This window comes from Myodes glareolus, chromosome 22 (assembly GCF_982192425.1).
Source record: "Myodes glareolus chromosome 22, mMyoGla1.1, whole genome shotgun sequence".
Taxonomy (NCBI): Eukaryota; Metazoa; Chordata; class Mammalia; order Rodentia; family Cricetidae; genus Myodes; species Myodes glareolus.
Window position 1 is genome coordinate 5,944,398 of NC_142047.1, and position 53,768 is coordinate 5,998,165.

At 42.6% G+C, this 53,768-nt stretch overlaps 1 protein-coding gene across 2 annotated transcripts; it reads left to right on the plus strand.

The window, feature by feature from the left end:
- The first annotated feature begins 22,001 nt into the window (after window positions 1-22,001).
- Window positions 22,002-49,224, plus strand: Mmaa (metabolism of cobalamin associated A). Of its 2 annotated transcripts, XM_048450256.3 has the most exons (7): window positions 22,002-22,064; window positions 36,203-36,692; window positions 38,820-38,942; window positions 42,970-43,140; window positions 45,962-46,047; window positions 47,761-47,910; window positions 48,914-49,224. In XM_048450256.3, the coding sequence occupies exons 2-7, from the start codon at window positions 36,251-36,253 to the stop codon at window positions 49,199-49,201; spliced, it is 1,260 nt and encodes a 419-aa protein (XP_048306213.3). In that variant the 5' UTR covers window positions 22,002-22,064; window positions 36,203-36,250; the 3' UTR covers window positions 49,202-49,224. The 2 variants fall into 2 exon arrangements, with proteins under 2 accessions (XP_048306213.3, XP_085538245.2); XM_085682119.2 differs by lacking the exon at window positions 38,820-38,942.
- Window positions 49,225-53,768: the final 4,544 nt, after the last annotated feature.

The window sequence follows — 53,768 nt, forward strand, 5'->3', positions numbered from 1 at the left end:
AAATACAGTTCTTCATGTCTACAAGTGCATATCCTCCCCTAAAAAAAGTGTACTTAAGGCCTTTCTTCTGCTTGCTGCTCCAAATCACACTAGACAGGTGAAGAGCGGTCCAAGCTAATACTTGTAACTTTCTTGTTTTATACGTACACAGATTAATATGCCTGTGTGGTGACTACATACATCCCATAAGTATATTCTTGCTGTGTGAATCTATGTCAATTTTGTTAGGCAGCATTACTGCTGTGAAAGAGATTGTGGGGGTTTTAGCCTTGCTTAGGTGACTGTTGTTAGAATGAGGAATGTCCCTCCCTCATAGACTTGTACGACCACCACCTGGTCCCCGTCTGGTGGTGCTATTTCTGAATGTTGTGAAAACCTTAGGAGGTGGAGTTTGCTGGAAGAAGATGGTCACGTGGAGAGGGTTTTGAGGGTTAGCACCCCAGCTCTGCTTTCCATCCACTCTGATTCCACACTCAGCCACCATAGACATCTACCACCATGTCACCCCTCCATGAGGAACTGTGAGCAAAAACAAAACATTTTTCTCTTGAGTTGTAGTACTGTCATGTCAGGACTTGGTCACAACAACAAGATAATGAATTGAACAGCCTTAGAAACACCCTCACTCTTGCAGAGTCCCAGGGTGAACTTTTTGCTCATATAAATAAGAGTGTTCTTCGTCTACTCAACTAAAACGGGAAGCTGGGAGATAGTTCCAGCTGACCTTGTTGTGCGTTCCCTTTCTACTTCTAAATAAGTAAAAACAGAAGTCAGTCTAGGGGTCACATGTTATAGAAAGACTCCATTCTGCCCTAGATTGATTGATCTCTTTGTTATGTTTGTCAAGGCTCTCCAAAGGGAGGTACAGTGACAACAGCCCAGCTCCAAAAGTACCCGGACTGTGGCTTGCCCACCCAGGGAGCTGATCTTCCTGGACTGCTCATTAAGTGATACCTCCTTTCCCACGACTTGTGGTACCACCATCCTCATCAGTTTTTCTTGGCCTGTGAACCAGGCATACTTTATTGTGCTTTCTAACAGATTTTGTTGTTCTAAAGGAATATTATTGATGCTTATTAGTTTGCTTTGTGCTTGACCTCCTGAGTAAACATCCTACATAAGGTTTGTCAGGGGCCTAGACACATAGCAGTGGTAGGTGGTAGAGCACGTGCTTACCAGGTGTGAGGCCTGGGTTCAATCTCTGGTCACACACACATACACACACACACACACACACACACACACACACCCCGCAATCTGTTCAGACTTAAAATCTGCTACCTGTTCTTACTTAGGCCTTACTTAGGTACTGGAATCTGGTCACTGAGAGATGCATGCCGGAGAGCACCAGGAGACTATTCACACATTTGTGGTTGATAATAATGCAATCACCTCGCTGGAATCGCAGGATAAATGGTCTAGGGAGGGATGTACAAATCTTCGTCTGACTTAATTAAGAGCAGTCACAGTTGATTAACCCCATCTCCAAAGAGGGTTCTGGGGGTCTGAAAACTTCCCATACTCATTCCAATAGTTCCAAAAGAAAACTTCTTGTTAAACAATAATACCAACACGAAACAAAAGCAGAGGCAGCAAGATGGCACAGCAGGTGCAGGTCTTGCCATGCAAACCTGATAACCCGAGCTGAGTCCCTAGGACACACAGAAGATGCCTGACTCGACAGTTACCCTTTGACCTCCATGCATTGCTGTAGCCACACATGTGCACACCATACACACTAAAAACTTTTGTTAAAAAGACATAAGAAGTTTGAACCTCCAGTTTAACGTTTATGCCTTTAATATATTAAATGAATTTATAAATACAGAACATTAAACTATATGATTGAGAAAACCATCTGACTGCTTGATTATCTGAAAAGAAAGGCATCAGAAACAGGAGGTACAGACCAGTGTGCAATGTTTACCGGTAGGTTTGCGGCGCGGGGGGGGGGGGGGGTAAGATGGAAGGAAGATATTAACTACAGTTTTTTACTATTTTATAAAATATTTGCCCATTTACAGATAACAACTTACTACGATGTGCAGGATGGCCTCTGACTTCTGCATTCAGGCAATTCTCCTGTCTCAGCACCACAAGCACCTTGAGCTACAGGGGCATAGCACCATGTCCAGCTGTCACTCACTCTTGCTTACGTAAACTCTGTGAGCAAGAAACACAACACTATCCTAACATCATCAAAATTACTCCTCTTAAAGCTGAGTCAACATCAAAATCTCATTGCATCTCTAGAACAAACTGTAAGTTTTGTGTTGGCATTTAGTGTTACTTACTAGTGTGAATTTAAATTTACTATATTTTTTAAACTGAACTATTCATTCTTAGAAACCCTCAATTGGTCTTGAATTACTGTATTTTTATATGCATATATACATTTGTATATATGTGTATTTTTAAATACATATTGATGTATGCTGCAGCCAGTGCAGCCTGGATAGCCAAGACTGGCAGGGGGTGCCGGGATTGAGACACGGAGGCTTCTTCTCAGGTGGAAGAACAGCAACCTTTATTTTGCCCAGCCACCTTTTACACCTCTACTCCTTCTGTGGAGACCCACCTGCCAGAAAGAAGACAAACATCCTTGTCAATTACAGACCACAAGGAAGTTCCGCTGTTAGTCAGGGCTCGGAGTGAGGGCAGCTGGATCACAACAGATGTATTTGTATTTAATTAGGGTTTATGAATAAATTTATTATTTTCTGGGAGTGTTCATGTAAAACAGATTTTTTTCCCCCTTTCTTTAGTGGATTTAATGGTGAAAAATCTCATCCGGAATCAAATATGTTATTTTTTTGATGGGAATATTTATGGCTTTTAATCAGTTTTTTTAAGTGGTTATGGCTTAGTCAAAGTTTCTGTCCCATTAGTTGTGTGTCTTGTCTTGGCCTTCACCCATTTCAATTAAAAATCCCAACAAAAATAAAACTTGTCATAGTATCTTCTCTAATCTTCATATTCCAGTTTTTATTAATGTTTTTGCAGAGATTGAACCCAGTGGTGCTAGACAAGCCACATTCCTCGCATATTCTAACACTTCACGCTGATAACTTGGGCTGTATCTTTTTGTTTCCACTTCACGCTGATAACTTGGGCTGTATCTTTTTGTTTCTGTTACGACTCACCAGACACATGTGAACGGATCAGCTCTTTCAAAGTCCCAAGCTTTGGTTTGATCATTCCTCTTCACAACATCTCTGTGTAGCTTTGGCTAACCTGGAACTCACTCCGTAGACCAGACTGGCCTCGAACTCACAGAGATCCACCTGTCCCTGCCTCCTGAGTGCTGGAATTAAGAGTGTGTTTTTTTTTTACCTCTTACATTCTACTTTGTGTCCTCTGGTAGAACGGGTTGAGAAGCCATCATTCAGACTGGTAAACCATTATTTCCAGTCTGTGGGAAGTGCCAAGCCTGCCTCCTGGTTCAGCCATATATAATAAGCGTGCGGTGCTTCCCCGGGGCTGTAAGGCCCCTTTCCCAGAGCCCTGTCGACCTCAATTCCAATGTTCCTGGGTGTCTGTACGTTTATTTTATCTTCCTTCCCTTGCCCCTTAGATCAATCCCTGGAGCATCTGGACCATTTCTTTTGGGTGCTTTTCACTAAGTTTGGAAAATTCTCTCGGTCCATTATCTTTGTCTGAGACTTATCTCTTTCCTTTTGACTGGAACTCTGAGTAGATGTAAGATAGCCCTTCTTATAAGTTCCACATTACATAAATTCTTGTTTGTATTTACCTGTTCGTGTCTCTGTGTTCTAAATACTTTCTCCTTGTCTGTATTCGAGCGCTGTAATTTTCTTTTCAGATGTTTCCTGGATGTCAGTAAATCTGAGGCTTGGATTTTCATTGTTTTGCATCTCAAGAAGTTTTGTTTAGTTCTTACAGCCATGTTCGTTTGCCTTCCATGGCTTCCTGGTTCCCGCAGTTTCCTTCTTATTGTTACAGCACACAAACTTGTTATCAGTCATTGAAATAGTTTCATATCTCAAGGTTTCTGTTTTTAAGATTTGGTTTTGCTCTTTGCTATTCTGGTTCTTTTCCTCCATGACTTGTTCTGCTGTGGTTGACTTACTTTTATCTGTTGCTTTTGGGTTTCCCTTGGCAAGTTATTTCCGAAACTCCCTAAGGGCCAAAGCCGACATGGCTCTTCTGCCTGGTGCAAAAACACTCCATCAATTGAGAAAGCCCTCAAACTCAGGCTTAGGGTAAGGTTTAAGGTATCTCAGACCACCTTAGTGCTGCATGCATGTGAGCTCCTGAAACATTCCTAGGGAAACAATTTCTCCAAGTTGGTTTTTACCTCCCAGGGCTGCTTTCTCTGGAACTGAGGCAACTGTGCCATGGACGCAAGCCAGGGCCACTCCCAGCTTAACCTTGCCCTGAACAAGTCACCCTCATAAACTTGGCTCAGTGGGAGAAAAGTGGCCTTTTGGATCTTTACCTTGGCTTAGCCCTCGGCTATAATTTCTGTTGTTGATCCTTCCCAAGGACTAAAGCCAGGGTTTACCTGGTTTAGCAAACGTTCCCAGAACAACAGCAATTTACCTCTGGCATTCATTCTCCACATAGGCTTTGTTGGAACTCCTTACTGTCTCACTGGGTCCTTATTGCTTTAAAGAATTTGTTTGATGTTAGCTGCCCATCATTATAAGCTGTGTCCCCTCCACTCCTCGCCTTGAAAATGGGTGGTCTGAAAAACATAGCCAGTCTGCCATATTGTTAGAATGGCAATCTCCTTTATAATAATAATAATAATATTATTAATAATAATAATAATAATAATAATACCGTACAAGTTCTGTCCCCTTTCTCAGTCTTCAAATATCTAGAAGAATTTGAGGATATTTCAAATACCTTGGTGTTAGTATGAGGGTATGCATGCTTCTTACATGGTGCTTTAATGTTATCTTTTCTACAAAGGCAAAACCCTTAAGTCTACATCTTAACCAATGGCTTTTATTCCATGTTGCCTGTTTTCATTGTTGTTCTTCTGAGACAGCATGCTACTTATACCAGGCATGCCGTAAACCTCGCATGGAGACTAGGATGTACCGCCATATCTGGACTTAACAACTTCTATATTTACGTTTCTCATAACTTGGCAGAGGGAGATTATTTCTTTTCTGTAATTTTTTTTAAAGTAATTTTATTAAATTATAAAAGTTTCCATTTACGCCCCTCTTCCCAACACCCTCCCACTCCCCCCACTCCCTCTCCTCCTCCCTCTTCGTCCCTTAGGGCAGTCAGGTTTTCCTGCCCTGTGGGAAGTTCAAGTTCCTCCCCCCTCTCTCCAGGTCCAGGAAGGTGAGTATCCAAACAGACTGGATCCCCAAAATCCAGTATATGCAGAGGAAACAAGTCCCAGTGTCATAGTCAATGGCTTTTCAGAAAGACTTCGGGCCAGCCACATTCAGAGAATCTGGCCAAATTCCGAGAATCTGGTTAGATCACGTCCTCGTTCAGTCCCAGTCCAACTGGCCTTGGTAAACTCTCATTAGGTTCGTCCCCTTGTATCAGTGGGTGATCGCATCCCTCGCAGTCCTGATTTCCTTTTTCATGTTCTTCCTCCTTCTGCTCCTCATTTGGACCTTGGGGGGCTCAGTCCGGCGCTCCAATGTGGGTCTCCGTCTGTATCGCCATCCATCCTCGGATGAAGGTTCTCTCTGATCTTGCCTTCCTTGCTCACGTTCTCTTTCCTTCTGCTCCTCATTTGGACCTTGGGGGGCTCAGTCCGGTGCTCCAATGTGGGTCTCCGTCTGTATCACTGTCCTTCGCCCGATGAAGGATCTGGATGGGAGCTGGGATGGCAGGCGGGAGGGGGTAGCCAGCACTGCAGGGCTACCTGGGCGTCTATGGGGTCGGGGAACGCCCAAGCTCCTCCTCACCGGGACCCTGCCACGGCCCGAAGCAAACTCCTCTTTTCTGTAATTTTATAGGAGGAAGTTATTTTTCTAATTTTTGAGTTGAATATTTTATTCAATTACTTTTTCATACAATAGAAATACTTAAATGAATGATTTGAATTTTGGTTCATCTGTGCACATTCCTTCAGATTTATTAGTTCACATCTTTTACTCCCACAAGATCTACAATACACTTGTGATTTTTTTGTTGCTGTTGTTCTAAGACATGGAATAACTCATTTCCAAATGATTGGTTCACAATCACCACCCCATTTAATTATTTTGTATTAATTTTTATCTTGTTTTATTAGAAAATAGAAATGTGGTCTGTTGGGAACATTTTAAAATATTTGCTAAGTTTTTAAGTTTAGTATGTAGTGTGTGTGTGTGTTTGTGTGTGTGTGTGTGTGTCATAGCATGTAGTATGCTTTCTCATCAGGACTACCAGCCTACAAATAATGACATGGAGACTTCTTATTAATTATGGAAGCTTGTTCTTAGCTTAGACTTTTTTCTAACTAGTTCTTTTAACTTAATTCACTTGTGATTTTAATCTACATTCTGCAATGTGGCTCAGTTACCTATCCTCAGTAGGGCATGTCCAACCTGTTCCGAGTCTACTGGCCTCTCTAGTGATATTTTGTTTGTATTGTAACAAATAAAGCTTACATCAGAGTGCAGAGCTAAGCCACTAGAGGCTAGAGAGTGGTGGCACACACTTACAATCCCAGGATTCAGGAGACAGAGGCAGAGGGATCTCTGTTAGTTCAAGACCACCCTGGGCTACACGAGATTGAATCTGTCTAGAAGAGAAACATAGCTCACACAAAGTTGATCCCAGCACTTGGGATCACACACCTTTAATCCCAGCACTAGGGATGTGGAAACAGGAGCTCAATGCAGTTTAGGTTTCATGGAGACAGTTTTAGTCTTAGGTGCAGTGTGAGATGCAGTCTGAGCGTTGGTAGAGGGAAAAGGTCTCTAGTGGCTGGCTTCACTGCTCCTCTGATCCTTCAACTTTCACCCCCAATATCTGACTCTGGATTTTATTTATTAAGACCAGTTAGAATTCTTGCTACAGGTGTCTCCACCTTTCTTCTTCCCAGAGTCCTTTGTGTCCCGAAAGTTGTGCCTAAGCTCTTCCTGTCTAGCTATTGGCCATTTGTTTCTTTCCTAAACCAATCACAGTGGCACATCTTCACACAATGAAAAGAAATATTACACAATATTTCCCCCTTTTTGTTTAAATCAAAAAGAAAAGGTTTTAACTCTAATATCATAATACCATATACAAAAAGAACAATTATCAAGTAAGGATCACATTCACAATGTCCAGTTCATTGATATTTGGTAAATTTAGAGAAACTACTCTATTATCTATTCTATCTTGGCTAATACATTTTTTTTTATCTAATTCACTTCTATCCTAACTTTTATTACCAACCCAAAACTATTCTTTTAGACCCTCAAAAACACTTTTAGATAAACAATTTAAGCCTTTATATCTCTCAACTTTATACACTTTATATATCTTTTATGAGTTTCTTTTTTGAATTTGGTGACAAGGAAAACTGTAACTATATCTGTCTCATCTTCAACCCCATCAGAGACCCGAGAAAGATATAATATAACCTGAGTAAACAAGAAGTTCAGAGCAAACGACTTCCAAAACTGTAGAAATGACAGAAGCAACTGACTGTCTGGACAGTCATCCAAGGTTCCTCTGCAAAATTGGGGCATCCATCTTTGGCCTAGAGGCCGAGAACATCTGACAGACTTTTCTGTGAAACAGGAATCTTGAGGGACTGTTCTACCTTGTCTGACAAAGTTTGGCAGTCACCTTCTTTTGGGTCCCTCTTGTCCAGTTTGAACAGCACACTGCAGCAGTTGAGGCAAGGGCGGATTTTTCCCAATGGCTGGCTTTGCCACACAGAAGGCAAATTCCACATGGAGGTTCTTCGAGGCCCATTCTTTTTTTTTTTTTTTTAAGTAAATTGGTGCGGCCAGAAGCAGACATATCTCACTCTCATGAAAAGCCTTATGTTATTAAAACATTTTAAATGATGTATGCATCTCTAGGTCTTCAAAGTGTTTGAAACCCAAGTAGCTATTTAAAATATATCTCTGTTTGACGTTGGAAACATACCTAACATGACTATAAATTTGATTGTTACAAATGGCTAACTACTGACCTGACTTTCTTCATTACCCTAAATAGCTTTTAAGGACTAAAACTTTATGTTTTTAAATGGGCCGCATAGATACAATATCTTAAACTAGAGCAGAAACTTATATACAGTATAACAAAAATAACCTTAAATTCATATCAATATATAAAAATCCATACCAATGTAAACTATTTGACATTAATAGTTGTGTTTTAGTTTAATGTAGATTCAATAATCTACCCTATTATCCTATCCGTTCCATATTCTCTATTTTTTTTTCCTCAGAAAGAGATCCTTGAATCCAACCTCCCTTCCTCAGTTTCCTCCCTTAACATGACCAGTCACAATTTACAACCAACCCCCTAAACAGTGACAAACACTCATAACCCGCCAAATGAGCAGTCACCCCGGTTCTCGGGAATGTGGGCATTGTATTCTTAAAATTACTTCCTCGTGTCAACTTTTGGGGACCCTGAGAAAATTGGGATAATGATCAAGTCTTGGGAGAGAGAGCTGTATTATTTTTTGTTTAGGCTCTGTGTGATAGGAAAGTGTAGCACTTATCTGATGTCGTGGCTGGATAGTCTATGAGGCTAGACCATCTCAACTCACAGCTTTGAAGTTGTTCTGGATGTAGAATTTTGAGGAAACTACAACAGGCAGTCTGAGAGACTGGATACCTAGGCTACTTGTCTTTACTGGTATCTTTTTTTTTAATGAAAGCACATAAACTTTTAAAAGTAATATATATATCTGTAGTAACACAAATATGGTACATGTGGTATGCACAAATCAGTTAAAGATGATTTTTATTTTATGTTTAAACAGGTAAAAGGCATTTATCAACTTTATAAGTCCATGTGGACTGTATAACCAAGCTTCTACCCACGCCATATGAAAGGATGGCATGTGATAATAAGTCATGAGGATTCTGTAGCCAACAAAATTTATCAAGTCTCATCCAGTCTCAGAACTGTTCCCACAGTAGAGAGGCCAACATTTATGTGACTGTCCTGTAGTCTTTTTTGACTTCTTTATGTCTGCAGCCAAGATTTTCAGGAGATTTCCCCCAACCAAATCTGATCTTCATTAATTCTGAAAAGAACCATTAACTTTTTGTTTCTTGTGGAAACAAAGGCATAATCTCTCCACCAACCTGGTGTAGGAGGGTCTTCTTTCTATGTGTTGCTTTTATTGGTTAAATAAAGAAAACTGCCTTGGCCTTTTGATAGGGCAGCCCTTAGGTGGGCAGAGTAGACAGAACAGAATGCTGGGAAGAAGGGAAGTGTGGCACATGCCATGCTTCTCCTGCCCAAGACGGATGGTGATTAGACTCATGCCAGTAAGCCATGACCTCGTGGTGAACACAGATTAATAGAAATGGGTTAATCAAGATGTGAAAGTTAGCCAATAAGAGGCTAGAACTAATGGGCCAGGCAGTAATTTAATTAATAGTTTTCTGTGTAGTTATTTTGGGGCTAAGCTAGCCAGGCAGTGGGATGCAGCCCACTGCTCCTTCTCCTACACAACACAACGTATTTTCTGACTTCCATTTTGAAGTTAAGACATTCTGAAAATATATAGGTTCATTTAATTTAGCAGTTTACATAATCCAATGTTTGCCAGCAGCTATTGTTTTGTACATTAGCATTTAAAAAATTCAAAGTCAACAAAGCACCATACAGGACTTAGACACCCTGTTTATTTTCCAGCTTTACATAGCTTATTTTTATATTACTTTACTTCCTCTTTGAAGACTTTATTATTTTGTAAACATTACTTTTTTTCTGTAGCTATCTATACCCCTTTTCTTTCTTCAGCATCTAGGCACATTTTTAAACATACTGCACCTTTTTAGATCTTTTCTGTCTTTGGATCTGGCTTTACTGGCCTTACGAGGCACCTGCACCATTCTCTGGCAGCGTGAGACAAATCTTAAACTGCCATGTCAGCGGCTGCATGGTTCAGCTTAGCGGATGGCACTGGTACATGGCGCTGGCAGCTGGCTGCAGCCCACAGGCAAAAGCTCGGAGCTTTACTTCTGTACACTGCTGAGCACTGGCCCTCCTGAGAGACTGCAGGACTAGGAAGCCACATCTGGCTCCTTGTCCAGATTTTTTCTTAGCTTTCTCAGGCCCTGTGTTTGGATGTCTGAGACCCCATATTGGGTACCATATGTAGTATGTTTTCTTCTTGGGTCCTCTAGCCCACAAATAATGACAGGATGACTTCTTACTAATTATGAAAGCTTGTCCTTAACTTAGGCTTTTTTCTAATTAGTTTTTATAACTTAACTAAAACACGATTTTAATCTACATTCTGTAGTGTTACCTCTTCTCAGTAGGGCATGCCCAACCTGCTCTGAGTCTGTTGGCATCTGCACCTTTCTTCTTCCCAGAGTCCTCTGTGTCCCTAGAAGTCTCACCTAATCTCTTCCTGCCTAACTATTGGCCATTCAGCTCCTTATTAAATCAGTCACAGCGACACATCTTCACAGGGTGCAGAGGAAGATCCTGCATCAATGGCATGCATAGGGCTGTCAGAGGACAGCTTGTAGGAGTCAGCTGCTTTCTTCCATCTCCTGGGTCACAGGGATGGATCTTGGATCTCTAAGCTCAGAGGTAGACACTTTCCCCTGTTGAGCTGTTCACTGGCCCTTATTCTATGAGTATTTTAATGCCCTGATGTAGTATCAGTTCTACTTGATCAAAAAGGAATAGTCATAACATTCATGGTATAAGTATAGATAGACTGGCAGGAATGTAGGTGTTAAATTTCAAAACTCTAATTTGGCTGCACAGTGGTGGTTCACACCTTTGATTCCTGCACTCAGGAGGCACAGGCAGGTGGATCTCTGTGAGTTCAAGGCCAGCCTGGTCTAGAAAACAAGTTCCAGGACAGAGCTATTACACAGAGAACCATTGTCTTGAAAAACTAAAACAAAAAACAAAACTCTAATATGTTTGGTTTTGCCTCATTTATTAGCCAGGTAATCAATTCAAATAATTCAAATAATAAAACTGTAAAATAAGAACTCTTCTGAGAAGGGACAGTGGGGTGGTTTGACAGGTCAAGGCTCTTGCCACCAAACTTGACAACCCAAACTTGAGCCCCATTACCCACCTGGGGAAAGGAGAGAACCAACTCCCACAAGTTATCACCTGACTTTCACGTGAAAAGTGCGGACTTGTGTGTGTGTGTGTGTGTGTGTGTGGTGTATGTGTGTGTGTATATACACGTGCATGCACACACACAAATGTAACTTAAAAATAATCTGTCCTAGGAGTAATTTATTGAAGCATATCTAAATGTAAAGATGTCTCCCCTAATATCCCTTTAGCACACTTAACATTTCAGTGACTAATGTCCTTGGAAGAGTAGTGCCACAGCGAGACATCTCCCTCACTCTTGAAGTTTTACTCCCTTGATCCCTTTCAGTGCTGAACACAAACTGAGTGGTTCCCTGAGCTGTGCCCCTCCAGGAAGGATTGATGACTGTTTGTTTGCAATTCTTTGGGCTGTCACTTGTGTCATTATTTTTTCTAGCAACATTTCAAGGGATGTGTGTATGGGGGGGGTAATAATGTCATGTCTAAATGGGACTTTGGAGAGTTTGTTATTTTCCCTCATTTACAAAGAAATCATAAACTGAGTTGGAATAAAAGTAAAAACATTTTTTCTTTGGGCGTAGAACAGATTTAGAAACCAGGAGACAGGTGCAAACAAGCACTCCGTCCAGGGGAAGGAAGTGTGAGGTTTTCAGGGCAAAGGGGGACAATGGAGGGGAAGGAACTTGTTTTGAACAGTTTATACATTTTACGCCACTTTGGAACATTTTGCTTAGTGCTAGGAGGACGATCGTGTTGCGCGGCGAGCGGCTGGTTTTTAGGGACTGTGTGGCAAGCACAGGGCAGCAGGGAGTCTCTGGACTGGGCACTACTGCAGCTGTGCTCTGAAGACATTCTCTTCTCCAACAGTGGCTGAGGAACCTGTCTCTACGAGGCAGACTGAAGTCTGTCATGTGTTATCTCGCAGTCTTCTCTTTTGGTCAAACTGGGGCATTTAAATTTCTCTCTCTCTCTCTCTCCTCTCTCTCTCTCTCTCTCTCTCTCTCTCTCTCATTCCTACTCTAACTTCCTTTCTTTCTCCTTTTCTTAATTATTGTGTCAATAAGATTTTTTTTAATGTAAGAGCAAAATCAATTCTTATAGAAAACTGGAAACGATATCTAAAAGTTAAGCAAGAGGGACTACACATACAATCCTAAGGGCCCAAGAGTCACTGTAAATAATTTTGTTTGTTTTCCTCTAGCATTTTTCTATAAATGCTTCAAGTGAGCACAACCTTTTTTGTGTGCGCACACGTGCGCATGTGATGTGGGTACACATGTGATGTATGTCCATGTGTGAAGGTGCAGAGGTCGACATCACATGTCTTCTGCTGCACTCCACCTTGTTTTTTGGAACAGGGTCTCTTCACTGAACCGAGCTGGCCTATTTAGCTACACTGGCTGGCAAGAGAATTCCAGCAGTCTCTGTGCCCTTAGCACTGGAGCTACATACAGCACATGCATGCGGCTCTGCCTGGCTTTTTTTTTTTTAATTTTTATTGCTTTGTAAATAATATCATTCAAAATTTCCACTTCCTCCCTCCTCCCATTTCCCTCCCGCTCCCCCACTTACCTTCCTTCCTCCCTCTCCAGTCATAAGAGAGGGCAGGGTACCCTGCCTTGTGGGAAGTCCAAGGCCCTCCCCCCTCCATTCAGACTAGGATCCCAAAAAGCCAGTACACACAGTAGAAACAAATCCCAGTGCCATTATCATTGGCTTCTCAGTCAGCCCCCATTGTCAGCCACATTCAGAGTCCAGTTTGATCACATGCTCGTTCAGTCCCAGTCCAGCTGGCTTTGGTGAGCTCCCATTAGATCAGGCACACTGTCTCAGTGGGTGAACCAACCTCTCGTGGTCCTAACTTCCTTGCTCATCTTCTCCCTTCTTCTGCTCTTCATCTGGACCTTGGGAGCTGAGTCCAGTGCTCTGATGAGGGTCTCTGCTTCTATCTCCATCCATCGCCAGATGACGGTTCTATGGTGATATTCGAGATATTCATCCGTGTGGCTATGGGGCAATCTGCCTGGCTTCTTAAAAGTTATTATTATTCATTGTATTTTATGTATGTGTTCTCTCTCTCTCTCCTCTCTCTCTCTCTCTCTCTCTCTCTCTCTCTCTCTCTCTCTCTCTCTGTGTGTGTGTGTGTGTGTGTGTGTGTCTACCCAGTGCCCACAGAGGTCAGAAGAGAACATCAGCTCCTGTGAAGCTGGAGTTATATTTGCGAGCCACGGTGTGGGTGTTGGGAATCGAATCCAGGTCTTCTGCAAGTGCAACAAGTGCATCTCTTAACTACTGAGCGATCTCTGCAGCCCTGGGCCTGGCTTCTCTGTGGGTGCTGGGGCTCCAAACTCAGGTCTGCATGCTGGCACAGTGAGGGCTTTCCTAGCAGGTCATCCCCCAGCCTGAAGAATAATTGTGTGCAGTCTTGCCACTGTTAGGTCACAGCCATTTCCCATTTCCTGCTGTCAGAAAGGAGTCACAGGATCGCGTCTAAATGCCTGATGGCATCCTGTCACTCACTCGTTATTGCTCTAATGCTGGACCGTCATTTCCAATGATTTTATGTCACCAGAGCTTCCGTGAATGTTTTTTGTTTTGTTAATATCCAGTGGATCTTGAACTTTGGGGAGAACATATTCCATATGTGACCCTGCGTTTCTGATTCAGTAGTTGGGGGTCGAATCCAGGAATATGCGTGTCGGCAAGCTGAGGTGATGCTGATTCTGCTGATCCAAAATAGTAATTAAATTATATTGCTACATTGTAATAACGAAATGTGCAAAAATTTGTTTCAATGGTCTGTCCTGAAAATGCACCGTTGGTCTCTTCCACAAGAGGCTTTACTTTGAATTTTGCAGGAAAAGATATATAACGCTTTTCCTGGTAGGAAAGGGAAGCAGCAGCGGCTGCGGCAGGGCTCTCTCGAGTCCAGCCACCAGTGTGCCCTTTGCTCGCTCTGGAATCTTACTGCTCTGCACTTCATCACTACCCAGCTGGTCTCACTGTGTTTTTAAAGTCACCTGCTGTCATTGAATTCACTTCCTTCCTGCGGAAAGTCTGACCTCTGTCCCACGTACCTTCTGAATACAACGGTTCATCTCTTACCTCTTTATTTTTAACTTCTGTGAGTCACTAAACCTTTTACAGCTGCAATCTTTTCACTCCTTACATTTAAAAAACATACCTTAGCCTATCATCTTTTGTTGATCCTCTTTTTAAAATTATATTTTAAAACCTTTAATTACACGCTATTGGCCTAGTTAGGTCTGATCCTAGTATCGGTAACTGCATAGGGATGATTTCTCTGGCACCATCATTGGGAATTTTGAGCAACAGTGGAAGATTTGCTAATCGGGTGCCACGCTAGTCCATGACACCTCCTAGAAAGATTGTGTTGAAACTGCATTGATTAGGGGATCAAAAGAGCATTGTTATACTTTAGTAAACCCATCGCCAGATCCGAGGTCATAAACATCAAGTATGGGATAATGGAGTCGACCTGAGCCTGGTCTTGGTAATGATCACACACTCTGGGTTCAATGCTTGACCTCGATGGACGGCAGCTTCCTGATATAAAATGTGGACTCTAGTAGCATCTACTTTTCCAGGATACTGGGAGGAGCAGGATCTGCTGATCACAGGGCACAGCGAGCTTAGTGGCCATCCCGTAACTCAGTCCTCAGTTGGGAAGGTGTGGACAAGTCCATCACACTTAGTCTCCCCTTCAAGGCCAGACTCACAATGGGAAGAATTTCAGAAAAGAAAGCGTTCCCCAGAGACTGTAGAAAACTGCATCAAAATAGAATTGCCTTCAGAATGAGCACACGTTAGCGTAAACCAGTACAAACAGAAACGGAAGGAACAGCTCAAAATTGCTTTCCTAGGAGGGAAGGAAACATGGGGATATCTTCAGAACACTATTCCAAGTCAACGTTAGAGCTGGAGAGATGGTTAAAAGTGCTGGCTGCTCTTCCAGAGGTCCTGCTTCAGTTCCCAGCACCCATGTAGGAGCTCACGGCTGTCTGTAAATCTAGTTCCATAGGATCCGAGGCCCTCTTCTGACTTCCGAAGGTTCTAGGTGCATGTGTGTATGCACACACACAATTAGTATTTTTAAAATGAAATTCGAAAAGTAATCTTGCTAAATCAAGCAATAAGCAGAAAGGAATAACTTAGAACCTTTCAAGAGTCAAAAAGCACTATTAACTTTAAGAGTTATTTATAATTCCAAATCTTCCTTCAGATCTATTCAAACAAAACTTGTATCTTCATAAATCCTTGGAAGAGATTCAGTTAGCCCAAAGCTGGATGTTGCAATTTTTCCTTAAGAATGAATTTTAAGCATTTTGTTGGAATAACGGGGTGACAGAGATTTAGTCAGCAGAGGAAATCCTAGGGGCTTCCTCCTCAAAATCATCTCTCTCTGAACACCATGAGACACCCTGGCAACCAGAACCAGAGTTTGTAAACGGTAGTTGCATGAATTTCTGTTCTGCCATCAGGCACGTGAAGTCTACATTCTGCCAACACACTACATTCAGTGAAAGAAGCATTCTGTTTCATCAGCTGCAGCCATTAGTGGGGAGGAATGCAAGAAAGGACAATTTTGTGGCTTTAAATATGCTATAATTCTACTTCTGGGACAATATAAGAGGTTAAACAGTCAGCTCCAGTGTTCACAGACTGGTCCTGGCTCTGGGCAGACCCAGGTTGGTGAACCTGGCTAGAAACTGGCACTAAAAATCCCACACTCATTTCCCATATGTGTTGTCTGGCAGAGGAGGCCACGACCTCAGTGTCAGTCTGAACCTCCGAGGCCAACAATCTGCAGTGTGGCCATTACTTCGTTTATTTGAAAGTTTCATTTCACCAGCTTTGTAGTTTCAGAATACAGCCCCTGCCTTCGTTATATGCATTTAAAAGTATTTATGCTACTGTTTAAAATTTTCATGTCCCAATTGCTACTTGCTGACATGTAGAAACACACATTGTCTACCCTGTGACCTAGCATTAATTTCAGCAGAATTAAGAGACTCCCTGTACATACAGCCTACAGGGACAAGTAGCTCAGACTTGTCAGCATTGAGCTGTGAGTAGTTTAACTGCCTTCCTTTCTAATCTTTTGTCTTTGGAAGACATGGTAGAACCTAGAACAAAGCTCAACAGAAGTTGTATGGGCAGACAGCCTCATTTTATTGCCGGTCCTAGGACAATCTATTGGTGAATAAGCATTTGGTGGCTGCTGGTCAGTCACAGACATCGTTATGCAATAAAGTTCCTGATTTCTATTCCACAGCTGTTTTCATCAGGTGTTGGAAATACAGATTGGGCCGGGCGGTGGTGGCGCACACCTTCAATCCCAGCACTTGGGAGGCAGAAGCAGGCAGATCTCTGTGAGTTTGAGGCTAGCATGGTCTAAAAGATCTAGTTCCAGGACTGGCTCCAAAGCTGCAGAGAAACTTTGTCTTGAAAAACCAAAAACGAAATAAAGGAAGGAAGGAAGGAAGGAAGGAAGGAAGGAAATAAGTAAATAAATACTGGGTTCATTGTTGCTGGATTGTTAGTCTCTCTGACTCTCTCTCCCTGAGTACCTGACTGGACTTCAGCTGGCCTAGGCAAGTGTTTGATCTTGGGAGATTTCCATATCTCTAGCTTTACTCCATTGTTCAATAGTCTTAGCCTCTTCTCTGAACCAGGTACTCCATTGTAATTGTGGATCAGGCTCTTAAACACCTTTAACCAATCTATCCAGTCTTTAGGGAAAATTCTATTACAAACTGACCATGGGTTTAACATTTGCTTCACAAAATGTGAATGCATGGCACATGAGACCATGGCTTCCTTGGCTCTCCTTAAATCTAACATTGGCACAGGAGTCCATTTTGTTCTTATTCTCTCATTGGCAATTCCTGTAAGGTTACTGGATACACTAAGGTTGGTTGTTTGAAAACCTTAGTCTGTTCCTCTTTATTCTTACAGTGCAGTGCTGAAATTGGCTCTCTATTAAATTCCTCTGTCTGGATTTGAATATCTCTATGATGTTTTATTGAGTGTTTCCAAGGCCTGTATCTTAAATTAACCAGCTTTTTTTATAGTGATAAGACAAAGATGATAATGCTGATAATGTTTACAGCTGACATTACATAAACCTCACCTACATTAGCCATCCTCTCATTTATTCACCCCATCTTAAAACTGTTCAGCATATTAACACACAGAGACACAAGGCCCTCCAAATGTAATGGTGTTTCCCATTTTTAAATGTGGGGAAAACTCTCATTTAAAACAATCCCTCCCTTTAAAACTTCTAATTGTCTTACCAGATCTGCTGCTGATGCTGATGAAGGTGTGATGCTTATTGTTGCAGCAGAGGACAGGAAGAACTTGATTGGGTTTCAGGGTAGCTACCTTGTTTAGCAGCAGCTAGAGAAAGAGGTGCAGTGAGTGACCTCCAGGAGAGAAAAAGGAAAACCCAGTAAGTAAGGTGGTGACTCCGGCAGCGTGTAGCTCCAGCATATCCTGAGAACGGAAAAGCCACAGGCTTTTGGTGAATTCATATCCCAAAAGTTGGGTGCCAAATGTAACATGAATAACAACTTAGAGACAGATATTGGGGTTCAACCTGAAGATCAGAAAAGTAAAGCAGCCAGCCATTGTCTCTTGCCTCTACAAAAGCTTAGACAAACAAAGGAGCAATCCTGCAATGCTCTCCACCAACCTCAGACTCCCCACTCCACTAAGCTTCTGTTTCTTCCCCTTTATACTCCTCTCTCTGTTCAGCCATATTGTTCCTGTCTCTACCTCCCTAGTGCTGGGATTAAAGGTGTGTGATCCCAAGGGCTGGGATGGCCTTTATGTGAGCTGTTTCTCTTTTAGACAGATTCAATCTTGGGTATCCCAGGGTAGCCTTGATCTATCTGCCTCTGTCTCCTGAGTCTTGGGATTAAAGGTGTCAGCACTCCCCGGCCTGTATGGCTGACTAGTATGGCTACTTTGCTTTCTGATCTTCAGGCAAGCTTTATTTCTTAAAACACAAATAACATACCATTGTAGTTTTTTAAATGAATTTATTCATTATCTGGTTTTATTGATCTAAATTACTTTGTAATATTCTTCTCTTACAGTTGTAACTAGGACTTTTCAAGCATTGGAGGTCAGCAAAGTTGAGGGAGACAGCTGTGTGCATGGCAGAATGCTTAGCCGCTGCCCTGGCTTCACCCAGTCCCTTAATAACAGTGCCCTGACTGTGACGACCAAACATGGCCCCAGGCATTACCAGCATGCCCTGGCACTGAGTCACCTGAAGGGTCTTGTCTCATGTCTGTAGACAGTGTTCGATTCCTCCAGATATGACTAATTTGTCTCTTTATCCTTAATCTTCTGCTAGTTTCACTAGAATTTTGCGGTGTACAAAAACAGGTTGCAATTAACTTGTCCCATACCCCACAGTTATCTGGCCGTGTCTTGGATGTTTTAATTTTTTCTCAATGTTTTTCTATTAAAGGTTTTTAAAAAAACAATATATCTGTCTAGAAGAATACTTCAGCTAAACTGTATAAATTCTGAGATAAAGATGATGGATAACAGTTATGGAGAATGTGTTTATCCTTGGCCATAGAATGGGAACATTGGTGTTGTTCCAACAGGGTGGCTTGCATAGTATAACCCTTGTCAATCTCATATGAGCTTAGACAAGAAACATAATGATAATATTAGCCTCATTCATAAATACAGATGCAAAAATTCCACACAAAATGCCATAATAAAGTTGAAAGAAAAAGAATAAATTGGGAAAGAATGCTAACATAACTGCGCAATAAAATTCCGTTGTATAATTTAAATATATCTCCCCAAGCAGGTAGCGAGCAGATACAAATTCCCAGGTGGGCAGCATATGAATTCTTTTTGCTCTTCTTACTAAGAATGGTCAGCCTGCCACAGCCAAGGTGTTAACCAGGACAGGAAAACCAGGAAAAGTTCCCACACCTCTCTGGGTACTCGTCTGCTGCCACCTGCTGGGAGGCAGAAACAGCTCCTGGCCCCTGAAAAGGTCACAAGGATGACCTTGGGTATAAAGTTTTGTCTACTCCATAAACCTGAACATAATTAAAAAAAAAATGCCTTTGGGCCTGAAAGAAATGAATAATTTTAGGTTAAATTAATTACATATAAGACGAGACGTGAATATAAAATGAAGACTGCATTCTTTTCCATACATAGAAACTAGATGGCATATTTGCACTTCTCATAAGTGGTTATAATGCAATTCCTTAAAATGCTGAACTTCAAAAGTATTGATCAAGTGTTTACTTAAAGATAAGTACTGGTAACTAACCATTTGACTTGGGTAACGAAGAAATGAAGTGCTTAAGAACAGATAAGTATAACAAAACCAGTTAACCTAAAGATGTTGCAATGATTGTCATAAGCAGAATGAAAACCATTCTCTGTGGCATACAGAACCGACTCAGTTTCCCTGTTGTGTTCTTTAAACATGCTAAAGGTGGAAGTAGGCTACATACACACACAATGCCAGCCTATAAAATGGCATGAGCATGTTTGCGTTTTGCTATCCCGAGTTCCATTTTGTACCTTGTACACTATCTGAAACATAGCAGCTACTCAACTATAAATATGTTGGAATGAGTATTTCAAAAAGCCATACTGACCAATTATAAAAATTTACAAGTCTTGCTGGGCGGTGGCACCAAATCAAACAAAAAGAACAGGTCTTATTATACTTATTATAGCATGCCACACACAGCACTGACCATGACCATCAGACATGTACATTACTCTGGTTGACCTCCCATGCCTTTGTATATGGAGTTAAATATGATACCTGTAATAACGAGGTCGTTTCCAATCCCTTCCCACAGCTCTTAGACATGGTACAGCATTTCTTAAGGGCAGACAATAAAAAAACTACTATATTATAAATCTTGTTTCTTATATGTGAATGTTTAATTAAATAATTGTTAGGATGTTTTCCCAACTTTTAACTTTCAAAATATTTATTTTTATGTTGTCTGTAAGCATGTATGTGCTATACATATGTGGCTGATGTCCAGAGGTCAGAAGGGGGCACTGATTTTTTGGAACTGGAGTTACAAACAATTGTGAATCCATTTAGTTTCTCTGCAAAAGCAGCAAATATATTCTTAATCGCTGAGCCGCTGCTCCAGCCCCAACACTTTATTTTTAAACACTTCAAACTTATGGTGAAAGAGTGAACATGTACAGCTGCCACTTAAATGACCCGTTTTTAACACAATGCCCTACTTTTTCTGTCTTCACACACTCATTCTCGATTAACGTGAAATTTGTAGATCCCATGACCTCAGACCTACTTGATTGCACATGGATAAAAAGACAAAATGATTTTTTTAAAAGAGATAATTTCTGAGAAATCCAAGTCAATAATGTGTCTTCATGTTTAAAATTTTAAAATCCTTTCTGCTACCCAAGATTGCTCAGTTGCCTTAGATATAATCATTTTTTTTCAGTTGTTACTTTTTATGATACTGACGTGGTATGTGTGTGTGTGTGTGTGTGTGTGTGTGTGTGCTGGAATAAATCTTTTTTTAAAATTTATTTATGGTGTTTTTAAATTAATTTATTAAAAATTTCCACTTCCTCCCCCTCCCTTTTTTTAGGTCTGGAGAGGGAGGGGGAGGGCAATACTGACATTTTTGAAGTCCAAATAAAACCAGTTTTGAATTTTTCTGTCTAGCTTTTAACAATGCGATTCAGGCTAAACCATTTCAGAAGAGTGTTGCATCTAGGTGGAACTCTCACAGTCTCAAAGGCAGGCTCCAGTTTCCCTGTGCACTGGTCACACCAGCGCTTCTGCTTCCTGAAGCAGCTATTAATATTTTCCAAAGGAGTGATATTCCCGAACAGCTGGGGAATACTCGATCTTTAAAAAGCAACATGCACACAAGTATTTTAGAGTTTGCAAAATAAAAAAAAAACAGGTAAAGGCTAAGGATCAGTTTTTAAGTTAGCAAACTTCCTCACAAACTTGTCCTTCGTCAAACCAGAAAAAAAAATATTATGTAGATCACTTTGATTACAATATGAAAGAAACTTTCCTCTAAAAATCCTGGACTAGTATACAACCGCTTCACCATCTGTTACATAGAGTATTTTCTTTTTTAATTAGTTACAGCAGGGAGCCATAGGGCACACCTTTAATCCCAGCATTTGGGAGGCAGAGGCAAGTGGATCATGTGAGTTCGAGGCCAGCCTGGTCTACAAAGCAAGTTTAATGACAGCCAGAGGCCCTGTCTTTAAAACAAAATTATCATTCCGTCCCAAGCAAGGCAGAAATAGGTGAGGTCCTTTCCAGGGAGAGCCTGCCCGCCCCAGGGGACTTCTTCGGGCATTGTTGAGGCATTGAGTGCAGGCCCCTCTATGTGAGGCTTGTTAAGAAATATTACTACAAATGAATCAGTTTAAAAAGGAACTGTGGGCCCTTCAGCCACTTAAAGCCCGCCATTGTTCAGACTTGCACTTTGGCTGGGGGTGGAGCGGTTATTCCAACAGGTGGCAACACGCTCTGCAAACTGTCGGCACCGTCTTCGGTGGCCCGTCCTAAGCTTCCCGGTAAGGAAGGCGGGGGCTTGGACACCGCGGCCGGGAAGGGAAGAGCCGAGCTGGCGCGTCCCCGCCCGCACCCCGCCCAGGCGGACCACCCACCCCGTGCATGCCCCCACCGCCACGAGACAGAACGCCCACCCGCATGTCTGCGCCTGCGCAGGGGTCACGTTGCGCCTGCGTGCGGCGTGCGGCGGAAGGGGCGGACAGAAAGGGAACGGGGGCGGAAGGGGCGGTGCGGCACGGCGCGGTGCGGCCTCGGGAGGGTGAGTGTGCGACCCCGTGTGCGCTGAGGCCGGGAGTGGGGCCGCTGTGTCCTGCGCCCGGGGTCAGCCCCGCTGTCGGGGGCGCCCCCTGGAGGCTCGCAGGGGGCAACAGAGGAGGATGTGGCTGAATCGGGGCGGGGTGTGTGCGGAGGAAGGACTCGAGGGACGGCGCGCTTTTCCTTACAGAAGAGAAAGGCGTCGCAGCGCCGTGGGCCGCTTCTGCTGTGCGGGTTTCTGCACTCGACTCGGGGCGCACGGAGGGAGACGGGCCGGCGGCTGCTCCGTGTCCACCAGCCCAGCCTGTGAAAGGGAGGAGCAAACACTCGGGAGTGGCGTGAACACTCATTTTGTGGAGATTCACACCAGGTTATGAAATAGGGTTCAGAATAGGAGTCACGAAGCAGTGTGTGGACAGCGCCTGTAGCGCTCTTCCTCAGAGGACCCGCCAACTGCACATACGTGTTTCGTATTTGAAACGTGAAATACAGCCTAGGCCATAATAACGTGAATAGAATTTCTTACTGCCTATTGCCCTTAAGAGTTGGGGCCCATGCATTTATTTTAGAGAACAAAGAAACAATAAAGGTGCCTAGGCTGGTAGAAAATCAATTTCCAGGAGAAACGAAACATTTGGGGGTCATCTATAAAGTCCAGAATGTTCTTTGACAAAGTAAATATATTCTGGGAAATAATATGTTTAAAAGAATGGGTTTTTTTTTTAAGGGTTTCCTATTAGGAGAAAATATGAACAAGAAGTTACATAACCATGAGTACCGTAAATCGGTCCTTACACATTTTGAAAGTGTCACAAGAATCTATTTGGAATGGATAGAGCTAGGGAATTATTGAAAATTGCCCCAGGTGATTGGTGTCATGTAGTAAAAACAAACACTTGATTTTCCTGTATGTAAGAAAGGTGTAAATATTGCTTTAAAATCTTCCTTGGCATGGGTCATTTACAGAGATCTGGTTTTCTCAACACAGAACCAATAACTGTATTTTTATGTGATTTCCCCCTTGATTTTAATGTAATTGGCGTTCAACTGAGTTAACATGTCCCCTCTGTGTCAGGTACAACTTACTAGTGATCTGTGCAGGTTGTCACCTAAGTTAAGTTAGTGTGCAGAATGTTGGAATTAGAGAATGGAAAAAAAGTCCCCCAAAGCCGGGATCATCAGAAGAGGATTCAAGAAAACAGCAATTTAAGCAGAGGGGGAGAAATGTCATAGAAGAGGAAAGACACGACCAGTGGGTCGAATCTGGGAGTTGGGAAAGCAGGTGGCTGGTTTGGAAAACAGTCTCCTTGGAGGAGGTTTGAAAGGAGATTGTCAGGAAAGTGCAGCAGAATTGTGACGCCAGACACAGTTGTTGCCAGCAGCAGACGTCAGAACACAGTTTCTGATTCACAAAGCCTGGAGCTGGAGCCTGAGAATTTCCCTTCTCATCAGGTACTCCTGGCCTGGTTCGGATATCCTGGCTGTTCTAGGATAGATATAAAGAGAGTGAAGTTCGCGCATTGTCTTTCTGTGCAGTCCAGAGGGTGGGAGAAGGAGATGGGAGCAGAGACGTTTCTTAGGGCTGGTCAGCAAGCACCTGATGCTGGGTTCTAAGGCAGACCTGTGGATCCAGCCGCCCATACCTGCTGTTCCTCTTGCATGCTGGCCTATTTACATTCGCACTGGAGGAACCCAAAACTGTAAGAGTGCGCAGTGATTAGAGCTAGTCTCTGAGCTCCTCATACTGCAGATTTGAACTAGGGCTGCAGCAGAATGAATGAAGACATTTAAAGGTGAGAGACTCCCACCACAAACTGACCTTGGAGTATAAATTTGGACGTGTCAGTCTTTCTGGAAACAGGAAAAGGTGAAGTGTATAAGGGAACTTCAGAGAGACCCTCCATGCATTCAGTGTGTTCTGTGTTACCTTTGCATATCAGTGACCTGCTTAAACCTTGCTTAATAGTTGCTTACTTAAGAGAGTTGGTCCACTCTGCAAAAAACACCCTAAAATCATTGAAAGACAGGTGAAGCTTTGCCAAGGGGTAGAGATGATGATTCATGGCATCTGACAGCTTAGCTCCCAATTCAAGGCACTTGTGGGGTAACTGCATGGCCTGTCTGTATCATGCCACGTAATAGACACTGACCTAATGTACTGAGTTTGTAATGCCTTTTCTTGCCCTAGTAGTTAGTGAAATTAAGAGTATTCACTTGATCAGTTCCAGGACAAATGTCTTGTCTGACTCTGCTGCTGAGAAAACTCCTAATGAACAGGAAAAAAGCAAACCAGGCTTTAAACACAAGAATTCTGTTTTCAAAATATCAGTTAACAGTCAGTGTAATAGAGTCATGGACTCATGCAAAATTATTGTGTGTATTCTTTGATTCTTTGAACAGTAAGCTATGGGTACAAAGAAAACCATGGTCTACAGAAGACTGTAGCCGCTGTTTGAATAGGAATGGCCCTCGGAGGCTCACTGTGTGAATGCTTGGCCTATAGGGAGTGGCACTATAGGAGGTGTGGCTTTGTTGGCATAGGTGTAACCTTGTTGGAGGAAATGTGTCACTGTGGGTGTGAGCTTTGAGGTCTCAGATGCTCAAGCTATTCCCAGTGTGCCTGTGGATCAAGACATAGAACTCGCAGCGTTTTCTCCAGCACTGTGTCGGCCTGCAAACCACCATGCTTCCCACCATGATGATATTGGGCTAAACCTCTGAACTATAAGCCAGCCCCAGTTAAGTGTTTCCCTTTATCAGAGTTGCTGTGGTCATCGTGTCTCTTCACAGCACTAGAAACCCTAAGACAATTGCCATCCTAGAAGTGACCACAACGCATTGTGATGAGGGCTGTCAGGAATGTGGTCAGTGTGCGATGGCGAGAGACAGGAGGGGCAAACTAAAAGTGTCAAGAAAGCAATCTGTTGGAGCTCTGTAGAGGACACAATCTGATTCTTGGGAAGCTGAAAGAATTTTGTGAGATTTTGAAGAAGAGAAAGAATGTGGATGACAGCCACTTTGAATAAAAGAGTGTATCCTTCTCTGGGAGTTTTGTGCAGATCAGAATGGTTATAGCATGGGAGTAAAAGTTGAGGAGAGGAACGGAGGAAGTTGGGAGAACAATAAAAGAGTTCCCAAAGGAGTATAAAGATGTTTATGTAATGACTGTAAACTCTAGTGTCAGGAGTCATGCCTAACCATATGTCAGCGCGTGCCAAGATCCAGCACAGTGCCCCACAGCTTCACCATAAGTATTTATTGAATGAATGGCATATTGATAGAAAACAGCCAGTTTGTTTCTGTTTCTTCAGGTGAGGCAAGGGGAGCCTTCAATGTTGTAAGGGGAGTAATGTGAACATGAGCTGCATGGCAGTGTGGAGGGTAAATAGATGACGGCGAGAGAGGTGGCTGTCGTAGACTGCGCTCTTCAACTTCACATTATGCCTGTGTTCAGAGGACATAGTACTAGAGAGAAAGGGCTGGGATTCACTATCCCTTTGAAGTTACCCCCATGGCGCAGCTTCCCTGAGGCCCCACTTTCTCAAGGCTCTGTTGCCCCTAAAAGCCCCAAGAGCTTAGAACCAAGCCTCTCAGACATAGACTTTTAGTATTTTTTAGATCCAAGCCATAGAAGAAAGTGATGATTTAATCTATTTCAATATTTGTGCCTACTTAGTATTTTTCATTGGATATTCAAACACTGGCATCCTGGCTTATTAGGTATGACAGTACTTAGAAATAAGTGACCAAATGTCGTAAATGGTACAGAATTCTGTGTTCTGGTAGTGCTTAGCCTACAAATTGCAGAGTAAAGCCTTACTTTCAGAAATCATGACAGTTAATTGAACAGTTTGATATGATTATTGTCCACATTCTTTGACCTTTGTTCTTCAGAAAGTAGGCCAAGCTGTTTAGTTACATGAGCAAGTGGGAAGCCCCTCTCTGTTTACATCATTTTGCCAGTATAGTGGACAGAGTCTGCTAGAGTGTCAGCAAAGTTAAAGTTTATTTCTCAGTATGCCTGTGACATGTATATTAGAGACAGAAACTTGTTGATTAGACCAAGTTATATTTGCTTTTAAGAAATGTCCAGTTAGGAAATTGAACCTTTTAAAATCAGTTTAATTAAATAATGGGTTATATAACTTATGGATTTGCTGGGTGTGACTTTTCTGTAAAATAAAAGAATGTTTTAAAATTTAGTCTGTTCTGTACCTAACACGTTATTGGGAAGTCATGCTACCTTTCTAATTTTGACAAAATTGATTTTTTAAAAAAAAGCCAATAAACAGCCAGATGTAACCATCCACTTCCAGATGTAAAGACTGTTTTACTTCTCTTGAGGGCCTGCCATCCAGATCTGTGTTATGAAATCCCAGGACTTCTTGTGAGACCTTGGTTGACCCACCTCATGGTGCTGAGCCTCCTCACCTGTGCGACAGGATCTGCTTTGTTGTAGGATTATTTATGGATTAGTTAGGAAAAGACACACAGAACCTCAGATATACTACCGTGATGTGAAGCAGAGGTGTTGGGGTCTGCTATTCACATAGAGGCGGGGTGCAAAGAAAGGCACCCTTGGAAATAGTCCAGTAAGTGTCAATAGAATCTGGATAATCTTTTTCAGTTTATTGGTGGCGTGTAAAAATGATACCATTCTTTTCTTAGTTCTTGTGTTTCACTTAAAGGACTTTTAAGATCTGCCTCAAAGAACTGCCTTCAGAACAAACCATAAGCTTACTAGATAATTAGGTGGGCTTTCTGAGAATGCCATGAAATTGTTGGAAGACAGTGCATGCATGAAATGCTCAGTTAATAAAATATTATCTTAAAATTGTTTCAGGAAACTACTTTTTTATGTTAAAGGAAGTTATACTTTTTTATTAGACAGTTTTTATTCTTTTTTAGAGAATGTGCTTGTGCTATTATAAATGGACATATTTCCATCTGGTTGAATCCTTGTAGTGGGTTTGGTTCCTTCCAATTTAATTTCTTCTTTGGAGATTTGGTTAGATGCCAAGGATGTCTTGAATGAAAGCAGGGCACTTGGAAGAGCAAAGTGTGTTTTGTATGGGTTCTCTGATCACACAGTTTTATTGTTGGTCAGACTCTTGCCCAGCCTGAGGAGTAAAGACCAGATATTCTCCTTTCTGTGGGAGGATCTTCAGCTGCCATGAGTGATGAGAATTGGTTAATAGACTTCAAGACAAAGCAACAAATACTGTATCGCAGATGTGAACTGAAGGTCGTGGAGCATTGACTACCCTGACTAACTGTCTGGAAGGTTGGAGGGAATGTGTCTCAGAGGGGGTGCTATTTCAACTCCAGACATTTGTCAGTCAAAAAAATTTTTATGGCAGAATGGACATAGTAGTGGCCTATGGGTAGCATGTTTCAGAGTGTGGTTGCACTTCTAATCTCTGTATGATTCTGATAATCTGTGTATAGAAGCATAGCTAAAACACTAGCTGCCCTTTCCACCTTGCATGTAATTCTTTTAGTTTCTTTTTTAGAAGATATGCTAATTTCATGTCTAATTTGGAAGTTGACATGCACATATATTGAATGTAGCACTGAAGGTTATAATAAATAGTAAAAGGCTCATCAAGTTGATTCCTTGGTTAGGAAGAGACCTAAATGAGGAATGGAGAGGTCACAGGTTATGGCAAAGATAATTAAATCATGAGTGGTTATTAGACATTTCTCATTTAGAAATCTAATCTAATCTTTAAAAAAGATTTTGTGGTTGCTATAGCAACTTTATTAGTTTTCTGTTGGTGTTGTTACTGTGGCAATCATCACACACTTAGTGCTTTAAGACAATATAGATTTATTTTCTTAATAATTAATTTGTGAGGGGGGGTGCACATGCCTAGTTCAGCACGTGGAGGTCAGAGAGCAACTTAGTGAAGTTGGTTCTCTCCATCTTCCTTTACTTCGGTTCTGAGGCTCAAACTCAGGTGGCCAGGCTTGCATGACAAATACCTTTACCTGCTGAACTCTTGCTGGCCCAACAAATTTGTTGTCTTTAGAGTTTGGTTGGTCCTGCCTGGCATGGGTCAAAGTAGGCTGAGATTAAGGTGCCATTGATACTTTATTCCATCCTTGTCTCAGTGAAATCTGCCTCTTTGATTTTTTCAGTCAGCGTTTTTTGGTTGGTCCTTTTACTCCAGCCTCAAAGCCAGCAAGTGTAGATTGAATCCTCATGCCATCAGACTGTTCTTTTTTCCTGCCTCCTTCCTTGTCTTAAAGGGCCTTGGTGATTCCACCAAGACAACTTGGATTAAGTAGACTAATCCTTTTTATCTTTAATTTAGCTGACTAGCACCCTGAATTCTATTAGCATATTTCAATTCCCTTTGTAAAGTAAAATAATATATTCACAGAGTTGACAAAATTAGAGACAGGGACACTGTCAGAGATGCCATTACTGTATACTATAACATGCTGCTTTTTAAAAATCATAAAAATATAATCTCCCAGACAACATAGAAGCACCATTATAATCATAATGTATATGAAGTTTTATTTTCAAGAATGCTATCTACCTCCTTTCTCTCTAATCAGTTTTAAAGTAAGTTTATATCAGATGGATTTTAACAACATCTAAACATTGGTGATACTCAAACTGTGCCTCGGCTCTGATTTCTGTACTGACCTGAGACTGAAAGGCAACTGTCTGCTCAGTTGATATCCAAATGGGTTTTCTTAAACATTAAATCTGGGGCCGGGCAATGGTAGTGCACACTTTTAATCCCAGCACCAGGGAGGCAGAGGCAGGTGGATCTCTATGAATTTGAGGCCAGCCTGGTCTGCAAAGGGAGTTCCAAAGACAGCCAGAGTGACTCAGAGAAACCCTGTCTTGGGGGAAAAAAAATTAATGTGGAACTGGGGAGATGGCTTAATGGATAGAGCACTTGTCATGCAAGTGTAAGGACTGGTTAGGTCCTCAGCCTCCACTAAATGCCTGTAATCTCAGCACTCAGCAGGCAGACAGGCCCCAAAGCAAGCTAACTAACCAGACTAGCTGTAGTGAACAGTTCAAGTGAGAGACTCCACCTCAGTATACAAGGTGGAGAGCAGTTAAGGAAAACATCTGACAGCCTCCCTAGCCTCCATACACATGGGACAATGCCTGTACGCACAAGCGTGTGTCCCCAACACAAAAATAATAAAAAAATTGAGTTTATTTTTGTGGATATATCTCCTCTAAACTCCTGGTTAGACCTCAGACCTCCTCTCCTAGTCTTCAGCTCTCTGTGGCTCAGGAAGACCTTTTACCTAGGTCTTAACTGCTCTATTTCCCATCCTGCGTCTTGTATAAAACAAATGCTTCAGAATTCATATGGAATTTGACTCAGGCTTGTCTTCACTTGGTCCAAGCCTTCATCCCATCAGTACAATTACAATTATTTCCTGACTTGTTTTCTCATCTCTGTTCTTGTATCTCACGCCCCACTACCTACTTTGGAATTTTACATAAAATGGCCAGAGATCCTTTTAAAAATTGTGCGATGAGTTCTTCGTGCTGGCGTCACATCTCACTCAGAGTCAGTTAGTCATCTGTCTGGAAAGCCTGTGTTTAACTTGTCTTTAACTGTCTCTCCTGAACTTTCCCTGGCTTATTCAGATCTAGCCGTAGTGACTGACTGACAGACAAACTGTAAATGGACTTCCCCCTGAGAACATAAGCAGCAACCTTTTCTGTGGCCACAATCTCAGTGCTAAGATTATTGCATGGCATATAGTAAATGCTCAGCTGACTGAAAACTGTATCATCTGCTTGACTTGGGGTTTCTCTGGGCTTGTCTGATAGCAAGAACTAGAATGGTAAGGCCTGTTAATAAAAAGGGATCTGTTTTAAATAGTTCTAATTTATGTTTAGACTGAATGTGACAACATCTTTTATAGGATGGTAGGACTAGATTTGATAGTACGAATGTTCCATGGCATGAGGGTGTTTTCCTCTGTTCTCCAGCCTCTCTTCATTGGAACTAAAATTCATCTTACTCAGTTTCAAAGGTAGCAGTTATGAATATGTTTTCTTTTTTCCCACAGTCTCTTTTGTAGTAACATACTTCATTAAGAAAAAAGTGTCAGAAAGAGCCCAAAGTCCTGGATTTCTGTCCTAGACCTATGAGTACAGACATCTTCCAGGGCATCTGTCTCCTTGGGTGGCTACATGGCATCTCCCTGAGTCCGTCTTCTTTTCTCCTCTATCCCTGCTTGGAATTCCCGCCTTGCTCTATCCCATGCTGCCTGTTTCTTTATTAGCCAATGGTAATAAAACATATTTACAGCATACAGAGGGGAATCCCACATCAGCAGGATCTTTGTGGTGGTTTTGTTTTTAAGTAATTGCAGCATGCCAGATGTGTCGGCTTTGAGAATTCTGACAGGGACAGGAAACTCTCTAATCTGGCTTCTGTTTTCTATCCCTTAGTGCCCCACCCAAGTCTGTGTCCTCCTCTTCCCTTTGTTTCCTTACTAGGGAGCCTTGCTCAGGTTTCTTACGCTGGGCTCTATTACCAGAGTCTCATCACTCTTGAACTCTCACACTACTTCAAGGTGTATACACCACCGCCATGACCACTACCACTACCACCACCGCTACACCACCACTACACCACCACCATGACCACCACCACTAATAATAATAATAACGTTGATTGTGTTGCCCCTGTAAAAACCTTTTATTTTTCCATGACAACACACAAAAGGTAGTTCTTTGGCTTCAGTTTTTGTTCTGGTTCAAACCTCATCTCCCATCACTAGTTCTGTATACCCAGGACTTCTGCTTTCATTGACTTTCCCCATCTTCTCTAATATAGCAAGGACTAGACCAAGTCCCTACTCTGAATTTACACATTTAAGGCTTCAACCTGGAAAACCTGCCTCATTCTTTAGCTTTTTCACTCTTTTAGACTTAGCTGTGGCATTGACTACTTGAAGACTTGAACTCCTCAGAGACTTGCTCCTGTAATATTGATTATTCACTTTCTGGATCAAGTTGACTGTTGTTTTGTTTTCTTTGGATGTGATGTGTCTTATTCTGCAAGCTCTTGAAGTGCTAGGTCAACATCATTGAAGATACGGAAGCATCTTTCCTATGAAGGAGCAGTAGTTAAATAGAAACCTCCATAGGGTATGTCCACATCCTAATTTCCAAACTTGGAAATGTGACCGTACTTTTTATTGGACTTAAGCAATTAATTTTATTATAGTATTTTTTTAGAACTGCTGTGAGGAACTACATAGAAGGTTAAAGCTGATAGCAGTGTATCAGCTACTGTTCTCACCACTGACTAAAAGTAGCTGAAGGAAGTGATGTGAAGGAGGAAAGTCCTACTTTGGCTCTTGGTCTCAGGATTTCAGGCCATTATGGTGAGGAAGACATGGTAGCTAGAACAGATGGCTGGGCTCCTCATGTCACCCAGGCATACAGAAAACCAAGAGCTAGGGACAGATGCAAATAGAACTGTCAAAGGTTACCCCATAGAGAATCATGTCTGTCAGCCAGGTCCCGCCTCTTTAAGGTTCTCCAACTTCCTTAAACTAGGGGAACCAGGTCAGATTAAGGCTGGAACACCTAACACCATTTCTGTAACCATCCATACTTCATTATTATTCTGATCACCTCTCCTGGGTTTAGGGAGTACTCTGTGCTCAGAAAGGAATGGCTGAATAAAAACGCAGTTCTTGCCCATGAATTCCCAGTGGTGCTGATAGCAGTGCTCATGAGAATTGTGCTTAAAGGTATGCTGATAAAGGCCTCCCAAGATAGATTCCCACTTAATTTTTTAAAAAAGATTATTTCTTAAAAAAATATTTTATTAGTGTGGGTGTATTACTAGCCTGTATGTCTGTGCTATGTGCTGCTGTGGGATAGTGCTCTTGTACACTGTAAAGACTTGTTGCTAGTATTGGTTTAATAAAGTGCTGATTGGCAGGTAGCCAGGCAAGAAGTATAGGCAGGGTGACTAGATTAGGAGAATTCTGAGAAGAGGAAAGGCAGAGATGCATTTGTAAGTCAGATGCAGAAGAAACAAGAATTCTTTACTGAGAAAAAGTACCAAGCCACGTGGCTAATCATAGATAAGAATTATAGATTAATTTAAGTGTAAGCTCTAATTAGTAATAAGCCTGAGCAATAATCCAAACCATTTATAATTAATATAAGCCTCTGTGTGTTTATTTTTAACTGAATGGCTATGGGACCAGGCAGGACAAAAACTTTGTCAATCACTTGCTTTCTGTGCTCTCGGAGACCAGAAGAGTGTGTTAAATCCCTGAAACAGGAATTGCAGATGTTTGTGAGCTGCCATGTGGGTACTGGGAATTGAACCCAAATCCTCAGGAAAAGCAGCCAGTTCTCTTAATTGCTGAGCCATCGCTCCAGCCCCCAAAAAAATTATTTAATTTTTAAGTTGGTTTTCTTTTTTTAAAATTTTTATTTTATGTGCATTGGTGTTTTGCCTGAATGTTTTTCTGTGTGAGGGAGTTGGGTCCCCTGGAACTGGAGTTACAGACAGTTGTGAGCTGCCATGTGGATGCTGGGGATTGAACCTGGATCCTCTGGAAGAGTAGACAGTGCTCTTAACCACTGAGCCATCTCTCCAGACCCAGAATAATTATTTTTTAATTGCACATTGTACGGGTATGTGCAAGTGAGTGCAGGTGCCCATGGAGGCCAGAAGAGGGTGTCAGATCCCTATAGTGAGCTACCTGATAGGGGTGTTAGGAACTAACCCTTGAGTCCTTTGTATGAGCAGTATGTGTTCTTAATCACTGAGTCATCTTTCTAGCTCCTACAGTTTTTGTTATTTTAAGTGTGTGAAGGGTAGTGATGGATATTTAATATTTTTTACAAATTTAATGTTTATCATGCCGGGCCGTGGTGGTGCACACCTTTAATCCTTGCACTCAGGAGGCAGAGGCAGGTGGATCTCTGTGAGTTCGAGGCCAGCCTGGTCTGCAGAGTAAGTCCCAGGACCTTTAGGGCTGTTACACAGAGAAACCCTGTCTTGAAAAACAAAAACAATTTAAAAAGAAAGAAAAAAAGAAATTGTCCTTTTATCAGGGTATTTTGCTGTAAGACTGTGTCTCCTAGAAGAGAAGTTACACACCTGAAGTCTCACCAGCTTGACTGCCTAAACACAAGCTGAACAAGGACAACAGCAGTAGACGTGCTGACGTGGACAGGGGAATGTCCGCAAGGCAAGGCCTTAGCACATACAGAGAACTACAGGCCACTAAGGAATGCTGAGAGTGGGCGACATAGGCTTCCCCAGGGAAGAGCACACCAATAGATTATCAGTACCAAATGGCCAGCCTTGAAAACATACATGTAAGTAACTATATAGACTGAGCAGGTTATGTGTAGGAATGTGTGTTTATTTAGGCACACATGCATATGCATGTGTATCAGTGCGTGTCTGTGCATGTGCCATGGATTTGAAAAAGCAAGGAGTGGAATATGGGAGGGTTTGGTGTGAGGAAAGGGAGGGAGGGGAAAGTGATGTAATTATAATCTCAAAAATAAATTGTCATTTTAGGATAAGACTAATTTTATTTAAAGAGAAGTTATAATACCTTTGTATTTGTCATGATTCTGAAGAGTAATAGAACTTCATAGAATAATATATATATATACATTAAATATATAAATATAATCTATAAATATATAGATTATACCGTGTGTGTGTGTGTGTGTGTGTGTGTGTGTGTGTGTGTGTGTGTGTGTGATTTAGTAGAATGGTTTACAAACTAGCCTAGCTAGTTCAACAGTGATTGCCTATGAACAGAAGGTCCAAGAATCTAGATGTCTCAGCTGGTCTTCAGGGTTCACTGGAATCCTAAAGAAGTAGGCTGTAATGCCAGTGAAGGATGAACTTGCTAGGGAGGTGAGAACAAGCCAGCAAAGAGAGAGCGCTTCCGTCTTCCATATCTTTTATACAGGCTTTCAGCAGAATGTGTGGCTCAGATTAGAGGAGGATCTTACCACTTCAAAGATCTGGATTAGAAATTGGTCTTCCCACTTCAAACAATTTAAGAAAAAGTCCCTCCCAGGTGTGCTCAGTCCTTTGGATTTTAGTTAATTCCAGATGTAGTCAAGTTGACAACCAAGAATAGCTATCACAACCTTCCTCAAAGTAGAGAACAATATTGTTGCCCTGGAAAATCAGAGCAGCTCTAATTCTGTCAATTAAAAACCTTACTCCATTTCTTCTTTGTGCCTAGTAGAGTGTTTATTATTAACTGAAATAAACTTCATGTTTATGGGCCTTGAAGTACCGTTTAGAGAGAGTACCTTGGAGCAATAAAGTAACTTAATGTGCCACAAGGTATAGGGAAACCAACATTTGCAAACAACCATAAACTCCAAATTGGGCAGGTTATGACTCTCTACAAATTCTAGCTTACCCTGGAAGGTGGGTATATGATCTAGTATTACAGTGTTTACAATTGATACAGTGACAACAAAGGCTGATGCTGAATACCTCCGGCTTTCCACAGGAGTCAAGTCATTTAGTCCTTAGTACTACCCTGCTCTTACCTATTTTCACTCCAGAGGAAACTAAAGTACAGAATGGTTGTGACTTGCCCAAAGTCAGGACTGCAAAAGTGAGTGGCCCTGGCTCATAACTTTTGTCCTATTCTGACTCAGCACACTCGTCAGCTTTCTTTAATGTGGTGGATAGTTGTGTTGAGCGTTTCAGTAAAGCTGGAAATGTTCCTTGCCTGGTTCTGTGCTGGTTCAGGCCTTAGCATGCTCAACCTTCAGAGGCCTGTGTGAGGCTGGCAAAGGGCATTCTGAAGAGGCACCAGGTGCTTCTGACCATCTTGAGATGCACTGGTCTGGTCACTACACAGCCTACGTGGTTTACTTCACATTAAGGCTTATTGTTGTTGATTGTGCGCTTATACCAGATTATTCAGGAGTCTCTTTGAGTATGTACGTGCTTCTAAACTTGTGCCTCAAGTGCTGCACTCCTAATCACATTCCTTATGTAGAGAATGAATAGGAGGCCAGCAGCAGAGGGAATCATTTGAACGAATCTTTTGTGCACGCCCCAGAGTCGGGTATATTGACCTGAAGAAATCATTAAAATGAATGCAAGGAAAAAAATGACAGAAAATATCTAGTCTAATGAGATTTTGTAATTTTTTACATTTATTATTAATATTAGGATGATGATGATGATGTGTGTGCACACACACTTGTGTGCATGCTGTAGCACGTATTTAGAGGTAGGGACTTTTGGAAGTCAGTTCTTTCTATTGTGGGTTCTGGGAATGGATCACAGGGTGCTAGGCTTATGTAGTATATTTACAGAGGCCTTGTGTTGGTTTGTTTACAGAGTAATCTTAATGTAAATACAATAAAGTAGTTTCATATCTTGGGTTATTCTGAATTATTCTGGGTTATTCTAACTATGACAAAGGAAGGAGACCTCTCCTAAATTTTAATTTCCTAATTAGATTTCTGCTACGGTGATGAAATATCATGACCAAAAGCAACTTGGGCAGGAAAAGGTTTCTTTGGCTCACAGGTTAGAGCCCATCTTCGAGGAAAGTCAGGTAGAACTCCAGCCAGCAGCCTGCAGTGGAGGAGTGCGCTTTCTGCCCTTCTCAGGTCTCCAGCCTGGATGTCTCACTGTCCCAGTTTGGAGCTGCAGTCCTGCAGAATTCCTGAAGAACTGCTCTTCAGTGTGTGTAAACCCTGAAGTTGGCTTTAACACTGGCAGAAGTATTAATTAATACTGCTCAGCAGCAGGGTAGTGAGAGTGAGGGCAAGCAGGCAGAAGGCAAAGTTTTCTTTTTCCATGTCTATGTGGGCTGCCACCACGAAGTGTGGCCCAAATTTAGGGTGGGTCTTCCTGCTTCAAATAAACCGATTAAGAAAGTCTCTCACAGGTTCTCCCAGTAGCCTGGGTTCTAGCTGGTTAAAGATGTAGTCAAGCTGACACCCAAAACTAGTTATTACATATGTTATCTAGAATCTTCATCATTCATAATGATTAAGATTCATAATAATTAATTCTAATTCATAATTAGAATGTAGGAGAAACAGTCTCAGTTTTACTACTTCAGTGTTTTAATTGTCTGTTGGACTCAAAAATATCTTTTTCTTCCTTCTAGGGAGTTCATAAATCACACTAAGTCAGAAAGTATCCAGTTACAAGCAAAATGAGCATCCCCGCATTGCTCCTGCATCCTTACCAGCATTTACTAAGCAGCCTTAGGGTGCCTTCCCCACGTCTCCACTGCGTCCTTCACTCAGGAAAGCATCCTGCATCCAGAGCCCCAAGTGCTGAGCTGCTGAAGCCCTCAGGACACCATTGTACCAAGTGGACGCTGCTGTCTGGTGGCCCGAGGAGAGCGTTATGTGCCCAGGCAACCTTGAAGGACCACACAGAAGGACTTTCTGATAAAGAACAAAGATTTGTGGATAAACTTTATACAGGTTTAGTTGGCAGGCAAAGAGCTTGCTTAGCAGAGGCCATAACTCTTGTGGAATCGACTCATGCAAGGAAGAAGGAGCTGGCCCAGGCGCTTCTTCAGAGAGTCCTCACCCACCACCGAGAGCAGGAGCGGCTCAACCAGGGAAAGCCCCTCACATTTCGAGTAGGTCGGTTTTCTTTTTCTGTTGTCAGCGAATGGCTTTCTGAATTCATCCACATAGTGCGAGGTTGGATGGAGACTTCTTTCCTTGAACATTTGAAATAAATTAAATGATGTTTTTTACAAGTAGTAATCTTCAGATTGGTAGAATTCCCATGGCCATTTGAAACAAGCCTGTGTCCTCAGTAAGCATTCTGTTGTGGCAAGACTCAGGCAGTGGATTCCAGAGCAGCAGTGCACACGGTGAGTGGTTAGCATGGTGCTGCTCCTGCTGGCTGTCCTCAGACGGCTGTCCTCAGACGGCTGTCCTCAGACGGCTGTCCTCAGATGGCTGTCCTCAGTGAGTTCTCTTTTCCCGCCCGGCCCATGTTAGCCTGTGTTAGCAATGTTTCTTTGGTGTTTCGTTTTCTTCCTATATACAAGTCTCACTTTTTCTTCTTTTCTAACCGTCCTCCTGCCTCAAGCTCTTGAATGCTGGGATTCCAGGCATGTCCTATGACTCTAGCCTCTCCCTTCACCCAGATACCTTCATAGAACTTCTAGGGGTGGCTCTAACCCCCTCCATCTCCATGCTATGGTTACCATCTGTATTTAAATGTTCATTTGAGCTTTCTGGATTATTTGGCTTTGTCCTAGACTGTGAGTAAGCTGTTATATTTCTGGATAATTTAGGTATATTTTGAGTAGCAGGACTTAAGCCAGGCAGTTTGGGTGGACGGAGGGCATCCATGGCAGTGAAGCAGGTACTCTGAGGCAGCTCGTTCTCTAAAGACAGCCTGGGCTGTGATAATAGTGCAGGAACTGTGGGTGATGCGTAGACACAGAGAAACACTGACGTCATCCTAGACGCACATCCTTGTTATTGGTAACATAGGAATCAAATGTCCTCTTGTTCCAGGAGTAGAGATGAATGCTTCAAAGCCACTTTCACACATAGGTCTGTAGCTAACTTTGTACCTATCCCCACATTTCACATTCCTTCCCTACCCTCAAAGAAGGACTCTCATCTTGAGGAACTACACTGGGTCTTGATAGATACTGGATTGTAGACAGACTAGCACACCCCCAAGAAGAAAACCCAGCGTGACTTATAGTTGGCCTTAGAGAACCCTTGAAGAGAGAAAAGTTCCAGTGCTGGCTTAGCAGGTCACACGCACCTTCTCTGGGCCTTCTGGGTAGTCTACCCTGATCTTAGTTCTGATAAACTCAGGTCTTCAGTCATTTTATCATCATCATCAATAAAAGCAGCACCAATTTATTCAGCACCTGTTAGGGTGCTTAAGATGGAAATACACCATGAGCTATAGTAAGGACCTAAGCCTGCCATGCACTGTATGTACTCTTGAAGATTGTTGGATGCCCATGTCTAATGTTCTGCATTGAGTGGGTGCTCCTCTCAGGCCATGCAGTATATGTGACACCATATTAAACACTATCTCATTTAACCCTCAAACCGTCTGCAAAGGCCCAGACTGTTGCAGCAGCTACTGTCCCGAGGAGGGTGCTGAGGCAGCACCATACAGACCACAGAGCTGGTCAGAAGCAGCACTGGGGTGAGCCCCCACGGACAGTTCAAGGTTTGACCCTTACCTGCCATACTTGACTGGCTGTCCATGTAGGGGCCTTCCTGCCTTTCTGGACATCAGGATTTTTTTTAAAGGTTTTCTTTTACTTTAAAAAAAATTTAAAGATTTTTTTCCCTTGAAGTTATGAGTAAGACAAAGGAAAAATATTTGTAGAGAAAATTACTTTCTCAATTCCTAGCAGTTTCTGGAGTAATGGATTATTTTTCCAGTGGGCAGGTGGGACAGTTGCCCACTGTGAGGAGAAGAGGGCAGGGACACAAGCTCTGCACACTGAAACACAAGCAGGGCAGCGTGTCTCAGAAGACCTGCGGTATAGAAAAAGGGCAGGGTTTGTAAAAGTCAACTTTATAAACATGGATCTTAGAATTGTGCCTATATGTCTCACTGTTACTCAGGAATTAGATAAAGAGATAGATTTTCCACTGACTGCTTTAAGGCGTGTTGAAATATGTCAATGATGATTTTCATAAATTAGAGGAAGCAGAAGGTAAGCTAATGTTTTATTCATCAAAACTAGTCATGGTGCTGATTTCATTATCTCACTCCAGGATTATCTGGGCCCCCTGGTGCAGGAAAATCAACCTTCATAGAATATTTTGGGAAGATGCTGACTGAGAGAGGGCACAGACTGTCTGTGCTTGCCGTGGACCCATCTTCCTGCACCAGTGGTGGTGAGTATGACTGACATTACAGGCAGTTAGGGGACCTCTAATTGCCAGCTGAGTTTGACCTTATGAGAGGAACCATTCCTGTTCTGCAGAGTGAGGTGGTGTTCACTATTCATGCCAGCTCAGGAGGGATGGCTTTCTCTGTAAGAAAGAAAAAAGGCCCCACCTCTGGAGACCTCCCAACTGCTAGGCTCCACCCCTACACTGCTCTGTTAGTAGCCAGGCCTGACCCCTCCCCAGCCTCAGGAACTTCAGTGGCTAGGCCCCAGTGGACAGGCCCTGCCCTACAAAAAAATAAAATCCCACCAATCCTTGATCCTCAAGATCAGGCCATAATCCCTCCAGTCCCAGGCCACCGTGAAAAACTCCCCTGCCCCTGAAACCCTATATAAACCCTGTCTTCTGTTCAATTCTCTCTGCTTCTTGCTGGAGCAGAGACAGCCACCCTCCTGGGTTTTTCGCCCCTAATAAAGCTCGTGTGTGAGGTTTGTTGTGCGGTGTGACTTTGTGGTATTCCTTGGCTCCCAACTGCCAGGATGTCTTTCCCATCTCAGCTATAACACAGTTGGAAACTCTGGGAGTTGGTTAGGAAGTACTGAATTCTACAAAGGAGGTCAGCTTGTGAGTATTTCAGTGGATACTTAAGTAGGGTTAGAGGAACACACATCTCAGCCCTTTGATCATGCCTAGGGCCAGCCCCTTGTAGTCTATTTATCCAGTGGGCCTTACTTCTCAGTTTTATCTTCAAGGTGGTGTAGCATCTCTTCAGTAAAGATTGGGGGGGGGGATACAATTGTTTGTAGCTTGTCACCTGTCTGTTATTGTCCAGTGACACAGAAGGCGCCTGAAGGACCCTGTAATGTGCTGCTGTTCCCTGCAGCACTCTGCTGCACTGTGCTCAGCAGTTACTTGGTGTGAGGTCATGCAATCACTCAACATTTAATTTGCAGTTCATCAGAGATGAAATGAATATAAACTTAGCTCCCTAAGGACCATTTAAAGAAAACATATAAAGTATTTCCTATAAATACTCAGGAAACTTTCTCCCTTTGTAGGTTAAGCTGCTCAGATGGCAGTTATTCACTTAATGGGTGTAGGTGTGCCTTCTGTAGGTGAGACACCAGCACTGCAGGTACCATGCTTCCGGGTGTTTATGTCTTAGGAGGGAGACAGGCATCACAAGCGGTCACACTGTAGTGTGTGCTCTGAGGGATAAATCCTAGGTACTCAGTGAAAGTGCTTGGTTTGTATGCTGTAGTATTCTGCAGGAAGTAATTTTTGAAAGACCTTAGGTTAGAGAAGTTGATAACAATTCTTATTTTTTTTTTATTGAGAAATGTGACTCAGAGCATTCAAAGGATTTGGTTCTCAAGTTCCAAGATTAAATAAATCCATGTCGATTTGTTGTCTAGTTTATTTACTGTTTAAGAACTTTGCACTGTGAAAATATATGAACTGTACTAGTGAAGGACTTTCATAAATAATCCTAACAGCATTCAGCTAGAAGGTCATTTCCTCTCTACCTTCATGTTCTAGAGTATTTGTTCCAGAAAGAGAAAACAATAGTTTGAAGTAGTAATTAATAGCAGAACTGATGTTATATCCTGTGATTAAAGCACATAGCTATGTGGCTGCTAACCTTCATTTTCTATGTATATGTGTGTACAGGTACATATGGGGGACAGCCTTGGTGTCATTCCTTGGGTGTTCCCTGCCTTGTTTCCTTAGACAGAATGTCTCACTCTCTTGGAGCCTTCCAAGTAGGCTCTGTTGACTGGTCAATAAGCTCCAGTAATCTACCGTGTCTGCTTCTCGGTGCTGGGATAACAAGCATGTGCCACCAGGCCTGATTTTCTTACAGAGTTCTAAGGGTCAGACTCATTTCCTCATGCAAGACAAGCACTTTATTGACTAAGCTGCGGCTCTTAATCGTTCTCATACTGAAAGTGTTCTTAGGGTTTTAAAACTGTGTGCTATTCAAAAAAAAAATACATGCAGGTAAATAGACTATTATAAATATGAATTCCTGGTCTATATAAATATAACTATAATTGGAAATCGCACTAAGTTAGAGTTTAAGCAGTATTAGTTCCTTTGTCTGCCCTTGTGCTTAGATTTGTAATCCTTCCAGTGATCCGTGAGATCACCCCCGGGGTCTACAGCAAGGAGTTTGAAAGGTTCACTGGCAAGAACAGCTCTGTGGAAGAGTAACTTCATAATGCTGCGTTCTGTGTGGTGGGGTCTATAGGGTAATATGATATAGCTATGATAGGTTGTATGCTTCCACATGGATGGTTTCAGGGAAAAGTTTATGTGGAGTAAATAAGGTAGTTGAGGTATATGGGAAGCATGTGCTGTAGAGTCAGTACCTGTGAGAAAGCCCTGACATGGAGCAGTGAAGGGAATGGGCATACCGTTAAGGAATTTCTCAGTCTTTACTATTTTGTAAGTATAATTTACTATATAATTATATGGCTGGAGAGATGGCTCAGTGGTTAAGAGCACTGACTGCTCTTGCAGAGGACCTGAGTTCAGTTACCAGCACCCACTTTGGGTAGCTCCCAACCACATGTAACTCTAGTTCTGGGGATATGAGGCCAGCACCTCCAGCCTCCAAGGGCACCTACACTCACGCACACATACTCACACATAGATATGCATACACATACACATAATTAAAATGATAAAATAAATATATTTCTAATAAAAAAGTAGAAAGAGGTAATAGTGGTTCCAGGGTCTTAGTTCTTTCAGAATTTTCAAGTATTGATGTTTGCTCAAATACCTCAATTAGTTCAAAAATAGTCAATCCCTTCTCTGGGTATTGAGTACCTACTCTAACCATTTTGCTTAACATTCAGTGTACAGCAGCCTTAGAATGAGGTTCATAGGCAAGGAACTTATGTCATACCTGCAGCACATTTTTGCACCCTTGGCACTGGTAACATTTGGTGACATTGGTGGCAATTGTTTGTTGGTGGTGGCAGTTCATTGTAAGTGGTGGCTGAGCCATATATTAAGATTGGTTAGCAAAATCCCATCCTTTATCCAGGTGGTGCCAGTAGTATCCTGCCCCCATTTGTGACAAGTGAATGTCTCTAAAGCTGGCAGATTTCCTGTAGCTGTGAGACCCCAAGGTAGGTTGTAGGGATCTTTTCTATCTCTTCACTGTGCTTTCCACTCACTGTCCAGCTGCAGGTAAGAGGTAGACTGGGGTTAAAGGTAGCGTCCATACACGTTTGCACAGTGTTTGCATAAGGATGGAAAATGTCATTTGTGCAAGTAAGAGAATGGGGAATGGAGGCTGCTCTTGGTAATAAGAGAAAGGAGAGAGAGGGTGCTAGCAGATTACAGAGCAGTTACTATGCACTGTTGAGAGTTACACCAAAGGGCACACCATGAAAATGTTCTAAAAAGACTTGAATGAAACAGGTCATCAGTGAGTGTGAGATGGACAGAGTCTGTTTTTGTTAATGGGTTCTGAAACACATATTCCATTCCTGCCTAATCTCATTTGAGCCTTACCATGACTTAATTGTCCCATTTATGAGAAGACAAAGGATTCAGGAAGATAAAAATAACACCCCAAAATGAAGTAGCCAGGGACAATAGAGCCCGGTCCCTGATTTGACCACTTGTAAATCAGTGAAAGAGGACATACTGGATGCCCTGTAGGACAGCAGCAAAGAGGCAGGCACGTCAATGTGGAGATGGCTCTTTAGAGACCACACTGCTCGACCAGAGGGGTGGCTTGGTCCTGGGAGGCTGGCATTGGTCAAGGAAGGTAAGGGAGGATTGGTACCTGGGGAGCTTGAGGGCTTATATGTGAACCTCTAGTCAGTTTGGGATGGCCTTGTTGATTTTCAGGAATGATTGACTAGTTCCTCCACTGTGAGGATAGACAGTGAGGGGAGGAGAACTCAGTAACGGTGAAACATTGGGAAGAACTGTTGTAACCTGGGTCCCCTCACAGTTTGCTGATTGGTGTATTTAGTCCTTCGTGATTGTAAAATGTAGCTATGTGTTTTAGGATCCCTCTTAGGTGATAAAACCCGGATGATTGAGCTGTCAAGAGATATGAATGCATACATCAGGCCATCTCCTACCAGTGGAACTTTAGGAGGTGTGACAAGGACCACAAATGAAGCTATTCTGTTATGTGAAGGAGGGGGATATGACATCATTCTTATTGAAACTGTAGGTGAGTGTGATATTCTATTTCATTAAAAATGATGTTCATTATAATGAATACTATTTAAAGATGAGTAACAACTGATTTCACTTAGTTCATTCAACAGATATGAAGTGGAATTAAATTCAAGCTATTGCCCCACAGGCAATATGAGTATATGGGCTGTGCTCCTCACCCATAAGAGCCTTCCATATAAAAGGCGACAGTGGCCCACATGTCTGCATAGCTGATATGTAAATTGGCATCTTCTGTGTGCAGGGGCTAGGAAGTACTAGTAGTAGCAAATCACAGTACTACTTAAGTACACTTAATGTCCACATTATTCAGCTGGGAACTTGGGATTCTGAGGCTGTTTCATCCTTAGCACATAATTATATGCAGTGAAGACATTGAAAGGAAAGCTCCAACAGTTCACATTCTTGTAGAGAAATGATCTTTTGGTTTGCTTTGTGGTGAATTTGTTTGACACAACCCAAACCAGTGTTTGGAGGAATCAATGGAGACTGCATAGAGGAGGGAAGGTGGGTATTAATAGTGGGGGTAAAAGGCACTGGACACAGAGAAAGCATGGCTCATCCCGAGAAGTACAGCTTGCTCAGGCTACTTACAACACTGAGGGCAAAGAGAGGAGCTCAAACAGCGACCAGGGCCAAGTTTTCTTTGTGTGCACCGCCAAAGTGTTTTTTCTAAAGAGAATGGGAAGCCTGAACAAGGGACATCCCATATGTGTTTGGAGGGAACCCTACAGCAGAATGAAGAATGGTTAAAAGGTTTAGGATGGAGGTGGGAAATGGAGCATGGTGCCAATCAAAGAAAGGAAATGCAGATTCTACTTCAAGTAAGCAGGGCTAGAGAAGAGGAGATAGATCAAAAGTATTGACAGTCAGTTGGCAGGACTTCTTTGTTGAATGTAAGAGTGAAGAGGGAAGGAGGATTGGAGCAATAGAGAACACCATGGAGAAGGATGATTGTAAGGCAGAATAACATGAATTATCAGTACATTACTGCGATGTGCTTACTAGGTGTCCAAGTGATTCAGGAAGACTGGGCAGTAAGTATAGACCTAACAGTTATTAATATGGCTCGTAGTTTTGTACTCTTGTAAACTAGGTTTATGTTAAGTGAAGGAAATAGGGATAAAATAGAGACTAGCCGCCACATTGATTTGCTAGATTCAGATCTACCTAGGTTCCAGATGGAAAGAAGGAGAAGGAATAGGAAACAGAAAGATGAATATGAAGAGGAACCACCAGCTGACCAACCTTCAAAGAGCTCATCTGGAAGCCCCTTTGCTTCCAGGGGACCTTTACCTGCCTGAAAGGGGACCTTGAGATATGGGCCGTGACCCGGTACACTGCCGCTCTGGGGGTGGGAAAGGAGATGCCTAGATAGAGATACAGAGAGAGAGTTTGCGGCATTCGAGCCGGGGTGTGGGTCAGAGCGTGGACAGTGAGCATCAGCTGAGGTCGCTCAGAAATGTGCCCGTGAAGAGAAGGCGGAAGTACGGTGATGGCTGAGGAAGCTGTGGGATGTTTGTTCCTGGTTTTGGTTTCACGGAGGAGTTGAGGGTTCAGGAAAGTGGTTGGGATGGAGGCCTCTTCAGCAGTGCTGCCCACATCAGAACTGCAGTGTGGGTGGCCCGGCTGAGACTGCCAGGGAGGAGCTGGGAAGTGCTTTCTTTCTTTCCTCTGTGGTGTAGGACACAGTGAAGACAAAAGAAGGAAACTGGCTGAATACCTTTAGGAGATGACTTTTTGTTTTTCATGTGTGTAGTAAGTTTTGCCTGCATGTATGTCTGTGCCACTACATGTGTTCCTGGTGCCCACAGAGCCAGAAGAGGGTGTTGGATCCTTTGGAACTGGAGTTGTGAGCCATTAGATGGTAGTAAGAACCAAGTCAGGACCTCTGGAAAATATCAAGTGCTTTTAACCACTGAGCTCTCTCCAGCCCCGTAGTGGGGTATGGCTTTTATGAGACCCTTCAGTGGTATGTGGCTGCAGTTGAGAGGACTCCCCAAGCATGTTTAAAGAGGAGAGAATTGGGGGTTTGCAGAGTGGGAATAAGGACAAAAAGGCAAAAAGAGATGAAAATATTGGCAGACATGGTTTAAGAGTCACAGTGTTCAAGCCACTTACAAAACAGAAGCCAAAAGAAAGCTTAAGAGTAGGAGAGAATGGAAGTCTATACGGCAGTGTTCTCAATCCTCCTAATGCTGCGACCTTGGAATACAGTTACTCATTGTGGTTACCCCCCAACATAAAATAATTTAGTTTCAATTTTATAACTAGTTTTGGAATGTAAATACCTTTGTTTTCCAAATGGTCTTAGGAGGCTCTTTGTGAAAGGGTCATTTGATCACTGAAGGGGTCAAGACCCACAGGTTGAGAACATCTTCTATAAGGCTGTCATCTAAAACATTGGTCTAGTGAGAAAAGAAATGGTGTGTTGGCAGATTAACCCAAAATCAAGGTAATAGCATTTGGAGGTGGGCCCCTTGGGAAGGAGTTAAGTGGCAAGCATGAAGCCCTGTGATGGCATCTGTGACTTCACAAGGAGGGGCAGAGACACCTGCATCAGCATGCTTGCGGTCTTCCCATGTGACGCTCTCTGAGTAGATGCCAACTCTGACAGCCTACATAACTTTGAGCAAATACACTTCTCTCTTTATCAAGTCTTGGGTGTTTAGTTATAGCAACAGGACTTTAAAGGGTTTATATATGGCCATGAAGATGAGGAACCAAATGAAGTAGAGTGGAAATGAGCCAGTAAATTTGACAACAGAAATGTTATGGCTGAATATTTTAAATAAAACTATGATTTGAAATTGCAGGTGTGGGGCAGTCGGAGTTTGCTGTTGCTGATATGGTTGATATGTTTGTTTTATTGCTGCCACCAGCAGGAGGGGATGAACTGCAGGTAATGATTTTGGTGTCCCAGCCCTCCTGGGTACAACCCGGAAAGTGCAAATGTGAAGCATAGTATTGTTGTAAATTAAATTGAAGGTAGTGTAGGCAAAGACATTGTTCCTGTTGGCCGAAGTACATTAGCCACAGGCAGATTCTCTGTATGTGTGTGTGTATTTTTGTTTCTCAACTAATGTTAAACAGTGTGAGTTTGAGCTACTCACACAACTTAAACTTCTCCCTGTACAGTATGGAAGTGACTGGAAAATGGAGGGCTTCAGCCCAAAGAGACCACAGCATCACGGCTATTTGTAGACCTCTTGGCTCGAAAGTAATTTATGCGATATCATTGTGCAGCTTGCATGCTGTCCAACAGTACAGCACTCTCCTTTGTCATCTGTCATTAGCCAGCTAGACTTGGTGCGGATTTCAGACATGGTCTTCCACAGTGTCCCCTCACTTCAGACATCAGCTGTAGCAGGTCACCTGTACCACTGAGCAACTGGCCACAAAGCTGAAGGCTCCACTTCCTCCCAGGTTCGATAATTCATTAGAATAACTCCCAAAACTCAGGAGAGTTCTATAATTGTAGCTCTATGCCAAAGGCTGTCCCAGTGAAGAAGGGTTACACAGGTGGTCTGTCTGTCTGTCTGTCTGTCTGTCTGTCTGTCTGTCTGTCTCTCTCTCTCTCTCTCTCTCTCTCTGTGTGTGTGTGTGTGTGTGTGTGTGTGTGTGTGTGTGGTGGGAGGCCCTGGAATACACCCACACATAGGTCTCTGTATGCAAGGGGTGGGACTTTGTGTGGGTGGGAAGAGGCAGACTCACCTATGGTCATGTGGAAGTTTTTTGTTCTGGTGGGCTTAAGCAGGGGACTAAGGTGTTAAGTGATCAGCAGTCACCAGAGTGACCCCAACCCAGTGACTGTGGGGTTAATTGTCTCATGTTGACGAAGAGTAAGGATCTGAAGAAAGATAAACAAGTTGATTTTATCAAGGAAAAAGTGAAACCTCCGAAGTGGGTGGGGTGGTCTCAGCATGGGAGCACCTTGCTGTTGACTGGTCTTCTGTGGGACTTGCATTGGGAATGGGTAGAGCCTGAGGCACTCCTTACTAAGATTCATCATTCTTTGGGCACATCATGTGCCAAACCAGTGAGAGGCCCCCACGCTCTCGTGTGTCTGCTGGCTCAACTGGGCACAGTGAAGCTTCTCTCACCCTATCTAGGCAGTGGCCACATGTCATGGTCACCCTTGTTTACTCTCTCAACTTGCCTTATTTATTGTGTGGGGTACTAGTCAAGTAACTTCCTTCCTTGTACTCGGGCTACATGATTAGCTTATAGTTTACTATAGGTTCTCACCCTTACTTCCTGCAGTGAGCTGGGGGGGTAACTTTGTCTCAGTGAGATGACATGAGCTACATCCTGCCACTCCATCAAGTTTTGTCTTGATCGTCTATTTACTCAAAGTCTGTATATATTTCACCAAGTCTGTCTCTAAGTTTGAAAGGGATATTACAGATGACTTCAGTAATTCCAGGAGCTGGTGCATTTAGGTAGTTTTTGTCAGATAATTGTTAACCTGGCACATGGATCTTAGGAAGATACAGAAAGAATGACAGTAGAGTGCGTGACTTTGAAATCATGGCATCTACTGGTTGTCCTTTTTCTTTCTAGTTGAGAGTAACTGGAAGGTTTCTGATTAATGTGGTTCTTCTGTTCTCTTTAGGGCATCAAAAGGGGTATAATTGAGATGGCAGATCTGGTAGTTGTAACTAAGTCTGATGGAGACTTGGTTGTGCCAGCCCGCAGAATCCAAGCAGAGTATGTGAGTGCACTGAAGCTGCTCCGCAGGCGCTCGGGAGTCTGGAGACCAAAGGTTTGCTTGCGTTCCTCTCCTTGCGTTTCTCGCTGAGTGGACTGTGCACCTTAGGACAGGGGATATAGGTCTCAGACTGGACATACCAGTCTTTGCTGGAATGTAAAGACTACACTTTGAAAACTATGACAGAGCCAGAGTTTATAGCTGATCTTAAATGTAATCTTTCAACCACAAGATGTCAAAAACTAGAGTGAGGTAATGGATGAGACTCTCATTACTTGGTGTAAACCATTTGGGAATGATTACTGCCCTTAAGGTTATAGAGCACTCCATGGTTAGATTAGCTGTGTTAAAATTGGAGTAGCAGAACAAAGGCTTGTGATATGATGCTTCCATTCCCATTATTGTCTATACGCTGAGAAAATGAAGAGCAATACTGTAGGAAGCAGAGCAGTCGCGTGAGCTGGCCGCTCCTCTGCAGGAGGACGTCCTGTTAGTAGAGGGTAAACTGTGGTCATCGTGAGAGCAGCAGGCCTTCCTTACTGCTGCTGGGTACTCAGCCTTGCACTGACTGACGTGGGAATGGAGCTCTCCTCAGCTTGGCTTCATGTCTGGCACTCAGACCTCGGGAAGCCCTTCCTACCGTTATCTCTGCTCACCCTATGATGCTCACAGGTCCTCTGGGATTCCCCTGACCATCTATCTATCTGAGCCATCCTAAGTTAAAATACATTTCTGGGCTAAAGAATTGGGCCTTAGCAGCTTGAGCGGTGGCTCAGCGGCAAGAACGCCTAATGCTCATGTGCCAGAGGACCTGGGTTCAAGTCCCTTTGGCGCTCATAGCGATCGATCAGCGATCAATACAGAATCGCTATCGATCAATAATCAGAAAAAAAAAGAATTGGGCCTTAAGTTGACATCTTATTTCTGCTGTGCTGTTATTAATCTGAGGCACGTGCTGCAGTGTATGCTAGCGTGTTTCTGTATACTGTAAGGATTCATTGACAGCAGCTCTCAGACTTCCCATGAACTAACAGTTCTGCTCCTGCCTTCTCAATAGGTAATTCGCATTTCTGCCAGAAGTGGAGAGGGCATCAGTGAAATGTGGGATACAATGAGAGAATTTCAGCGCGTAATGCTGGCCAGTGGGGAGCTTGCCACCAAGAGACAGAAGCAGCAGAAAGTCTGGATGTGGAATCTCATTCAGGAAAACATCTTAGAACATTTCAAGACCCATCCGAGCATCCGAGAACAGATTCCTCTGATGGAGAGAAAGGTTCTCAGTGGGGCCCTCTCCCCAGGACTAGCAGCAGACTTATTGTTGAAAGCTTTTAAAAGCAAACCCTAATAAACTTATCCTATACAATCGTTTTATAGCATTTCCTTGAGTACTTAATATCCAAATGTCACCTGTGTCTTTATACTGTGATCCGTCTGTCATCCGGCTGACTTGTGTGAGATGTGGGTGATGCGGTTAGACACGGCAGTAACTGTGAGCCTGCTGTGTGGACGGTCCCACTTCCCCTTTTCTATGTCCTGGCATGCTGTTCAGCAGAGTATGCAGTGGTGTGGTGTTATGCTCTTTGTGGGGGGGGGGGGAGTCTGCTACCCAGCTCCCAAATAAATCACACATGGAACCTTATTCTTAATTATAAATGTCTGGCCTTAGCTTGGCTTGTTTCTTGCCTGCTTTTCTTAACTTATGTTACCCCCTCTACCTTTTGGCCTCTGTGTTTTCCTTTCTCTTACTTCTTTAGATCTTACTCTGTGCTGCACACTCCAGCTGTGTAGCTGGGTGGCTGGCCCTGGTGCCCTCCTTCTCGGGCTACTTCTCTGAACCCTTTCTTCCAGCTTTTTCCTTCTATACATTCTCTTTGCCTGCCAGCCCTGCCTATTCTTGCTCCTGCCTCACTATTAGACCATCAGGTGTTCAAGGCTGGCAAGGTATCACAGCTTCACAGAGTTAACCAAATGCAACATAAACAAAAAGTAACACACCTTAAAATAATATTCCCAACAAGAGTAGCTTTTTCTTAAGAGTTGAAAGTGGAGGAAGCTGAGGAGGAGAAAAGAGCATAAATTTTGAAATGGTTGTTATCATTTCTCTGCTCTCTGACTCACCAGAGGAAGCATAAGCCAGAATGACCACATTTCTGAACACTTGAGGCCAGAACAACTCTCACCAGACTTCTGAGAATCGAAAGACGTGGTTGGCAGTTAATGTACCAGAATAGTCTAAAGATTGCTGACGTGGTCATGTATACTTTAATAAAACAGTGGGAATGATGTTGGGGACTCCCAACATTTAAAGTCCATAGGGCTGGCCTTGGAAGGCTTCTCTGTGTCAGGCAGAAAGGAAAAGCAGCTACAGGTATGGCCCACAGTTCCCAAGAAACTCAGGTAGAGTTAGGACAGTTCAGGATTACTCAGTTTGAAGATTACAAAAATGTTTCTACTAGTTTTTCCTTGGTCAATTTGCTTCATTGGCCCACTTTGTGTTTGTGTTTGTGTGTGTGTGTTTGTGTGTGGGGGTGAGAGAGAGAGAGAGAGAGAGAGAGAGAGAGAGAGAGAGAGAGAAAACACCCTTTATATCTTGCATGTGGTGGCAACAGGTTGTCTTTGAGTATGTTTGAATGTGTTCTATTGCTTTGCACTTTTTTTTTGAGACAGGGTCTTACTGTGTATCCCTGGTAGTCTTGTAACTCATTATGTATACCAGGCTGGCCTTGAACTCACAGAGATCCACCTGCCAAGTACTGAGATTAAAGTTGTGTATCACTGTGCCTGGTTTATCCACTTTTTGTTTTCTTGAGAAAATGCTTCTGAATTCAGCAATTCCGTTAGATTGGCCAGCAAGTCCTAGGGTTCTCCTCATCTGAAGTTTTCCACCCATGGGATTATGGACACGTGGCACCGTGTCCAGTTTCTGTGGATCTGAGGATGGGATTATGGGAAATGGCATGGTGTCTAGCCTCTGTGTGGATCCTGAGGGTCACTCTTGGGTCCTTGTGCCTACACAGCAGCCACTTTGCTGTCTAAGCCATCATCCTAGCTGCTAGATGTATGTTTCTCTTGATGCTGAAGGACACAACAGGTTCAAGAGAGGAAATACACTACAGGAACCAAGAATTTAGACTCTAGAGTTAGGCTGTGTGTTTAAACTTGAACCAGACCAGCCTCTAAGCCTGCACACCAACTGACTGACAGGCTTCGGTTTCCTTTCTGGAAAAGTGGGGCTGGCATATAACCGTACAGAATTGGTGAGGATTACATTTTTCAGGAAATCATTTCAGCATCATGATGGCATATAGGAAATATTGCTTGCTGTTTTTACTGTGCTAAAGTTGTGGGTCCCTAAAGCTACATAAACCTATTTATAATTTAAATTTCTCCATAGTCTTATTACTACCATCATGCTCATACGATTATTTATGATTGTCTTTAAAGCTCGGCTCTGCTTAATTCTTTGAATGTCTTAAACTGTTTGATAGTAGCTACAGCTATGTACATTTGGGCACAATTACTTTAGTTATGAAATTTCTCCCAAATAAAAATCCCTTCTCCACGCTGCATTCCGGACTCTGGGATGTTTTACACAGTGTGTCAACTTCACTCTTCCTACGATACTGGTTCCCAACTGAAACCAAATTTCTTGAGTGTTATTTTAACAAATACTCCTTGATGTTTGTGTATGATCTGTGGGATTGACATCCTCTGTAGGTTATGAGAAGCTCGGAGAGGTCAGCCAGAAGAATTTCTTGATGAGAAAGGACCACCATCAAAGGATGTTTAGAAACAGGCCATCTCGTGATTCCCCTTAATAAGGACTAACAGGCCTGGCACTTGTGGTACAGTGTCAGTAACAATGGGTGCCTGCTGCTCTTAAGGGAGGTAGAAGGGGGAGAGGACTTAGCAATGTGTTTGTTCTCCTTTTGAACTCCTTTTAAATGGCATATATGTAGTTATAAGAATATGAGAAAAGCCCATCCTGAGGCTATTGTGCCATGGGGTGTGGTAGAGAAAATGATTTCTAAAATATCTTTTACCTTTATTATTTTGGCTTGCTATACTAGAGAGTAATATTTGTAGGGTTTTTTTTCCTTCAAAACTGTGCTCCATTTTGCTATGCTCAACAATCCTTTCCCCTTGCCCTCAACAGTGATTCTACAGTGCTGGACCTCATTTTAGGACACAAGGTCTCTGTAGCCTGGCCTGGGCTCAAGCCTGCAAAATTCTCGTCCTAGCTTGTGGAATGCTGCCACCATGCCTGGCTTTCAAGTTGCCTCTTGAAACTCACTGACTATCTCTAGATGCTTACATAATTCAGGGAGGTACCAGAATGATGAGCAAGCTGAATGCTCATTAAACTTTAGTACTGTTTCTCTGGGAAGACAGAAGATGATGCACTGTGAAATTTTCTCTGTTGAACAACAACCAGGATGTGTCTCAGCTACTTGCTTTCTACTTTATTGCCTTGATTAGTTGATTACTAAATTTGACATCGTTTTAAAATACGACCTGAAGTGAACACTGAATGATAGTTACTGTCCCATGAAGCCCAAATAAGGCTGGGGTTGATTTATTTGCCTGTCATTTTTTTGATGTGTTTTATAAAATATAAATGACATTAAAACAGTTGAACTGGATGTGATAGGGTTATTAGTGAGTCTAAAATGTAGATGACATGGGCTAAAGTACATTAATATTTACACCTGAACATGTGATCGTATAAAGGTAACCTCGGGACAGTTGATTTTTGTTGCGTACTTTAGCTTCCTGAAGGAATGAAGTAAAGGTGTGTATAAACCAGAGAACTATTCTACCTTTAGCAAGATCAAGTTTTTAAACTAATGTTATTTTTTACTAACACAAAAGAAATCATGTGACATCATCAAAAGTGTGGAGAAAAATTCTGGGCTTGTCGGTGGTGGTGCACGTCTTTAATCCCTGCACTTGGCAGGCAGATCTCTGTGAGTTCAATGCCAGCCTGGTCTACAGAGTGGGTTCCAGGATTGGCTCCAAAGCTACAGAGAAACCCCGTCTCAAAAAAAAAATTCTGTAGAGAACTATCTAGAAGAATAATAAAGCCACTCCTCAGTCTCATCCATATGTACCTATTTCTATATGGGATGGAATTGTTTCAAGGATCAACTTCCCTTGAGAATACAGGCACATCAGCAAGTGTGGTGGTTTGAATGAGAATGACCCCCATAGGCTCATATATTTGAATGCTTAGTCATCAGGGAGTGGAACTGTGTAGGAAGTGTGGCCTTGTTAGAGGAGGTATGTCACTAGGGGTGGGCTTTGAGGTTGCAGTCTCTCTGCCTGCTGCCGGTGGATGAGGGTGTAAGACTCTCAGCTACTTCTCCAGCATCATGCCCGCTTACTTTCTTCCCGTCAAGATGATCATGGACTGACTCTCTGAAGCCATAAGCAATCTTCTCAAATTAAATGCTTATGAGAGTTGCCTTGGCCATGGTCTCTTCACAGCAATAGAATAGTATCTGAGATGCAGACATAACCAAGTTTTGCTCTTCAGTATTTATTTTTTTTTATTTTTTTTTTATTTTTATGTGCATTGGTGTGAAGGTGTCAGATCCCCTGGAACTGGATTTTTTCAGACAGTTGTGAGCTGCCATGTGGGTGCTGGGAATTGAACCTGGGTCCTCTGGAAGAGCAGTCAGTGCTCTTAACCTCTGAGCCATTTCTCCAGCCCCTCTTCAGTATTTCTATGTGCAAAAACCTCACTGCTCTCTGCAGAAATTTTTTTCTCCCGGCCCTCATAAATAATGCTCAGTGGTTGGCATTCCTTAATTTTCTGGTAGGATCACCTTAGCTTAAATCACGAACTCCTCCAAACAATAACACCCCCATTTTACAGAAGGAGAAATTGAGCATCAGAGATATTAGGATAT

Coding starts and splice junctions, on each gene's coding strand:
- Mmaa (XM_048450256.3), top strand. CDS start 36,251: ATGAGCATCCCCGCATTGCTCCTGCATCCTTACCAGCATTTACTAAGC. Junction 43,141..45,961: donor CATTCTTATTGAAACTGTAG/GTGAGTGTGATA, acceptor TTGAAATTGCAG/GTGTGGGGCAGTCGGAGTTT. Junction 46,048..47,760: donor CAGGAGGGGATGAACTGCAG/GTAATGATTTTG, acceptor TGTTCTCTTTAG/GGCATCAAAAGGGGTATAAT.